Here is a 64,665-nt window from a genome sequence, read left to right on the forward strand (position 1 = left end):
GGGTTTGCCTTCATATTTGACCCAGAACAACTCAGTTCAGCATGGAAATATTATTGCAACAGCTTTTATTTATCCAGAAATCAACAGTGTAAGTTTTTATGCGCTTAAAAGCATTTTCAGGCCGAATGAGCAAATATGCTTGTTTCTGCCAATTGCTGAAAAATACTGAAAGGAAAGTGGGTTTGCCTTCATATTTGACCCAGAACAATTTAGTTCAGCATGGAAATATCATTGCAACAGCTTTTATTAACCACAGTTTATCAGTGTAATGTATTATGCGCTTAAAAGCCTTTTCAGACTGAAAGGAGCTCATTTCGAAGAAATGCTTTTTTCTGACAATTGCAGCAAAATACTAAAGGTAAAGTGTGTTTGCCTTCATATTTGACCCAGAGCAACTCAGTTCACCATGGAAATATTATTGCAACAGCTTTTATATAGCCACAGTTTATCAATGCATGTGCCATACAATCATATGCGCTTAATAGCAGTTTCAGGCCGAATGGAGCTGAGAAAACACACAGCGCTGTGGAAAGGATACAGGCCTTCACTGGAGTAAGGTTCTCCCAATTGAAACTGAGAAGCACGTGCTAATTTCAGTCCATTTAAATATTTAAAATATTTAAAAGACCTCCTTATTCAGGGGTAGGACCAGTTGATAAACTGCTTCCTGACACCCACTACTGTGAAAATTATATGTTACAGTATTGCCAGACATTTTCCTTTGTTCTGTCTCAAAAACAATCGCATGTAAAAGATGCTCTTCCTGTTCCTGGTGGAGAACTCTGGACAACTTTAAACCTGGAGACTACATCATTTTGAAAGATCTGCGAAGGAAGCATTGGAAACCAAGGAGGTGGAATGGCCCATTCCAGGTGCTCCTAACAACACACAACAGCGAAAGTTGTGGGGAGAGCCACCTGGATGTACTGAGGCCTGTTTGGCCTACATGGCACAATGTGCGTTCTTGTCCTGTTGGCAGTCATCTTTTTGGTTCCCACTTTTTGGCCTTTACGCCACCTGCTGGCCAACCTGGAAATCAGACCAAATTACCATCACATCTACTCCAACAACACAGATGGCAGGAGAGAGTTGCAAAACCCGAAGTTGTGGAACTTTCAGAAGATGATGGTAACCATGTCTGGGATGCATGTGTGGATGCAGTATATGACATATTCAGTTAAAACTATCTTAGATGACAACAATTGGGAATTTGGCCCATCCTATAAAATTTATCAACCCACATGACTGGTATGCAAATGACTAACAAGACTGGTATTGGTACACCTTTGAGTAATGTTTCCCAGCTGTGTCCCTTTTGATGCTTGAAACTGTCGACTTCTGATACAGAGCATAAGGGCCAGTCAATCAGGGAGGGTTTACCGGATTCATTTGGACCAAAAACCATCACTTTGGTTTTCTTTTCATTAAACTTTAAAAAGCTTAAGGCAATCCAGTTCTTAATGTCATCAAGGCATCACAGAAGTGATTTAACACCGAAAACAATTTTTCTTCAGCAGCATAAAGATCAGGCTGTTATCAGCATAGCAATAAAACTATAGTTTCTGATGATGAAACCCAAAAAGTGAGCCCTGGGAAATCCCATATAACAAAGGAGCAGAAGAAGATTCAGAACCAGCAAGGCTCACACACACGGTTTTGTCAGATAAATAGGACCTAAACCATTTTAGAGCAATACCACAGATGCCCACCAGGTATTGCACTCGAGTTATTAAAATATTGTGGTCTACTGCATTAAAAGCACTCACATCCAGCAGAACAAGAATCAGAAAATTACCAGCGTCAGTTGCCAAGAGGATGTCATTAGAGACCCTTAGTAGTGCTGCATTGTCCATAAAAGACTTTAATTGCACATAAACTACTTTCTCTAAGAGTTTTGAAATGAAGGGCAGCTTGGAGATGGGCCTGAAAGTATACAACACAGTGTGATTGTTGCCTGGTTTCTTAAGCAGGGGTTGTACTACTACATGTTAAATACTTACAGGGACAACACCAGAAGTCAGACTTGTGTTAATAATGGCCAAAACTAACTGCCCTATACTAGGGAAAACCACTTTAAGAAAAAGAGGAGGGATAGCATCTTGAGGGCAGCCAGATGGCTTAATCTGGCCAATCAATTCCTCTAACAGTGGTGAGTAGGTCACAAGCTAAAATTTAGCAAACATGGCCAGGCATGAGACACAGGCAGAGGAGTCACCCTTGTAGTAATAAACTTTGCACTGAAAAAGTGCAGGAAACTATTGCCCATATCAGCAGAGGCTTCCTAGCAAACAAACTGTGAAAGTCAAAGGCTGACGGCAAAGGCTGACGATAAATCATGTAGAATTAAGACTGACCTGTGGGTTTTGCAGCTCGAGGATATTCCACGACAGTCAGGAGTGCTGTTTCTGTGGAATGACCCCTCTTGAAGCCAGACTGGTTGACATCGAGAAAGTTTTTCTTGGGAAGGAAGTCTAAAAGTTGATTGAAGACTGCTCGTTCTATTGTCTTGTCCAGAAAAGTAAGGAAGGAGACAGGTCGGTAGTTCTCTACTATACAGAAGGATCAAGAGAAGTCTTCTTGAGCAGTGGGGTATTCTGGACCTGCTTGAAAGAGGTTGGAAAAGTCCCTGTTGTGAGAGATGTGTTGATAACTTGTGTAATAGCTGGCATTAGAGTGGGTGCAACTGCTTGAAGAAGAGTGGAAGGGATTGGAGCCAGAGAGCAGGTGGTCGGATGGTTAGAGAGGAGGAGGGTGGATGCGTCATCCTCAGTCAGAATTGCGAGCAATGCAGTGTTGAAAGAAATAAGACGGATGTCATCATCTGGAGGAGAGAACTGTGAGCTGATATCTGCCACCTTGTTGGTAAAGAAGTCGGCAAAGTCGTCAATAGTGAGAGAGGTAGATGGCGGAGGTGGAGGTTGGTAGATGTGTGATTTGAAAGTGTAGAACAGGTTTCTGGTGTCAGAGGTGTTGCTGAGCTTTTCCTGGTAGTAATGGATCTTTGCCCTGTTGACACTGTGAGAAAAAGATCAAGCAGATTTTGATACTCAGCAACGGCAGATGGAGTCTTGGATTTGTGCCACTTCCTCTCAGCACTCCTGAGCGTAGTGCGTTGCTCACGGATCCATTCAGTGAGCCACGGATTAGAAGCTGAAGGACGAGCAGGTCTCGAAGACATGGGGCGGAGACAATCCAGACACGATGAAAGTGTATTGCAGAGGCTGTCTGTGGCTGCATCTGCATTGAAGATGGAGAGGTCCTGTGTTGGGGGCAGAGTTGCGGAGACCAGCGAAGAGAATTGGTCCGGGTTGAGAGACCTGAGGTTACAATGGAATGTTATAAGTCTGGTGGGAGACTGCAAAGGTCTAGGGATAAAGACTGTGAGTTGAATGAAGAAATGATCCGATACATGCAGAGTTACATGTTCTCTGTGGTGCAGTTCCGGGCGAGGATGAGGTCAAGGTTTTTGCCAGCTTTGTGGGTCGGAGGTCTGGAGACCAGACTCTGGTCAAATGTGTTTAGAAGAGCAAACACGTCAGCCGCATGTGGTTTGTCCAGGTGGATGTTCAGGTCTCCCATGACGATGAGGAGTGCCATCTTCAGGGAAGCTGGACAGCAACATGTCCAGTTCATCGCAGAAGTTCCCCAGCTGGACCCGTGGTCGATATATCGCAATCACCTGGACTGCAATCGGTGCTGTGATCCCAACAGCATGATATTCCAGAGATGACAGGTTGCTGAGGGGTGTTGTCGGGGAAAACTTCCAGGTATCATTAATGAGAAGTCCAGTCCCACCCCATGACCTGATGAGTGAGGAGTGTGAGAGAATGAAAAATTGGCGGAGAGTGCAGCTGGGGTGGCTGTGTTCTGAGGCATGATCCAGGTTTCTGTAAGTATAAGCAGGTGAACAGCTGACTGTGTAGCAAAAGCTGGAATGAAGTCGCCCTTGTTCAGATCAGACTGGCAGTTCCACAGGGCAAGAGAAAAAGAGGCTGGTGACAAAGTGGTCTGGGTGAGAGTGCGCAGGTGAGAAATATGTCTTCTAGTAGTACGCCATGTCCTGCGTCTGCGGAGGAGAACAAGGAGACTGCTGAAAACAAATGGTATAACAAAGAAAAATGCTTTCCAGAGTAGAAAGGGTTAATATGAAGCAAAGTAGAGAAACAGAAGAAGTAAAAGAAGTTAGAAATAAACTAATGTCCTCGCGCAGCTAGACTCGCTCGTCTTTGCACAGTCAGTCTTCACACAAGGAGGGCTGACACTCCAGCCCAACGGATGCCTTATATATGGTCTTAATTGGCTACAGCGGAAACCGCCCCCTCGTTGAAACCAACCTAATTTATGTGCCTTTGTTAAGTCAAAGGTGTTAACGCTCAATGATTACTAAGCTGAAATTACCACCAATAGTAGACCAAATATCGACTTCACCAGAAGAGCAAAATTTCTACCTACCGTTCTTAACTCTATTAAAAACAGACTAAATCAGCAGACTCAAGAGAAATGACAAAAACTCTGAAACCAACTAAGACATTTCAAACAGTACTTACTTGTTGAGTATATCTCCTGTCCTAGTTTGGTGCTTGTCCCAGCTTACTGTACAAACCTAAGTTTTTACCACCAGATATTGTCATTTTTGCCATGACAGCAAGTCACACATCTGTATGTCTTTCTGTGACACTCTTTTAAACCTTTAGTTTCTTTTGTTGTCTTGACAATTTTCTTCTATTTTTTTCAACCTGATTTTTACTTAAAGGAACCACCTCGAGGAAAGCCAAAATCAGACTCAGTCCACATTTTCAGACATCTAAGACTTATGTCACCATACTTTTCATAATGTCAACATTTGGAGTAATTAACTATTTTCTCTGCTGTCTGTTTGCCCTCCTTTCCTCCATTCTCTCATTGTCACTCAGTTCTTGGGGCCTAGTCCAAGTGTGTGCCTTTCTTGCCACACTTTCAGTAAGGCAATGCCAAAACTCTTAATCATACTTTTGGACCTGTCCTGTTGAAACGAACAGCGACTCTCCCCATGAACTGCTGGTTCTGTTGGTTCTGTTGGTTCGCTCTTTTTCTAGCTAGTTGTGTGAACGCAATGCCAGATTTGGAATGTATGGAAGAGCTTAATACTACAAGCAACATGCGGGTGATTGTTTCCAAGCTTCTATATAAGTTGAGAGAGAAGTGGAGGTATGTGGCCTATGATGTAAGTTTATAGATGTAGTTGAATTTGTAAATGTCGAATCCCAGATCTCACTGCACCCTTACTATGGGGACATAGTAGACAAACATAAAGAACACCTAAAGAGTCCTTCAGGTACCAAGTTGGTATTAAAAAGAGCTTTACCATTTTACCACTAGCAAAGCAAGTGACTACTTAGACAGGCCCTTCCAGTACCATCAAAGCCTCACCTGAGTCTTGTCTTTTTTTTTTGCCATGAGGGCCATACTTTTGAGCACCGTAAAAAACTACAGAATTCTTTTTACAACCATGGGGAAAAACTGGGGAAATAGAGTAAATTTAGTCATATGGTTACATAATTGCCAAATAGGATGAGCTTACTGAAGAGGTCACAAAGAAGACAAGAAGTCACAGGTTGGGTCGTGTTTAGAGTAAATAGTCACTTATAGTGCTTTTATCTAATTTCCAATGATTCCCATTCACACACCGATGGCGGAGGTTGCCACGCAAGGTGCTCACCTGACCCACCGGGTCAACTTGGGGTTCAGTGTCTTGGTTCAGTGATCGAACCACTGACCCTGTTGTCCATGGTTGACTGCCTTACCAACTGAGCTACAGCCTACCCGTGGAGGAATTCCATTAGAGGAATGCTTAAGATCACAGGAGGCACTTTGTTGTTACAAGGCCGAAAGCAATGTAGTAGATAGTGAGTCCTGGGGTCACAAGATCTAAAAGAGAGGTAATAAAAGGGTTTTATTGCTTCACAACTGACATCTTCAGATAATCTAGAAAGGGACAAGAGTGATGACTGTCAACTGCGTGCACATGGTTTTGTCATTCATGTTTTGTGAGGGTGGTTCCTTTCTTGGGTTTGAGTATAAATAGAAGGGGTTTGAGAGATACAAGTCAGAAAAAACACCCAACATCCATGTGTTCTTCTCCATGCCGGCATGTATTAAACTGAGATGGTCACACTGAGTTCTGTCTACAATTCTTCCAAGAGGGAAAATTTCTATCACAAAACAGCAGACCTCAACAGTTTCACAGTGGCACTACATAAACTCTGAGCTTAATCTGGCAGATGGTGCATCAAGGGGACAGAACGTGAAAGCCTTTCTGTGAAATAAGCTGTGGGTATCTGGACCTGACTTCCTTACACAGGCAGTGGAGAAGTGGCTAAGGAATCCAGACTTGCAGGAGGTTGATGTAGCCAATCCTGAGGTGAAAAGAAATTTCACAGTGAATGTTCTCGTAGTTGAAGAAAGCACTGATATAATGCAAAGGTTGATAGAGTACTACTCATCACGGACAAGCATAAAGCGGGCCATAGCATGGCTCCTGAGATTGAAAAATATGCTTCTAACATCGTCCAGAAGGAAAAGGAAGCTGTTAAGAAATATTGTCTAAGATATTCAGCTTCAAGGAAAAATGCTGAACTACAAAACAAGAAACAAGAACCTAACTGTGGACGAGCTCCAGGAAGCAGAGGTTGTAATAATTCGGCACTGCCACCACAAGGGATTTCTGGATGAAATTTCAGCTCTGCTAAAAAGGGAACCAGCTACATAGACCAGCAACATACATAGGCTTAATCCAATACTTCAAGATGGAATTTTTCACGTAGGCAGACGGCTCACCCGAGCTGCCATGCCTGAGGAATCCAAGCACCCTGCTATTCTGAGTAAAGATTATTGAAGTCTAGTCCATGAGGTTCTTATCAAAACGAGGACCCACGAGTTTGATGGACCCATAACCAAGGTCTGTTTCCAGGAATCAGAGTGAGACAGTGGTAAAGACTAATCTCCTACGGTGTGTTAAGTGCTGGTAACCTCTGGCACCAGAAGAAAGAACACCATAGTACAAAAGTCATGATGTTTGTAGGTTATTGCATGATGTGTTTTTGTGTTTTGTGCATAAGTAATTTAGTAATTGTTTCCAAGATTAAGTTTGTGAATGTTTATAATATTGGAGCACAATTAGGGCCCGATTATGTATGAGCTTTAAATTGAATGAATTTAACCAAGAATCTGAGCTCAATAGAAATAATTTAGAACCTTTTTTACAACTCACCTGGTATCCGTCTGGACCAATTTTAATTTTGAGTTTTTGAATCTGTCAACGGCTACCAGAGGAAGTATGTGATTCACCAACAGAGTCTCAAGCCTCCATCCAGTGCAGTTCTAAAGTGTTAACATGTCAAACATGAATTTATATCCTCCTGTTGGTGGGCAAACTACTCTTTAGGTGGAACCATATTTTCAGAAAGTTTATTCTGAAAACCCCGCTTAAATATCGTCCACCTCGATGAAGTTTATCTAAGTTACTACATAGCCTGTGTGTTTATATAACACGAATGGGTTGGGTTGCTAGGCTTGTGCTAACAGTTCTGTTTAAACCCACATTTGATTTAGAGATGATTGTGGGTATGGTGTCAGTTCCCGTACCATCTGTGAGGTAGTTACAGGTTACTGCCTATTGCTTTACTTGCCATCATTGCTTTTCCCTTTTTTTTCCATGATGCCCCCTTTCATTATTTTCTTTTTGGTTACCTATTATAAATCCCTGACAAAGGCTGGGGGGGAAAGTTTTCTGTCCACCAGGATAAAGCATACATATAGATCCCTGACATTTTGTCGGAGATCCAAGAGAAAGTGGTGGTCATATACAAGTAGAGACTCAGTCTGTAGAGTGCCAAAAGCCAGGAAAAACACAAATACCAAGCAAAGTAAGAGCAGGAAACGAGCAGCCAAACACACCGGCGCCATCTTTCTACAAGGTTAGAATGGCCTATGTACTCATGTAATGTTGATTCAATTCAATTCAACTTTATTTATATATATTCACAACAAAGTCATCTCAAGGGACTTTACAGAATAAAGTCAAGACTATTAAGATTTAACAAGCCCTAGGCAACAGTGGAGAGGAAAAACTCCCTTTAACGGAATAAACCTCCAGCAAAACTAGGCTCAGAGTGGGCAGTCATCTGCCTTGATCAGTTGGGATAAGTGGAAAGTAAAGAGAGAGAAGAAAAAGAGCAACAAAACCAACAACAAAACATCGGGCAGGTTTGTAGGACCAGTAGCTGTGCACTGGAAACTCATAGCTTCAAAGCTTGGGGACACCTGCAGAAAGGGAGAGGGAGACAGAGAAGGACAAAGACAATAACGGGAGAAAACACACAGTTAATTTCATACAGTGGTGACAATTGTAGGGTGAGAAGAGAGGAGAGAGGGACAAGAGGGGGAAAGGAGGTCATTGTAGTGGGGGGTGGTCCCCTAGCAGTCGAAGTCTATAGCAGCATAACCATAACTAAGTATAAGCTTTGTCAAAGAGGAAGGTTTTAAGCCTAGACTTAAAAGTAGAGAGGGTGTCTGTTTCCCGAATCAGAACTGTGAGTTGATTCCACAGGAGAGGAGCTTGATAGCTAAAGGCTCTGCCGCCCATTCTACCTCTGGAAATTCTGGGAACCACAAGTAGGCCTGCATTCTGAGATCGAAGTGATCTACTGGGATGATATGGTGCTATGAGGTCTTCTGTATATGATGGAGCCTGACCATTCAGAGCTTTATATGTAAGAAGCAGGGTTTAAAGGGTTTAGATTTAAAGCTAGTGAAGGTGAAATATGATCTCACTTGCTTCCAGTCAGCACTCTCATTTTGGATTAATTGCAGGTTCTTTAGGGAGTTACCAGGGCATCCTGAAAGTAGGGAATTTGAGTAGTTGACATTGACTAGTTTTTCGGCATCACTTTGAGACAGGATGTTCCTAATTTTGGCAATGTTCCATAGGTGGAAGGCTGTTCTAGTGATTTGTTTTGTGTGTGAGGTAAAGGACAAATCTAGGCCAAAAATAACTCCAAGGTTCCTTGCAGTAGTACTGGAGGCCAGACTTATGCCATCTAAAGTAACGATATCGTTGGACATCATATTTCTCACATATTTTTTATACATATTTTTCAAAGTACTATGACTTTTGTCTTGTCAGAGTTTAGAAGTAAAAAATTATGGAACATCCAGGCCTTTATGTCTTGTAGACATGCTTGACGCTTGATTAACTGATTTTTTTTTTCATCTGGTTCCATAGATAAATATAGCTGGATGTCGTGTAATAGAAATTTTCCCTCTTGGAAGAATTGTAGACAGAACTCAGCGCGATGAACCATCTCAGTTTAATACACGGAGAAGAACACATGGATGTTGGTGTCTTCTTCTGACTTGTGTCTCTCAAACCCCTTCTATTTACACTCAAACCCAAGAAAGGAACCACCCTCACAAAACATGAATGAAGAAACCAGGTGCACAAAGTTGACAATCATCACTCTTGTCCCTTTCTAGGTTATCTGAAGATGTCAGTTGAGAAGCAATAAAACCCTTTTATTGCACCTTCTTGTAGATTTTGTGACCCCAGGACTCACTATCTACTACATTGCTTTGGGCCTTGTAACAACAAAGTGCCTACTGTGATCTTAAGCAGTCCTCTAAACACGACACACCCTGTGACTTCTTGTCCTCTTTGTGACCTCTTCAATAAGCCCATCTTGGTTGACTATTTGCCAATTATCTAACCATATGAATAAATTTACTTTATTTCCCCACAGTCGTCAGCATAGCAATGGAAATTTGTGTTTTCTAATAATGTTGCCCAAAGGAGACAAAGTAAAAAGTATCGGTCTTAATACAGCACCTTGTGGAACTCTATAGCTAACCTTGAGCATATGATTGACTACTGGAAATTTGGATTGTACAGCATGACAAATAAGTTTTTAAAACTTTTAAATCCAGTAAATATCTAAAGTTGGGATCTTAGAATAAAGAGCCTTGGAGTAAATGGTAAATGATCTGCATTACATTATATTTTCCATATCTTAAGCATAGTTTTTTTATGATGCTTATACTTTATTTTTGCGCAGGGGACCAGCAGATAACCAATGGGGGAGCTTCTATACTGGCAAACATTCACTGGGAGCAATCTGGGCCTTATTATCTGCCTGGAAGTTTCTTTCAACACAAATATACAAAACATATAATTAATGATTATCTAACAATTTTTTATTGTGCATTACCAACCCGGCTATAAATCTCTATAGTAAAAACAAATCTTTTTTATAATTTTTTATTATTACTAGAAATGTTATTTGTCATAATATTCATCTCTGAAAGTTTCTGGAAATTTAGCCATACGTTTATTCCTAAATTTAAACTTTAAATGTTTAAACTAAAGCATCTATAATACAGTCTCAATTTTTGATAAAGATAAGCAAGCTGGAAGTTTGAATGTAGCAGTAATCGATGTTGATGCAAGTGAGAAATCAAGCAAGTTACAACATTTGCAGTCAGTGTTACAGGAAGAGAGAAAAAGCTACTGTCTCCTCATCTGAGGGGCAAGGGACACCCACAATTGCTGGCTGATGTAATTGGCATTGGGTTAATGTGACACAAGCTATCAAAAACAGTGCATCCTAGGGCTTTCACTTATTTCCCTTAATATCCTTCAGCTTTATGCACATTTAAAAAAAAAATTTGTTGCAAAGCTCAGTGTTGGGATCCTTTAGAGTGAAATGCAGCCACACCTACATTATAACGTAGCTGCAGTTGTTGGTCTACACAGGATAAAAATATACTAGTAAAGATACTACTATGTTTTATACTAACGGAGTTTACCACAGAGACATGTCCTGATGCTACACGTAGAAAAGACTGTTATAGAAAAGGTGGTAAACAGTCAATAATTTTAGCAGTATTTGTAACTGTAACTAAACATGTTGGAGTAAACGATACCTCTTCTCAGGGGTGTCAAACTCAAATTCACAGTGGGCCAAAATATAAAACTGAGATGAAGTCACGGGCCAACCTGAATATTTATTGAAAAATTAACTGCAACTGATATGTATGGAAACAAACTTTAGTTTTGCTTGAACACAGGATTTGGAACAACCAGTGCTTGATATTACAAACACATAAGAAATTAAATTTGAAATAAAAGACACATCAGTGGTGTTCATTTCTTATTTAAATAAATAAAATAAATTATCATTATCAAATTATCATTATCAAATCATTTTAAGTTCCTTTTTGAAGTGGATCTTTTTCAAAACCAACAACAAAACAACCAAAAATAATAATTTCATTCAATGAAAATCCAACTTTTCGACTATTAACAGTTCCTTGGAGTAGAAAAAGTGCATAAAGAAATCATATATTCAAACTCAACTTGCTACACTTGATTTACTGTGCAAATTGATTTAAGCCAGATACCTGGCTGGACCCAATAAGGCACTAGACACAACAACTCGCTTAAATCCGTTTATGATAAAAGAAAAAAGTTGGCAAAGCAGAATGGAGATGTAGTAAGCCCTCCAACTCACTAAGTAGTGCAGAACTCCAGTCTAAGAGAGAAAACACTCAAATGAGTAACTTAGCAATGACTTGTGGGACCTAAACATGAAACAAAACTTACTAAAGTGAGTGGGGAGACAAGCAGAGTCTGGAAGAGACGCAGGGGAATTATGGGGTATAGTGGAGTATGGTCCTGGCAGTGTAAATGGATTCTTAGATGCAGCAAGGATGATTAACCTCATCCTTGGAGGAGTGTCTACTGGGGAAGGGATGGGATGTAGTGGTCTGAATCATTAACACAGAGGCAGGCCTGGTAGTGAGTGTGTGGAACATAGCCGTGGTGAATCTCTAATCACTGAAAAGAACTCCAAATTCCTCTTAGTGACAAAATATCAAAAAACTCCAAACGACACAAGGTTAACTAGGCAGAAATAGTCCCTTAGTTCTGGGCTCCATTATTCCTTTCATGACATTAACCTGCTTCACAACATTGGCAGACACGAGAATCATTTCAATGAATATTTACTTGGTACTACTGAAGTCCTTAACACTTGATTCAGGTAATCATAGGATATTTAAACACGTGATGGTGGCTGTAGTTCAGCTGGTAAGGCAGTCGTCCACAGACCACAGGGGTTCAATCCCCGGTCCCAGCTATATGTCGAAGTTCCTCTGGGCAAGACACTGAACCCTCAACAGCCCTTTCCCATCCCCAGCTGTGCAGTGTCGGTCGAAACCCGGTAGAAATTGGGGAGGGTTGCGTCAGGAAGGGCGTGTTAAAACTTTGTCAAATCACTATGCGGACAATGATCTGCTGTGGGACAATCCGAAAGGACAAAAAAAATAAAAATAAAAAATATATAGATGGACACTCGTCTGAACTCTATATATAGTAGTGGGCAGATAATCACATGGCTAGTTAAAATGTGTGCATTGCATGATCAAAGCATAGATATGGTGTTGTAAATCTTTCAGTGATGTGGATTGTGATTATATTGATTCTTCATGGGCACGGCTCCGCACCATGGAAAACAACTCCGCTAGTCAGGCCCCGGTAGCTGGTGCGGGCCGACCTAGCGTAGCCCCTGCTAGCTGTCCCCCGGCAGTTCCCGAGCAGCCGGGAAGCCAGTCCGGCTGGGTGACGGTTCGTAAGAGATCTAATGCTAAACAGACGCCCGAGGTTCACCACCAGTCGGTTCATGTTTCTAATCGATTTTCCCCACTCAGCGACACACCCGCTGAGAAACCAACTCTGGTAATTGGCAGCTCCATAGTCAGAAACGTGAAGTTAGAGACTCCAGCGGCCGTAGTCAAATGTCTTCCTGGGGCCAGAGCGGGCGACGTTGAATCATATTTGAAACTCCTGGCTAAGGATAAACGTAAATACAGTAATATTATTATTCACGTGGGAGTTAATGACGCCCGATTACGTAAATCGGAGGTCACTAAAATGAATGTTGAATCGGTGTGTAACTTTGCAAAAACAATGTCGGACTCCGTAATTTTCTCTGGTCCCCTGCCAAATCTGACCAGTGACGACATGTACACCCGCATGTCGTCATTCAACCGCTGGCTGTCTAGGTGGTGTCCAGCAAACAATGTGGGCTACATAGACAATTGGAAACGTTTTTGGGGAAAACCTAGGCTGATTAGGAGAGATGGCATCCATCCTACTTTAGATGGTGCAGCTTTCTTATCCAGAAATATGGCTGGTTTTATTAAACAACCAAAAGTATGACAGTCCAGAGTTGAGCCTAGGATGCAGAGATCCAGATCCAGTCCTACACGCCTCTCTGCAGTGTCCTTACAACCGTCACCTCCCCACAACTCCCACATACCTATAGAGACTGTGTCTGTTCCCCGACCTAAATTACTTAAAGTAAATATGACAACAAGAGGAGTTAATCATAATAACCTAATAAAAGTTAAGACTACTCCTCTTACAGAACAAAACCCCAAAACTATTAAATGTGGATTATTAAATATCAGATCTCTCTCTTCTAAATCTCTGTTAGTAAATGACTTAATAAGCGATCATCAATTCGATTTATTTTGTCTCACTGAAACTTGGTTGCAGCAGGAAGAATATGTCGGTCTAAATGAGTCAACCCCCCCAAGTCATATTAATTATCATGTTCCTAGAAGCACAGGCCGAGGTGGAGGAGTTGCAGCAATCTTCCATTGTAGCTTATCAATAAACCCTAGACCTAAACATAGTTATAACTCATTTGAGAGCCTTACTCTTAGCCTTTCACACCCAAACTGGAAAACTCAAAAACCACTATTATTTGTTATCATGTACCGTCCTCCAGTCCCTTATTCAGAGGTTTGATTGAATTTTCTGATTTTCTAGCTGATTTAGTGCTTAGTACAGATAAAGTCATTATAGTGGGTGACTTTAACATTCATGTAGATGCTGACAGTAACTGCCTGAGCACTGCGTTTAATTCATTATTAGATTCAATTGGTTTTTCCCAAAATGTAAATAAACCCACTCACTGTTTTAGTCACACGTTAGACCTTGTCCTTACGTATGGAATTGAAACGGATAATTTAACAATATGTCCTCACAACTCTCTTCTGTCTGACCATTTTTTAATAACATTTGAATTTACAATAACGGACTATATAGCAGTTAGGGAAAAATTCCACTATAGCAGATGCTTAAGTGAAAAAGCTGTCAACAAATTTAAAGAAATTATTTCTTCATCATTTGCTTCACCATATGTTAATACAATGGGAAGTAGTCTCCTTAATGTTACTCCTGCACAAGTAGATTATCTTGTTGACAATTCTGCAGCCTCACTACGTACAATACTCGATAGTGTTGCCCCTCTAAAAAAGAAGGCAGTAAATCAGCAGAGGCGATCTCCATGGTATAGTTCACAAACACGCAACTTAAAACAGGAAACACGAAAGTTAGAAAGGAAGTGGCGTTCCAGAAAGTTAGAAGAATCTCATTTAGCCTGGAAAAATAGTTTAAAAACGTACAAAAAAGCTCTCAGTGATGCCAGAACAGCATATTATTCATCATTAATAGAAGAAAACAAGAACAACCCCCGGTTTCTGTTCAGCACTGTAGCCAGGCTGACTAAGAGCCATAGTTCTGTTGAGCCTACTATTCCCTTAACTTTGAGCAGCAATGACTTCATGACCTTCTTTATGAATAAAATTGTAGCTATTAGAGAAAGTATTCACCAGATCCTCCCCCCAAAAATTACAGATAGATCTTCATGTACAGCAGTGCTAGAATCATGGATAAGGCCCCACTCCCTGTTAGACTGCTTTTTACCCATAGATCTCTCTGAGCTAACTTCAATTATTACCTCATCTAAACCAACAACCTGTCTGCTAGACCCTATTCCAACTAAGCTGCTCAAGGAAGCTTTACCCTTAATAGATACGTTCATATTAGATATCATTAATCTATCTTTAGAAACAGGCTATGTACCACAGGCCTATAAGGTAGCTGTAATTAAACCATTACTTAAAAAAACCCTGTCTTGACCCAGGTGTTTTAGCCAATTACAGACCAATATCTAATCTCCCCTTAATTCTAAAATAATTGAAAAAGTAGTTTCAAAACAATTATGTGATCACCTTCATAGGAATAATTTGTATGAAGACTTTCAGTCAGGATTTAGAGTTCATCATAGTACAGAAACAGCACTGGTAAAAGTCACCAACGATCTTCTGATGGCCTCAGATAATGGACTCATCTCTATACTTGTTCTGTTAGATCTTAGTGCTGCATTTGATACCATTGATCATAACATTTTATTACAGAGACTGGAACATGAAATTGGAATTACAGGAACTGCACTAGGTTGGTTTAAATCCTATCTGTCTGATAGATTTCAATTTGTTCATGTTAATGATGAATCCTCCATGCACACAAAGGTTAGCTATGGAGTTCCACAAGGCTCTGTGTTAGGACCAATACTTTTTACTTTATATATGTCTCCTTTAGGCAACATTATTAGAAAACACTCCATAAATTTCCACTGTTATGCTGATGATACCCAGCTATATTTATCTATGGAACCAGATGAAAATAATCAGTTAATAAAGCTTCAAGCATGCCTACAAGACATCAAGGCCTGGATGTCCCACAATTTTTTACTTTTAAACTCAGACAAAACTGAAGTCATAGTATTTGGGCCCAAAAATATCAGAGATATGATGTCCAACCATATTGTTACTCTAGATGGCATAAGTCTGGCCTCCAGTACTATTGCAAGGAACCTTGGAGTTATTTTTGATCAGGATCTGTCCTTTAAGTCACATATAAAACAAATCTCTAGAACAGCCTTCTTCCACCTACGGAAAATTGCCAAAATTAGGAGCATACTGTCTCAAAGTGATGCCGAAAAACTGGTCCATGCATTTGTTACTTCTAGGTTGGACTACTGTAATTCCCTACTTTCAGGATGCCCCAGTAACTCCCTAAAGAGCCTGCAATTAAACCAAAATGCTGCAGCAAGAGTGCTGACTGGAACTAGCAAGAGAGATCATATTTCACCTTCACTAGCTTCTCTCCATTGGCTTCCCATTAAATTTAGAATAGAATTTAAAACCCTGCTTCTTACATATAAAGCTCTGAATGGTCAGGCTCCATCATATATAGAAGACCTCATAGCACCATATCATCCCAGTAGACCACTTCGCTCTCAGAATGCAGGCCTACTTGTGGTTCCCAGAATTTCCAAAAGTAGAATGGGAGGTAGAGCCTTTAGCTATCAAGCTCCTCTCTTGTGGAACCAGCTCCCAGTTCAGATTCGGGAAGCAGACACCCTCTCTACTTTTAAGTCTAAGCTTAAAACCTTCCTCTTTAATAAAGCATATAGTTAGTTATAGTTATGCTGCCATAGGCTTAGACTGCTGGGGGACCCACCCCCCAATGCACTGAGCTCCTTTCCTCCTCTTGACCATCTCTCCTCTCCTCTCACCCCGCAATTCTCACCACTGTATGTCATTAACTCTGTGTGTTCTCTCCCGTAGTTGTCTTTGTCCTCCTCTGTCCCCCTCTCTCTGTCCCTTTCTGCAGGTGTCCCCCGGCTTTGAAGCTGTGTGTCTTCCAGCGTGCAGCTACTGGTCCTACCAATCTGCCCGATGTTTTGTTGTTGCTTTTTGTTGCTCTGTTCTTTTCTCTCTCCCCTTTCCACTCACCCCAACCGGTCGAGGCAGATGGCCGTCCACCCTGAGCCTGGTTCTGCTGGAGGTTTCTTCCGTTAAAGGGAGTTTTTCCTCTCCACTGTTGCCTATGGCTTGCTCCAGGGGGAATTGTTTGGTTCTCTTTATATATCTTTATAATCTTGACTTTATTCTGTAAAGTGCCCTGAGATGACTTTGTTGTGAATTGGCGCTATATAAATAAAGTTGAATTGAATTGAATTGAATTGAATTAGATAGCAGTACTCATAATCCTTAGCGTCATTCATGTGTCGGCAACAGAGACTCTTGTAGGAGGAAGGGGATTTAGCGTTTCTGACAGGCAGTGTACCTTTATAGTACATTTTCCAATATCTTATTCCCTTATAAAACATGATTTTCTGTTACAGCTCTACGGGTAGCTGTGTCTTATGTTATGAACACCTACCAGAGACCTCACATGCACCTCCAGGAGAATGCTTTAGACTTCACAGCTTTAAAGAAGTGAATCGATTTTGTGATTTACTCAACTGTTCCCCCACTTCATTAGCTTAAAGAATGCACTCTACAATAATCTTACAATATATCATTTCTTTATTAGTGTTCTGTTGTATTGCATCATTCAAATTTGATCTACTCACTTTTTTATCATTAAGACCAAGTTGAACAGAAACAGTTCTTTGTATAAAGGAGTTCAGTACAGCCATACTATGTGCGGATCACTCCAGGCCACCAAAAATTGCAGTCCTGCTTGTTTTCCAATTATCCTTGCATTACCCACAGCTGATTACTTGAATCAGGAGTGTTCAGTAAATCAGAAGCTAGAAGACACCATCTAAGATAAGAGTGGAGGGTGACTTCTGTCATTCTGTAAGTGTTACATTCCATTGTTTTTTGGAATCTAGAACACCTTTGTAATGTACACCTGGTATTGCTATCTTTTTGCATGTTCTAAAATAAAAAATAAATACTTTTTGAAATTGTATAGATTCAATAATCAAAATTTAAACATGGCACAATTAATACATGATGAAATCTTAGCTTAGTGAAGCACAGAAGAAAAATCTAAAATACAGACCAGTTATGTGTGTCTGTGTCACTTATTTCACAGACTATGTGGATAGTGAACCCATCTTAGAGGAGGTCTTTGTGGACGTGACACCAGAGGACCCATGCATAAGCAGCCAGACAAGCAGGAGATCATCGCCAGCAAGGTGTTGTGGTTAAGCCACGGGGCGGTCAAACTGTACTGCTGCCATTTGTAATCAGCAAACTTGCTGTAAATTTTAAAAACCACACAAGTTGTAGTAACAGGTTGCATCCACCCAAGGAAGCTGGAGTGCCATCTCAAAAGACTCTGAAACCTGAATTATATTTGCCCTATTATTAAAATAAAAAATATTTAATTTCATTAAAATTATTGTGATATAATGTCAATCTTAAATGTCTCCTGTCACACTACCTGAGTGTATTTAATTTTATAATCAGGACCCAAAAGAGGAAATAACGAAGGGGGTTTTGAAGGTGAAACGATGGGTTTATTAACAAAAAAGGCAACTGCAAAGGACTCCATGAGGAGGGCAGGGAAAACACACGTGGTAATAACTAAACAATGTAAAACAGAACATGAACTTAAACACACTCGGAAGGGAGGATTAACTAAATTATAACTGTGCTGGGCAAGCAAGGGAACTAACTAAGTAACTAAGGGGGAGCAAGCAGGGAAAAACGAGCAAACTAAACATAAAACGCAGACGGACAGAAAGGGACGAATAAGTACCCAAACATAAAGCCAGGGCCAAACAAGCAGGGATAACAAAATACAAAACCAAAAAACAGAATTAAACAAACAGGAAACCAAAGCGTAAGGAGAAATAGTCCAAACTTGGGGATCAGGCTGAACACTGCGGGAGAACACACAACGGGGAGAAAGTATTTACCGTCCATAGAAGGGTTCAGGGATGAGGAAAGGAGAGACGATCTGGCAGGGAACAGCGGGGAGAGGTGGGTATAAATGCACGGGGGCAGAGGTGAAAGAAATCAGGGTTAACAAGGAGAAAGCTAAGAAACTAACTAGGAAATTATTCTGAGGGACTACAAAATAAAAGCCAGGGGCAGGAAGTTAAACTAAAGAAAAACTGAAGTCCAAGAACTGGGACCAACTACTGGTACAAAACAGTACAAAACAGTGCAATTATGGGTGACTGTAATGACAATAAATGCATTAGGTGTGCATGTGTAAAACCTCCTCTGAATAAATATTTATTATGCTCAGTATCTGCTGGTGAACGGTAATGAAATTCAAAAACCTATAACCTAGATTTTGAGGCCTAGTGTGGATTTGATAAAGTGTCATGGTGTGTGGAAATTTTAACTTGGGAAACCTGTGTAAAGGGGGTGAGCAGTAAGCTGTCAAATTTCAAACAAACACTGTAGCAGTATATATATGTTATATAAAATTAGTATGTTGCACAGAGAAAGCTGATATATATAAATATGTTCCCAACTAAGTACATGTAAATCCAGGGAGACACTGACTTCACTCGCACTACACATTTTATTGAGACAAAATCTCCAACCTTAGTGCTCATACTGTAGGTGTCAGTCAATGAGTTGTGATGAGGAGCTCATACTGAAGATTGGCACTGAGTCTTCAGTTGGTTTGTGCAGCGGCAATTTCTATGAAGTTAATTATTTGGAGAGCATGCATGATTTGTGTTGAAAAAAGGAAAGAAATGTAGTTTTGTTTTTCTTTCAGATTCTACAATGCCATGTGAACAAAAAGGAAAACTAAATACAACAGAGCCACAGGTGTCTGGAAGATGCAGACACAACTGGGCCTGTTCTCCAGCAAAATTGTGCAATGTAATGTTATCACAACATTTCGTCCGACTGTCAGCTACAACATTTACCACCTTTTGTGTTAAGTACAACATGTAAAATACCATAACAACAACATTAAAACGAGCTTGCATTAGCTCTCTAACAGAATTAGCCACATGCGACATCGCACCACAATCTGAAAAAACAAAGTTAAACTAAATAGTTTGCTTTCCATTCAGAAAAGTCATTTTGCTTATGTTGTGACAAAATTTGTAAGGCAAGTTTAGGAGGAAATAGGCAGCTCAGTCTTGGTTATGGTGAGTTTAATCAGCAAGACAGAGAAACATACAGACCAGAACAGATCTACTCACTGACATTAAAAAATAAATCAGTCAATCAGATTTACAAGGTTTGCAGGTTATGGTTGTCTTTTAACCACTAAGGTCACCAGCTGAACAAAAAGGACAAAGGAATGAGTCAATGCAAATCAACCTTACAGACATACAGGTGAATACACAGTGGTCAGGAATCTCATTGGCAAGTCTCTGAGACAACTCAACTCCTATGCGTTCCCTGCTGGGATAGCTTCCTGTGAACTAAAGACACTGCAGGTAGAAGATCTGCCGAGGTGCAAAAGCAGAATTTGCAAAATCACCATAAACAGGCATTTTGCATTTGTAGGAAAATTTCTCCCAGAGCTTACAACCATTGACTAACATTCTGCAGGGGTCTCTGCTGTCTTTTGAAACAATTGATGTTAAAATTGTATCCATAAATTGAATGCACATGCTCATGCCTTTTTGCTGCTACTGACCCATGTTTTTGGTGTTCTTGTGAGAGTTATCTGTAACCGTGGTAATAACATGTAAGCTATTGTAGGCCATATTATCGGTGGTTCCTGTGTCATGGTTCAGACTTCAGAGGATACAACAAGGGGTGTGGTGGCAGTAGCTCGCAGCTACATGCCCACCGAAAACTGAGTGTCTATCAGCTTCCTGAAAAGCAGAGATTTTCAGACCTGCCAGAAAACATGATCTAATTGGCATTTTGGCTGGAAAATTAAAACATACATTCAGGAGACCTCCAAGATATAGGAACACTAATAGGTGTATAATATGTTAATGCCCACTCATATAGCACTTTTATCATGGTCCTGTGGCTACTGACTGTGTAGTCACCGGTGCCATGCACTTAGTTTCTGTACCACTTGTGTCTGACTGTCTTTTGCTCAGGTGACCTCAGGTATTATCATTTTTATTTAGACTAATATTAACTCCTGCTTAATATTCCAACATTATTTAAAAAGATCATTTTAACTAGGGTTAGTAAAAAAACTTTCGTTTACTTGTGTTCTAACCATGCATCACCTCGCCTAATCTCTTGTCAGTGTCTTGCTCAAGGACGCTGGAGGAGTTGGGAATCGAAACAACAACCCTGGATTGTTGTTCAGCCACAACCTTCAAGTAGGATTGTTAAAACTTGGGAAACATCTAGGTTAAGCTTGTACTGTATGTCCCCTTCATTTTAATATTTCATTGATCAATCAGTTACTTTTTCTGCTTGTAAAAGTTTACATTGGATAAGAAACCATGAGATGATGAGCACCCAACATATCACCTACTCTAAACATTGTAGTACAGTATATGTTGTATTTTATGCCGTGTTTCATACAAAGGGAAAGTTTGAATCCGTACAATCAAAGTCAAAATTATAATGCTATTTAGAGCTGTTCACTGTGGGGAAACTTGGGGAAAGGAATCGGAATAATGTGTGTATTAATCCTAATATTTACAGTTATTTTGATGTTATGTCAGTATTTCTTATCCTCAATTGTGAAAGTTAAAAGAATATCCGAGTTCACACAAGGTAGGAAGTCATGTACACCTAAAAGTCTATCACAGAGCTGATATATATTCCATTCCATACAGACAGCAGTACCATTTATGTGCAGAACATAGATTTTAGGTAAAAAACATTCCAATGACCGAAGAAACAACAATTTACTGGTTATTGGGGGTGATGTATTGGGACCAGCATATACCTGGTCCCAGTAATTTGTTTTTTTTGTTGTTGTTGTTTTTTATTTTTTAGGCATATATACCTTTTTTTTTAATTGATGTCCAGACAGTTTTATTTTTATTGTGAGCCTTTTTCCCAATCAATGGTTGTATTTATATTTAACAAATAAAATTTCAGCCTTGTATCTACAGGCTACGGGACTTTTTTAATGTGCTTTTGGTAGTGAAGTTTTAATAACTGAAGTTGTTTTGTAGACAGCATCAGTGCGGACTCTGTGACAACTTCTACCGTTAACTTCCTTCCATTTGTGTGCAGATATACAGGTTCAGCAGACGACGCAACCCTACGGCTTCTTAAGTTAAATGCAGCTCCGCAACCGCCCAGGCTTTAGGACACTGCGGTTCATCACGTCAGAGCAACATTGGCTGGAGTCAGAGCAAAGTACACACAGGAAGCTGCATAGGCACAACTGTCTCTTACATGAATTTCGACGCACATCAAAATGCTACGGTGGTATGGCGAAATCATGGCCCTGCCGTGGCTGTCGCCAATTGGTGTTTGCTATATTTTGATATTCTGGAGCGCACCTGTAATGTTACATCCCCAGTGTTTAGATTTTAAGCCGCCCTTTCGACCGCTGCAAGTGCTGGAGTTTTGTGTAATGTACAAGGAGTTTGGCTGCTGTGATTTACAGAAAGACCAAGAGCTGATGACTAAATACTATCAGATTGTGGATCAGTTTGATTATCAGGGATTTGCCAGCTGTGCGGGATTTGTCCAGGAGCTGCTCTGCCAGGTAGGCATGTGCGGACAAAGGTCGCTTATTTAGTCCAACGTGTGGCTATTATCTGAGTGATCTTACTATTGACACCCAGAGTCCTTCATCACCTAACTAACTAAAATTAACCATGTTCATCTTCATCCTCACCTCTATCAGTGGTGGGAGCGGGGTGGGAGCATTTAGACAACAAATACAAGTGATTGTGTAACATTCACTAGTCATTTATGCCAACCCGTTCTCCCTTCGGCGGCGTCAAAGTGCTCCACTTAATCACGCCCTTTGTCTGGTTTGTCATACCGAAAATATGTTTCCGACTGTAAAATTTCCATTCAGGTTTCTCCTTTCACTAATATTTACACGCAAAGAGAGACAGAGAGATTGGCCTCTTTAATAATTTAACTCCACAGTGGATTTTTGTAATAACCATCAGCCATCAACCATTACTCATTTCAACTTTGTTTCTGAGAAACTGTCCATCGGTTTTGTGAAGTTTCTGGCGATACTATGGTAACGACCGTGTTTTCACATTTACAGTAAATATTCAACGCGTCTTTATCTTTAATATGCTATTTAAGTATCACTGCGACCTTCACAATATAGCGGTTCAGATAATGGGTGGATGGATTAAAATGTAGACACATGTGACTTATAACTTTTACTTTATTAACCTGCAGTAGGGGTAGAACCTCTTTCTTTAGTATTCTTCCACATAATTTTCTTACATAATAATAATAATAATGATGAATCTGCAAGTGAAATATTGAAAGAATGTATAAATTCATCTTCTATATGACCATCATATATTGAACGTAACATTTCCAGTTCTTTGTATGCAAAAATTAGTCCACTGCATTTATGCAATTCAACTTTATTTCAATTCAACTTTATTTATATAGCGCCAATTCACAACAAAGTCATCTCAGGGCACTTTACAGTATAAAGTCAAGATTATAAAGATATATAAAGAGAACCCAACAATTCCCCCTGGAGCAAGCCATAGGCAACAGTGGAGAGGAAAAACTCCCTTTAACGGAAGAAACCTCCAGCAGAACCAGGCTCAGGGTGGACGGCCATCTGCCTCGACCGGTTGGGGTGAGTGGAAAGGGGAGAGAGAAAAGAACAGAGCAACAAAAGCAACAACAAAACATCGGGCAGATTGGTAGGATCAGTAGCTTCACGCTGGAAGACACACAGCTTCAAAGCCGGGGGACACCTGCAGAAAGGGACAGAGAGAGGGGGACAGAGGAGGACAAAGACAACTACGGGAGAGAACACACAGAGTTAATGACATACAGTGGTGACAATTGCTGGATGAGAGGAGAGGAGAGATGGTCAAGAGGAGGAAAGGAGCTCAGTGCATTGGGGGGTGGGTCCCCCAGCAGTCTAAGCCTATGGCAGCATAACTATAACTAAATATATGCTTTATTAAAAAGGAAGGTTTTAAGCTTAGACTTAAAAGTAGAGAGGGTGTCTGCTTCCCGAATCTGAACTGGGAGTTGGTTCCACAAGAGAGGAGCTTGATAGCTAAAGGCTCTACCTCCCATTCTACTTTTGGAAATTCTGGGAACCACAAGTAGGCCTGCATTCTGAGAGCGAAGTGGTCTACTGGGATGATATGGTGCTATGAGGTCTTCTATATATGATGGAGCCTGACCATTCAGAGCTTTATATGTAAGAAGCAGGGTTTTAAATTCTATTCTACATTTGGAAGCCAATGGAGAGAAGCTAGTGAAGGTGAAATATGATCTCTCTTGCTAGTTCCAGTCAGCACTCTTGCTGCAGCATTTTGGATTAATTGCAGGCTCTTTAGGGAGTTACTGGGGCATCCTGAAAGTAGGGAATTACAGTAGTCCTGCAACCTAGAGGTAACAAATGCATGGACCAGTTTTTCGGCATCACTTTGAGACAGGATGCTCCTAATTTTGGCAATGTTCCGTAGGTGGAAGAAGGCTGTTCTAGAGATTTGTTTTATATGTGAGTTAAAGGATAGATCCTGATCAAAAATAACTCCAAGGTTCCTTGCAGTAGTACTGGAGGCCAGACTTATGCCATCTAGTGTAACAATATGGTTGGACACCATATCTCTGAGATTTTTGGGCCCAAATACTATGACTTCAGTTTTGTCTGAGTTTAAAAGTAAAAAATTGTGGGACATCCAGGCCTTTATGTCTTGTAGGCATGCTTGAAGCTTTATTAACTGATTATTTTCATCTGGTTCCATAGATAAATATAGCTGGGTATCATCAGCATAACAGTGGAAATTGATGGAGTGTTTTCTAATAATGTTGCCTAAAGGAGACATATATAAAGTAAAAAGTATTGGTCCTAACACAGAGCCTTGTGGAACTCCATAGCTAACTTTTGTGTGCATGGAGGATTCATCATTAACATGAACAAATTGAAATCTATCAGATAGATAAGATTTAAACCAACCTAGTGCAGTTCCTGTAATTCCAATTTCATGTTCCAGTCTCTGTAATAAAATGTTATGATCAATGTTATCAAATGCAGCACTAAGATCTAACAGAACAAGTATAGAGATGAGTCCATTATCTGAGGCCATGAGAAGATCGTTGGTGACTTTTACCAGTGCTGTTTCTGTACTATGATGAACTCTAAATCCTGACTGAAAGTCTTCATACAAATTATTCCTATGAAGGTGATCACATAATTGTTTTGCGACTACTTTTTCAATTATTTTAGAAATAAAGGGGAGATTAGATATTGGTCTGTAATTGGCTAAAACACCTGGGTCAAGACAGGGTTTTTTAAGTAATGGTTTAATTACAGCTACCTTATAGGCCTGTGGTACATAGCCTGTTTCTAAAGATAGATTTATGATATCTAATATGAATGTATCTATTAAGGGTAAAGCTTCCCTGAGCAGCTTAGTGGGAATAGGGTCTAGCAGACAGGTTGTTGGTTTAGATGAGGTAATAATTGAAGTTAGCTCAGAGAGATCTATGGGAAAAAGCAGTCTAACAGGGATTGGGGCCTTATCGATGACTCTAGCACTGTTGAACATGAAGATCTATCTGTAATTTGGTGAATTCGTTCTGTAATAGCTACAATTTTATTCATAAAGAAGCTCATGAAGTCATTGCTGCTCAAAGTTAAGGGAATAGTAGGCTCAACAGAACTATGGCTCTTAGTCAGCCTGGCTACAGTGCTGAACAGAAACCGGGGGTTGTTCTTGTTTTCTTCTATTAATGATGAATAATATGCTGTTCTGGCATCACTGAGAGCTTTTTTGTACATTTTTAAAATATTTTTTCATGCTAAATGAGATTCTTCTAACTTTCTGGAACGCCACTTCCTTTCTAACTTTCATGTTTCCTGTTTTAAGTTGCGTGTTTGTGAACTATACCATTTATCTATGGGTAATTATGTAAGTCTGGATGGTCTGTCTCTGCATGTTTTTCTATGTCTCTCTTTGTCAGCCCTGAGAGAGAATAGATCGATTGATAGATAGATGGGATGAATAAAGTATCTATCTAAGGGCAAATTCAATGGCAACCTATTCAGCCTACCTAGCCCCTTGCCCAATGAGAGCTCCATAAGAGCTGGAGAGCTTCTTGTAAATATTTGAAAATAATTTGAATATGAATATGACAGGAAAAATTAGCAAAAACAAATATCACTGAGCTGTCCATATTGTTGTCATGACTGACATGATAAGTAGACCAATTAATAAAGCTGTGTAAATTGTGAAATTAGAGATGGATAGAGTAATCAGTGATTTAAGGTACAAACAAACAAAAACACACAAAAAATGTAATGGCTTTTTAGCATTTTAAATGGATGCTCATCAGCCAAGGAAATGCAGCCCTCAATGTGCAACTATGAAATACAGTTGTTAGAGTTATAATTTGGTTAGAATTTAAACCATTGGAATAGTAATAACTGATTTAATTGAAGCTTTATATATTGCTTTTCTATGTAGCTTATATGTATGATTTGTCCAGTGACTGATATATGAGCTTTTAGATTTCGAGGTTAGAAGAAGTATTTTCTTGGTGATAGTTAGAGACATGAGTACGGGGTTTCTGTATTTAACTTGAAGATGATCAACTTCTAAAATGTTTCAAAATATAGTTGAGATGTGGGGTTTTCCTCTGTCACCCCTACCGAAAAGAAGTTTACCTTGTTTCAGGCTCAAGTGGTGTGGAAGTTGTCATTTGTGCTACCCAAGGTGCATTGTGAGCAGGTTGGTTAATCCCATTTTTAATATTGTGCTTTGAGTGATCTGGATTCTGTGAATGGTCCTGTTTTGTATAAATTGTAAATTTCTGTTGCCAGTCATAGAAAGTGTGTTATTACAGATTTTTATCCAAAAGTCTGAGTTGGTGAAGAAAGTAAGATATTTTTCATTTTTCTGTTGGGACTGTATAGTCTTTGTTTGATATAATATCCAAGAGTTTAGATAACAGTTTCTTTGACCTTGTGATTTTTAAGAAGAAGAAGGGATTTGATCCTCCAAGTTCTGCATCTCTCTGCTTACCCATTGAGCTACCAGGCCACCTAATTTTATCAGTTAGTGTAGGAGGCTGTAGTGGGTTGTTAGTTAATATTTATTATTATTAGATTTAATTATGGAATTTAATTTCTGGTATTGGAGGAACGGTTCTCCCCCAACTCCATAATTTTCCATTAATGTCTTAAATAGATATTGACTATTCTCAAATAGGTGGTGAGGTGAGTGATTCCTTTGTGTTGCCATGTTAAAAAGTGAAGAGGTGTATTGTGTCATTAAAATTCTGGGTTGTGCCAGATTGGGGTACATCTACAAGGTGCTAGTGTTGATTTGGTGAGTTTTTGAGCTTTCCACCAGGATGTCAGAGTCAAAGATAATTATTGTTCGTTCTAGGTTTTTCCATGAGTTGTTGTAATTATTCTTTTACTAAGTATTGCAGTTGTGTTGCTAGGAAGTAGTGTTGGAAATTGGGTGTCTTGAAGCCCCCATTTGATTTCTTTCTTTTGTAATGTTGACAGGGAAATTCTAGGTTCTAGGAGAGGAGCTTGATAGCTAAAGGCTCTGCCTCCCATTCTACCTTACTGGGATTTCTGGGAACCACAAGTAGGCCTGAATTCTTAGACGTGGTCTACTGGGATGATGTGGAACTATGAGGTCTTTTATATATGATGGAGCTTAACCGTTTAGAGCAGGGGTGTCAAACTCAAATGTACAGTGGGCCAAAATATAAGACTGAGATAAAGTCACGGGGCAAACTGATTATTTATGGAAAAATTAACTGCAACTGATATTTAATGTTCAACCTTTTTCATATGGAATCAAACTTAAGTTTTGCTTGAACACAGGATTTGGAACAACCAGAGCTTGATAATACAAACAAATAAGAAATTAAATTTGAAATAAAAGACAGATCAGTGGTGTTCATTTCTTATTTAAATAAATAAAATAAATTATGCCTCTCACTGTATCATTTTAAGTTCCTTTTTGAAGTGGATCTTTTTTAAAACCAACAACAAAACAACCAAAAATAATAATTTCATTCAATGAAAATCCAACTTTTTATTATTAACAGTTCATGCCTTGGAGTAGCAAAAGTGCATAAAGAAAACATATATTCATTTACATTTACATTTAGTCATTTAGCAGACGCTTTTGTCCAAAGCCACTTACAAGTGAGGTACAAGGCAGCAAAAATCTAAGTCAATATCAAGTCAGTTTGCTACACTCTGATTTACTCTGCACATTGATCTAAGCCAGATACCTGACATATTTTCTTAGATGCAAGTTCATCAATACCTGGTGTCAGGCTCTGAGCTGAGGAAATTCTCAGGATGGATTAAAGGTGTTCATCACTGAGTCGACTCCTGTGAGGTGTTTTGTTTCAACTTTATAATAGAGAACAGTTGCTCACATAGATATGTGCTGCAGAACATAGAGAGCATTTGAGCAGCTTGGGTACGTAATTGGGGCATTGTGTCGGGGAGGAAACATGGAAACTGTGCAGCACCAACAGAGTCATACTGTACTGAAAGCTGCAGGTTAAGCACATCAAGATGGCTTACGATGTCACACAGAAATGCCAGCTCACACAGAAACTTTTCCTTAGGTGGAAGAAGGCTGTTCTAGAGATTTGTTTTATATGTGAGGCAAAGGACAAATCCTGGTCAAAAACAACTCCAAGGTTCCCTGTAGTAGTACTGGAGGTCAGAGGTATGTAATCTAGAGCAGGGGTGCCCATACATTTTTGGCTTGTGAGCTTCGTACAATACTCGATAGTGTTGCCCAATAGTGTTGCCCCTCTGAAAAAGAAGGCAGTAAACCAGGAGAGGCGATCTCCATGGTATAGCTCACAAACACGCAACTTAAAACAGGCAACACAAAAGTTGGAAAGGAAGTGGCGTTCCAGAAATTTAGAAGAATCTCATTTAGCCTGGAAATATAGTTTAAAAATCTACAAAAAAAGCTCTCCGTGATGCCAGAACAGCATATTATTCATCATTAATAGAAAAAAACAAGAACAACCCCCGGTTTCTGTTCAGCACTGTAGCCAGGCTGACTAAGAGCCATAGTTCTGTTGAGCCTACTATTCCCTTAACTTTGAGCAGCAATGACTTCATGAGCTTCTTTATGAATAAAATTGTAGCTATTACAGAACGAATTCACCAAATTACAGATAGATCTTAATGTTCAACAGTGCTAGAGTCATCGATAAGGCCCCAATCCCTGTTAGACTGCTTTTTACCCATAGATCTCTCTGAGCTAACTTTAATTATTACCTCATCTAAACTAACAACCTTGTCTGCTAGACCCTATTCCAACTAAGCTGCTCAGGGAAGCTTTACCCTTAATAGATACATTCATATTAGATATCATCAATCTATCTTTAGAAACAGGCTATGTACCACAGGCCTATAAGGTAGCTGCAATTAAACCCAGGTGTTTTAGCCAATTACAGACCAATATCTAATCTCCCCTTTATTTCTAAAATAATTGAAAAAGTAGTTGCAAAACAATTATGTGATCACCTTCATAGGAATAATTTGTATGAAGACTTTCAGTCAGGATTTAGAGTTCATCATAGTACAGAAACAGCACTGGTAAAAGTCACAAACGATCTTCTCATGGCCTCAGATACTGGACTCATCTCTATACTTGTTCTGTTAGATCTTAGTGCTGCATTTGATACCATTGATCATAACATTTTATTACAAAGACTGGAACATGAAATTGGAATTACAGGAACTGCACCAGGTTGGTTTAAATCTTATCTGTCTGATAGATTTCAATTTGTTCATGTTAATGATGAATCCTCCATGCACACAAAGGTTAGCTATGGAGTTCCACAAGGCTCTGTGTTAGGACCAATACTTTTTACTTTATATATGTCTCCTTTAGGCAACATAATTAGAAAACACTCCATAAATTTCCACTGTTATGCTGATGATACCCAGCTATATTTATCGATGGAACCAGATGAAAATAATCAGTAAATAAAGCTTTCAAGCCTACAAAACATAAAGGCCTGGATGTCCCACAATTTTTTACTTCTAAACTCAGACAAAACTGAAGTCATAGTATTTGGGCCCAAAAATCTCAGATGTCCAACCATATCGTTACTCTAGATGGCATAAGTCTGGCCTCCAGTACTACTGCAAGGAACCTTGGAGTTATTTTTGATCAGGGTCTGTCCTTTAACTCACATATAAAACAAATCTCTAGAACAGCCTTCTTCCACCTACGCAACATTGCAAAAATTAGGAGCATCCTGTCTCAAAGTGATGCTGAAAAACTGGTCCATGTATTTGTTACCTCTAGGTTGGACTACTGTTATTCCCTACTTTCAGGATGCCCCAGTAACTCCCTAAAGAGCCTGCAATTAATCCAAAATGCTGCAGCAAGAGTGCTGACTGGAACTAGCAAAAGAGATCAAATTTCACCTTCACTAGCTTCTCTCCATTGGCTTCCCATAAAACTAGAATACAATTTAAAACCCTGCTTCTTACATATAAAGCTCTGAATGGTCATTCTCCATCATATATAGAAGATATCATAGCACCATATTATCCCAGTAGACCCCTTCGATCTCAGAATGCAGGCCTACTTGTGGTTCCCAGAATTTCCAAAGGTAGAATGGGAGGTAGAGCCTTTAGCTATCAAGCTCCTCTCCTGTGGAACCAGCTCCCAGTTCAGATTCGGGAAGCAGACACCCTCTCTACTTTTAAATCTAGGCTTAAAACCTTCCTCTTTAATAAAGCTTATAGTTAGTTATAGTTGTGCTGCTATAGGCTTAGACTGCTGGGGGACCCACCCCCCGAAGGACTGAGCTCTTTTCCTCCTCTTGACCCTCTCTCCTCTCCTCTCACAATTGTCACCACTGTATGTCATTAACTCTGTGTGTTCTCTCCCGTAGTTGTCTTTGTCCTTCTCTGTCCCCCTCTCTCTGTCCCTTTTTGCAGGTGTCCCTGGCTTTGAAGCTGTGTGTCTTCCAGCATGCAGCTACTGCTCCTACCAACCTGCCCGATCTTTTGTTGTTGCTTTTTGTTGCTCTGTTCTTTTCTCTCTTCACTTTCCACTCACCCCAACCAGTGAAGGCAGATGGCCGTCCACCTTGAGCCTGGTTCTGCTGGAGGTTTCTTCCGTTAAAGGGAGTTTTTCCTCTCCACTTTTGCCTATGGCTTGCTACAGGGGGAATTGTTGGGTTCTCTCTATACATCTTTATAATCTTGACTTTATTCTGTAAAGTGCCCTGAGATAACTTTGTTGTGAATTGGCGCTATATAAATAAAGTTGAATTGAAATACTTCTCAAGGCATTGTATGTAATCCATTACTAACCACTTCACCACTTTAACCATTGAAGGAGGCACCGGTTCACAAACTGCATAGATGACAAGACTGTATAGATGTGTCCCTCAGCTGTTAACACGAGTGAGATCACTTCACAGTGGTAACAACTACATCATGCAAAATTATCAATCCCAAACTATTCAACTCAACAGTCTGCTTGTACAGCTTTCTACAAGTTTACCGAATAAAGGTAACTGGATAAGTCACCACTGTGTTCACAGCTTCTCTATACTGCACTCAGTAGGCTCTCCAAAACACTAATGTAGATTTAACTACCTTAGTACTGCAGATTGTCCTTAGTATTACTATCTCTCTTCTCCATTTGTTTAGGAATGTTCTCCTTATGCAGCTCATCTTTTTGATGCTGAAGACCTGAGCACTCCAGTCCGGAGCATCCCTGGTCTCTGTCCACACTACTGCTCCCAATTTTGGACAAAATGCAGCTCCATCATGTCTTTTTTGTCAGATGATCCACACATACACCAAATCAAAGAAGACCAGACTCGTCTGTGCCAGTACCTGGAGCTAGCTGATACGGACTACTGCTACCCACACCTCCTAAGTAGCCAAAAGCTCACCCAGAACTTGGGCCAGGTTCAGTCAGATTCTGATGGTTGTATTCAGCTATGTCTAGAAGAAGTGGCCAACGGTCTAAAAAACCCACTAGCCATGGTCCATGCAAATGATGGCACACATCGGTTCTTTGTGGCAGAACAGGTGGGCTTGGTGTGGACATACCTTTCTGACCGGTCTAAACTAGAGAGACCATTTTTGAATATTACCAAGACTGTGTTAACATCATCATGGGAGGGTGACGAGAGAGGTTTTCTGGGACTCACCTTCCATCCCAAGTACAAGTACAATGGGAAGCTGTATGTGTATTACTCAGTGGAGGTGGGTTTTGATGAAAGGATCCGAATAAGTGAGTTCCGTGTGTCAGCCAACAACATGAATGTGGTGGATCATGCCTCTGAGCGGTAGGTTAGGTTAGCTATCAGTATTAGTAATGTGAAACATTTAAAACACTGCATGCAGCCTACAAATAATTATTTCATAAATAACGTGCAATAACGCATTCAAGTATTTGTCATGTCCACTGTCCTTCCAGTATTATTCTGGAGATTGATGAGCCTGCATCGAACCACAATGGAGGGCAACTGCTATTTGCAGATGATGGCTACTTGTACATTTTTACAGGTGACGGTGGAATGGCAGGAGATCCATTCGGAAAATATGGGAATGCCCAGAACAAGTAAGAAGATCCCAAAATTATTCAAGAATAATTTAAAGTAAGAAAGTAATTAAAATTAAAATGTAATTAATTTAATCTGTTATAAAAAATATTGCAAATAGATTAGAGTCAACATTTCCATGCTAATTGCACTGATCAAAAGGGAGTAACAGAAATCCCTATGGATTACTGACTCTGAAGTGGCAGAACAGCAGAAAAATATTTATACACAAGGACACAAACAATCCATGCCCTTGTACACAAGTAAATCATTGATTGGGGTGTGTTCTGTTTCCATAGCACACTATTCATATGTTTGCAGGCTTGGTTCTTCTTCTTTTGATTCAGTTCAGTTAAAATTTATTTACATAGTGCCAATATACAACAAAGTCAACAAAGTCATCTCAAGTCTATAAAAGTCCAACAAGCCCTTCTTGAGCAAGACAACAGTGGAGAGGAAAAACTCTCTTTAATGGAAGAAACCTTCAACAATACCAGGCTCAGGGGGGGCAGGCATCTGCCTTGACCTGTTGGGGTGAGTGGATAGTGGAGAGAATAAAAAGCAGCAACACATTGGTTGGTAGGACCAGGAGCTGCGCACTGGAAAATGCACAGCTTCAAAGCCGGGGACAGCTGTAGAAAGAGGGAGAGAGAGGGAGACAGAGAACTACAGGAGAAAAAAGAGTTCAGTAAAAACATAGTTACCTCAGTGCATCAGGGGGTGGGTCCCCAAGCAGTCTAAGCTGATAGCAGCATGACTGTAACTAACTATAAGCTTTATCAAAGAGAGAGGTTTTAAGCCCTAGACCTAAAAGTAGAGAGGGTGTCTGCTTTCCGAATCAAACTGGGAGCTGGTTCCACAGGAAAGGAGCTTAATAGCTAAAGGGTCTGCCTCCCATTCTAACTTTGGAAATTCTGGGAACTACCAGTAGGCCTGCCTTCTGAGATCGAAGTTACTTATTGGGATGATATGGTACTATGAGGTCTTTTAGATATGATGGAGCTTGACCGTTTAGAGCACAGGTCACTAACAGGGGGACCAGGGTCTGGGTCCGGACCCAGAAGCCATCCCATACGGACCCGGACCTACAGCCTAAACAGTTTTGATTTAAAACCTGACGGGTCACTTCTATTTTCACTGGTGCAGCTTATGCAGTCTTTACGGTAGTGATTTAGTGGATGAGGAAATGCCCAGACCAATTGCATGCACTTAAGCCATCCCACATGATACCACTCAGCCAATCAAGTATGTGCATTCTAAGCGGTAAACACTGCGACTCTACAGTCCAGACAGATAAGAGTTAGAGGCAGGTTAGACATGAAAAGATGGTATAAAGAAAAAGAAAGATAGCGATACATGTAGAAAACAAAGGCAGAGAAACAGACGTGTGAGATGGAGAAACAGGCGAGTGAGACCTGGAAAGTGAGAGATAAACCTCCACATGTGTTTGAGAATGGCCCTGACTCCATTCAAGCCCAGGTTTAAAATCGTGGCAGGACAATCTAGAGCTCAATTCTCTCACTGAGCAAAAAGTGGGTGAGTGGGATATAAGAGAAGAAGAAAGTGATACTCTAAAACTGTTCAATTGTTAAGATGTGTTGAGATTTATCATCTGTAACATTAGTTGAGACTGTTGAGTCAAGATGTAAAATACAGAAAAGGGGAAATTCAAGCTTTTCCTCCCTTTATTTTATTTTTTTGAAGTTAAGCACTCTATTTGAACGTGCACAGTTTTCCAATTTTATTTATTTTCTCTTATTTTGATATGCAGCCCTATTTTTATTTAGTTAATAAGAGAACATTATCATGTTCAAGTGTCTGCAATAAAATTGTGTGATCAATGGTGTCAAAGGCAGCACTATTCAATTCAACTTTATTTATATGGCGCCAATTCACAACAAAGTCATCTCAGGGCACTTTACAGAATAAAGTAAAGATTATAAAGATATGTAAAGAGAGAACCCAACAATTCCACCTGGAGGAAGCCATAGGCAACAGTGGAGAGGAAAAACTCCCTTTAACGGAAGAAACCTCCAGCAGAACCAGGCTCAGGGTGGACGGCCATCTGCCTTCACTGGTTGGGGTGAGTGGAAAGTGAAGACAGAAAAGAGAAGAGTAACAAAAAGCAACAAAAAAACATTGGGCAGGTTGATAGGACCAGTAGCTGCATGCTGGAAGACACACAGCTTCAAAGCTGGGGACACCTGCAGAAAGGGACAGAGAGAGGGGGACAGAGAAGGACAAAGACAACTATGGGAGAAAACACACAGAGTTAATGACATACAGTGGTGAGAATTGCGGGGTGAGAGGAGAGGAGAGATGGTCAAGAGGAGGAAAGGAGCTCAGTGCATCGGGGGGTGGGTCCCCCAGCAGTCTAAGCCTATAGCTGCATAACTATAACTAACTATATGCTTTATTAAAGAGGAAGGTTTTAAGCCTAGACTTAAACGTAGAGAGGGTGTCTGCTTCCCGAATCTGAACTGGGAGCTAGTTCCACAGGAACTATGAGGCCTTCTATATATGATGGAGCCTGACAGAGCTTTATATGTAAGAAGCAGGGTTTTAAATTCTATTCTAGATTTAATGGGAAGCCAATGGAGAGAAGATAGTGAAGGTGAAATATGATCTCTATTGCTAGTTCCAGTCAGCACTCTTGCTACAGCATTTTGGATTAATTGCAGGCTTCTAAATTAGTGGAATGCCCCTTCCTCTCTAACTTTCGTGTTGCCTGCTTCAAGTTGCGAGTTTGTTAACTATACCATGGAGGTCGCCTCTTCTGCTTTATTACCGTCTTTTTTCGGAGGGGCATTAGTATTGTGTATTGTACGTAGTGAGGCTGCTGAATTATTAACAAGATAATTAACAACAGGAGTAAAGTTAAGGTGGCTACTCTTCATTGTATAATAACCCTTTATTTAAAGCTCTGTTCTTTTCTTCCACTCAGGTTGGACACGCTGTTTGTCCTCTTTTTGAATAAACAGGATTATTGACAAAGTACGGGCATTCACATCCCTTAAAATGATTTACTTCACAAACACAAACATTTTAGGCACTTAGATAAGTGTTTCTGTTATAATGAAGCAATTTAGTTTTTCTTAATTATTTTTTATTGTTCATGTAAAAGAATGGCCAGATATTACAGCCGTTCCCTATTGCTATTTTCTGTTTTAGGTCAGCTCTCTTAGGTAAAGTTCTTCGTATTGATGTGAATGACAATGAAAGAGGCCCGTTGTACAGAATCCCTCCAGATAACCCCTTCATACATGAGAAAGGAGCCCGGCCTGAGATTTATGCTTATGGTGTTCGCAACATGTGGAGGTGCTCAGTGGACCGGGGTGACCCTCAGACCAAAGAAGGAAAAGGTCGCATCTTCTGCGGGGATGTAGGCCAGAACAAATTTGAAGAGATCGACATCATTGAGAAAGGTCGGAACTATGGCTGGAGGGCTAAAGAGGGGTTCTCTTGCTACGATAAAAAGCTGTGTGCCAACAGTTCACTAGGTAGGGATGCTGTGTGTATTATAGAAAGAAGCCTTGGAAATCCAAGGCAATGTTATGCTAGCTTTGTGTGCACACTAATACTTTTCCCTGACTTGATGATTTAAATTGAAAGCTGTAGGCACTGGAACATGGGCAGGGTCACGAGTCTACAGCTAGACCCAAACGCTGACCTATTTTACATTCGACTTTTTCTTTTTATACAGATGATGTCTTGCCTATTTATGCATACCACCACAAAATGGGCAAGTCAGTAACTGGTGGCTACGTGTATCGAGGCTGTGAATACCCCAACCTGAATGGCATGTACATTTTTGGAGACTTCATGAGTGGGTAAGATTTTATCTAATAAAAGGCATATTTTTTTTAAGAACACTATTTGAATGATTGTTTAATAGAGACAATGTGGTATTAAGCAGGGGAAGTTCTATAGGAGTTCTATAAACCTATGTTCAAAGGAGTCAAAGACTGTTTAATATAGGAACTCTGAACAATGTCAGGAGACCTCAAACTTGGACATTTTCCTGGAATTGTGTTTTTTACATGTAACTCAAAACGGCCTGAGTGAGAAGCATCCTCATGGGAGTTGAGTTTGAGAAACATCATCAACATGTCCATAAGTGAAAGGCGATAAAGTCATCACATGACAAGCAGCTATGTGGAAATGAGAAATAAGTCTAGTAACAAAACCACCTAGAATAAAATAGATAACGCTGGGACAGGCTTACTCTGAGAGATCGGACACACTCGTGCTATTGTCCATGGATAAAACAAAAAGAATGACATTTTAAATGTCATGCTTTCTTTTTCAAAACAAATTGTTTGAGCCCTTTAAATGACAGTATCATAGACTATTGGTTTAAATTAAAGGTTCTTCTTTTCCTTTTCACTGTTCCCTTTTAGGGGTCGCCACAGTGAATCATCTACCTCTATCTAACCCTCTCTTCTGTATCCTCTTCTCTCACACCAACTAACTTCATGTTCTGTCTCACTACACCCATACATCTCCTCTTTGGTCTTCCTCTAGACCTCCTGCCTGGCAGCTGCAACCTAAGCATCCTTCTACCGATATATTTACCATCTCAAAATGTCCGAACCACCTCAATCTGGCCTCTCTGACGTTATCTCCAAAACATCTAACATGAGCTGTCCCTCTGATGTCCTCATTCCTTATCCTAGATCCTCATCACTCCCAAAGACAACCTCAACATCTTAAGCTCTGCTACCTCCAGCTCTGCCTCCTGTCTTTTCTTCAGTGCCACTGTCTCTAAGCCGAACAACATCTCTGGTCTCACCACCGTCTTGAACACCTTTCCTTTCATTCTTGCTGATACTCTTTTGTCACACAACACACCTGACCCTTTTTCCACCCTTCCAACCTGCCTGCACTCATCTCTTCACCTCTTTTCCACACTCTTCATTGCTCTGAACTGTTGACCCTAAGTACTTAAAGTCCTGCACCTTCTTGACCTCTGCTCCCTGTAACCTCACCGTTCCACTTGCGTCCCTCTCATTCACACACATGTATTGTGTCCTACTGAGGCTAACCTTCATTCCTTTCCATAGCCAGAGCAAACAAAAAGGGGTCAGAGCTGTTCCTTGATGTAGAGCCACCTCCTCCACCTTGAACTCCTCTGTCACACCTACAGCACCTCACCACGGTCTTCCAGCTCTCATACATGTCCTGCACCACTCTAACATACTTCTCTGCCGCTCCAGACTTCCTCATACAATACCACAGCTCCTCTCTCGGCAGTCTGTCATGCGCTTTCTCTAAATCTACGAAGACACGATGCAACTCCCTATGACCTTCTCAGCATCCTCAAAGCAAATACTACATCTGTTGTACTCTTTCTGGGCATGAAACCAGATTGCTGCTCACAAATGCTCACCTTAGCCTAGCTTCCTCTACTCTTTCCCACAACTTCATTATGTGGCTCATTGGTTAAAATTAAAGGTTAAAGGTTTAAATTTTCATATAAACATTACTAAAGGAAAATATAGCAAAATAGTGTAAACAATATTTAGATATTTTTATAAATGACTTAACTTTAAATGGATTTGTGTGAAAGATTTTCTGTCTGTGTCTCGATGTATTGGCCCCGAGATAGACTGGCGACATGTCCAGGGTGTACCTCGCAGGTTACAGGCCCTATACCTAATTTTAAATATATTGGGTCATACACCACAACACAAAACATGAACTAATTGTTCTGTTAAGAAATAATTAGTTTGCTTGGATGATTTTCATCCTGTTCTGTCACTTGCAGATTACCTTGAAGCAAGACTTAGGTAACATTTAGATGTACAAACAACTAAAAGGAGAGTTTGAGAACAGACTTGAGGCATCTAACAGCCATTACAATCAAAACAAAACAAGCGACAAATCTATATAAAAGAAAAACACTATGACAAAACAAAATGGAGTATAACAATGCTTTCTACACAAAAAGAAAACTAAACACATATGCAAAGCAAATCCAAAGTTAGAGATAAAACCAACACCAGGTAGGTAATCCAGCAGAACTGTAGAAAAAAGATTGAATTGTGTCAATTAGACTTTTGTTTAGAAACATTTCACTACTCATCCAAGCAGCTTCTTCAGTCTGAATAAAGTGGCTAGGGAACTTAGTTATATCCTCCAGAATAGGCTTTTGTTACACCCTGGCCTGAATGGCTCATTAAGGGAGGTGGCCTTCCCCTTTGTTGAGAGGATTTTCCATGTGAACATAAATGTTTTCATGTAGTCCTCGCTCATCCTATCTGTTTTCTCTGTCCAAAATGTGTACGCTGTCATCCTCAAATAAGTGTCACTTGTCCTTCAGGTGTAGGTACACATCTGGTCCAGAGGTGTTGCTTCTCCTGTGCTGGGTCATCCTCTTGTGTAGAGGCTGTTTTGTCTATACCAATGTACTGTAGAGCTCTGAACTGTTCAGAAGTCTTTGAGTGCACTAGACTACATACACTACATTGCTCTTTTTGTGTTTAGGTGTTTGGTCTTTCGGGTGGAAGAGGCCTTGTCTCAGTGTTTTGGTGGATTTGAAGTAGTCATGGATAAACTCGTAAATAAAATTATATTTATTGTACAATGGCACAGAGAGGTTCCAATTTCTATCAGACAGGATGTAAAACTCACTCAACCAAAAGAAGCCTCAGTCAGGAAGAGAAAAGAGCAAAGAAGAGCAAGTAGAGAGAGCCAGCGCCCCTTCCAACACTAACCAAGACTCTTCTTCGGTCCTTCCAAATTCTACTACTCCATATTATTACTAACTCTTTTCTAACTTTCTTGTCATGATCCGACACTCCTGTTTCACTTCCTCCCTTTGGACTTTTATTTTGTAGCCCCTTTTTGCCCACTTCCTAAATCTAGTACTGTTCTGTTAGCTTTACCGTTCATTATGCCTCATTGTTTGCAACTGTTCCACTCACTATTTAAGTCCAGCCTTTCCCACAATTCCCTACTAGATCGTCATCATCTCACTCCTAGCCAACACTCTGAACTCTTGGTTTACCTGCTCGTAGAAATCCTGACTCCTGTATATTGGATTCTGCTTTCCTGCAACTGAGGTTTGGTGTGCTTCTGTTGATTAGTTTCTTTACATTTTCCTGTTTGTTCATTTTTGTTTAGTAGTTTATGTTTTTACCTGTGTTCTATTTTGTTTGGTGTGTTCCTGTTTGTTAGTTTCCTTAGTCTTTTAGTCTTTTCCCGTGTGTTCTTTTAAGTTTATGTTTCACATCCTGGTCTTATTTCATTCCTGAGTCTTTGTAGTGTTTATTTTGGTTATTTATATGTATCGCTCCCGTTGTCGACATTAGTTCTGTTTTGACGTCTTGTTTTCTTAAGTTAACCTCCCTAGTGTTCTGACAAGTGGATAGTTCAGTGACCTGCCATGAGCCTGTTTTCTTTGTACCCTCCTGCTCGGAGTGATTTCTGTTTGTCATTAAGTTTTTCAATAAAAGCTTTTGTTAATTCAGTCCCTCTCACGGTCTTCTCACTTGGGTCCACCCTCACCCTAATTGTGATATTTCTCCTCTTTGGCAACAGTTTTCAGGGACGAACACCCTATCCTGTTTTCTATTACATGCCACAGATTATTTCACCCTTTGTTTTCCAGATCGTTGCTGGTAATTATTTAATCCTGGGACAAACGCCAGGTTGTCCTGACCATTATGTTATTACTAACTCACATACCTCTCTGATAAACAGCGATTAAATGTCCTTGATTAAACAACCTACAAGCATACAACTTACAAGTACTCTTACATCCCTACATGTAATACAAACTATATATTATTAAATATAATTTGTATATTATATTACCATTAATTTACATTAACATGTCATCTGTACACTACAAACTGAAAAGGTATTTGGTGTTGTCTGAAGTTTTTTTTTATTTTTTTTTTTTTTAGACACTCCAGCCATGTAAGGAATCATCAAGCTTATCCTTTGACTCTGCGTCTCTGTTCTGTCAGACGTCCTTCTGTTGAATCTGGACGCCATTTTGTTTAAGGACCAATCAGATTAACCACAGGCCTTGAGAGCTGTCCTCAGATGTTTATTCTCCTTCTTTTTGCCTTCAGAGGAGGTGGGGACATTTTCTGCCCTGTGTTTCAGGGTCCTGATGACTCCTAGTTTGTGTTGCAGTTGGTGGTGGGAGTCAAACCGTTGGTACTGGTTAGATAGTGGGACATCTAAAGTAAGTTGTCAGTGTTGGGGAAACTGAGTGTGTGTGTGTGTGTGTGTGTGTGAGAAAATAAATCGCATGGAGTCCAGAAGTGCAGGGACATGGGACACTATGGGAGTAGAATAGTAGCTAAATTATTATGTTTAAAGGGATTAATGTGTACATACTTAGACGTGTGTCTGTGCTGGCATTTGTGTGTGTATACTCACTCCCAAAACTGAGAAAGCGTCACAATTGTCTTTTTATGGGTGGATTTTTGCTACTGTTCTGCCGTCTACAAGATTTGTGTGTATAGGAGGGTTTTTCTTGCCATCGGCTTGGGCTCCCAGGCTCACCCTTACAGTACAGTTCAGCTCACAGTATGCTCTACCAGAGATGGTTCAACAATAAATATGACTATATAAAAGGTTAGCAAACATTCTTTATAACATTCCTACCTCAGTGTATACATGACTCTCCCATTACTCCACAGCCTGAGGAGGCGGTTGGGGGTAGTTATCCAGTGTGCATCAGATTTGCAGGAATTTCTGAAGAATATACCAGGAATCCATATTTTGCCTACCATATTACTGTTGAGAACTTTCTGCAGAGCATCTACCACCGCAGAGTCCACAGGAGAGCTGCTTCCATCCTCAAAGACCCCTCCCACCCCCAGCACGGACTGTTAACACTTCTACCCTCAGGACGGAGGTACAGAAGTGTGAAATGCAGGACCTCACGACTGAAGAACTCTTTCTTCCCTTCTGCCAGCAGACTCCTAAAAAGCTGACAGGAGTTTGCAACCATGGACATAACTGCGTAACAGTTTACATGGACATAACTGTTTACACTGAATTTTTGCTTTGCACATTCATTTTTTCAGAACTGCACTACCTCCCCTTTATTGCCTTTACTGCTCTTATTTTTTTGCTCTTAATTTTTATTTTATTTTATTTCTATTATACTCCCTCTCTGCACCTGAACAGGAGGCGATGGAGAAGTACATCTCAGAGTCCCTGGCTACTGGCCTTATCAGACTATAGAGATTTGAACCATCAAGAACCATTTGCCTCTACCGCTAATCTCTTCAGCTTTTGAGTTGCTACACTGTGCCTCCATCTTTTCTAAGTTGGATCTTTGAAATGTCTACCACCTTATTCGGATCCAGGATGGTGATTAATGGAAGACGGCCTTCAATACACCCATTGGCCATTACAAGTACCTGATTATGCCTTTCTGACTAACCAATGCCCCCGCAGTATTTCAAAACCTGGCCAGTGATGTTTTGGGAGACATGTTAAACAACTTTGTTTTTGTCTAGCTTGACAATATCCTGATCTTCTCCCACTCTGAGACCAAGCATGTAAGCCATGTCTGCTTACATTGTACTCCAGTGTCTCCTACGAAATTACCTGTTCGTCAAGGCAGAGAAGTGCCCATTTCACACCACCACGGTCTCCTTCCTAGGATTTATTATCTCCGCAGGCAGCATGGAAATGGATCCAGTCAAAGTGGAGGCAGTCCAGAAATGGCAGATTCCTGAAAATCGTAACCAGTTACAACACTTCCTTGGTTTTGCAAATTTCTACAGAGGTTTCATTCAAGGCTACAGCGCTATTGCTGCTCCTCTACATTTACTCACCTCTACCAAGAAAACGTTCACATGGACTGGTGAGGTTTTCAGTCTCTTAAAGACCTATTCTGGTTCTGCCTTCATCCTAACCACTGGTTGGAGGGGGCTGAAATCCCCTTCATCGTTCTCACTGACCACAAGAACCTAGAATATTTGAAGACCGCCAAGAGACTTAATTCTCGTCAGGCCCGTTGGGCATTCTTTTTTTAGTAGTTTCAACTTCATACTCACCTACTGTCCTGGTACCAAGAATACGTAACAAGGCAGATGCCCTCTCCCATCAGTTTGAATCTTTAAGCAACCCTGAGATACCGGACTTTATTCTTCCTCCACCTGTATGTCTTGGTATCATTCAGTTAGACATTGAGAGGGAGATCATCCAGGCTCAACAGCACCAACCCGGTCCATTCTCCTGTCCCTCCATTCGTCTTTTGTTCCAGATTCCCAGTTCTACTGTCTTGCCGTGGTGTCACCCTGGACTAACTTGCACCAGGTTTGTGGTTCAACAGAGGTTCTGGTGGCCATCTCAACCAAGATGTTAAGGAGTTTGTTTCTGCTTGCCCTACATGCACCCAGGCCAAGTGCAGCAACAAACCCCTCATTCCCCTTCCTGGGTTACCCACTGCCAAAGAAACAGCCCAGCTTCTCCTATAGCACGTTTTCAGAATTCATGGCCTCTCCCTTGATATCGTGCATGACAGTGGTCCTAAATTTACGGCCAGATTCTGGAGAGAAGTTCTGCATTTTGCTCGGGATCACAGTCAGCCTGTCCCCTGGATTTCATTCCCAGTCTAATGGTCAGTCTGAGGGATTGAATCAGGACCTGCAGACTGGCATTTGTCTCCTCTGTTCTCAGGATCCCTCCTCTATGTCCAAGAATTTAGTCAGGGTTGACTATGCGCACAACTCTCTACCATCATCCACTACAGGGCTAACACCATTTCAGACAGTGTATCGCTACCAACCACCTCTATTTAAAAGCCTAGAGAGGGAGTCTTTGGTCCCATCTGACCACCGATGTCATCTTGCCTGGAGACAAGCTCTTCAAGTTCTCTTACAGCCTTTCCAGTGATACGAGCTTGCAGCTAACAAACACCACTCACATGCACCCAGGTATCTGAAAGGGGGAGTAAGTCTGGCTCTCTTCTGTTGATCTTCCACTTCAACTGGAGAGCAAGAAACTGGCCCCCCATTTCATTGGTCCATTTGCCATTTCTAAAGTCATCAACCTTGTACCAGTCAAGTTGTGTCTTCCCGAGCTACTTGGAGCACACCCGACCTTCCATGTCTCTTGTATTAAGCCTGTCGTCCACAGTGACCTTGAATTCTTCTGCTGAACCAGGCTGCCTATTACCTGTCAGCTAATATTACCTGCCTGCTAAGCTCCTACCCTGCCAGCCTGCTAACCTGCCTGCTGCTGGTCTGATCAGTTTGCCTGCTGATTCTTCACTTTACTTGCCTGTCCATAACCCATCCCTCCAGACTCCACCCGGATTCCTTCCCTATGTACTCTGTATCGTACGTTCCCTAGTATTTACTAACTCTGGATTGTTTGGAATATTTGACTATTGCATATTGGATTTTGTGAGCATTTGGGTCTTGGAATAGGATAGCTTGGGATTCTGTGTGGGAACCTGGACTGTGGATTTACTTTGGCAGTGTGATCAACTGTATATTTACTGCTTGTTACTTAGCTGCTCTCCTGCAACATATGAAACGAAACTATTTAAAAAAAACAAAAAAAAAACTCCTTTCTCGTATCTCATGAAATGTATAACACTTTTTCTGATAGGACTTTGCTTTGATGTTTTTTCTCCTTGACTTAGATTTTTGCTTGCTTTGTGCCTCAAGTGTAACTCGCGTTGGCTAAATGTAAATGTGCTAAATCTTGATAGATTGTTAATTTATTTTCTGCTTTAGTCACTTAGTTGCCTCCTTAGTTTTGTTTTTCTGGGATGTTTCTGTTTATTACAAATATACATTTATTGCTGTTCTCATGCCTCTTAAATATTATGCTGTATACACTGCATCCGGAAAGTATTCCCAAAGCTTAACTTTCTCCGCATTTTGTTATGTCTCAGCCTTAATATATACAACACATTTAAAATGAAAGAGCTACCCAAAAATGCATTAGTTAGTTTTAGTCGTTTCTAATTAATATTTAAATTCAATTAATATTGAATTTAAACTCTCAGAGAAATCACAGACTGTCCAGTGAAGTTGAGTGGAGCACTTGGATTGCACTTTTATTTGGTCATTTAAGCTTCAATGAAGTATTAAATTAAGTAGGTTCACTTTCATATGTACACTAGGTTTTAGAGCATGTCATCTATTTGTGCCTGCCAGTCCAACTCATTTGACCTGTACTGATACCCATAGACATTTCATTTGTGTAGGGAATTGGGATTGCAGCAACTAGCAGCCTCTTACATCACTTATTCTAATGCATTTAAAGGTGATTGAGTCATATTGATTATTATGCATGATACAAAGATTTTCACTCTGACAAAGAGACAACTTATTTTAAAAGTGTTTTTATGTATTTTTGGCAATAGACAGAGTATAGAGAGACAGGAAACAAAGGCGAAGAGAGAGGTATGATATGAAACTATGGTCAACTCACCAGGTTTCTATCCAGGCACATTGCATTTATATGGTACGTGCTTTTAACCACGTTTCTTTTACAATATTAACAATTAATTATGAGATTTGCTTTGAAACACAAAGGCAACATTCCCTGAAGAACTCCAACATCATCTGCTCTAGTTGTCGCATTTTAATGAAGGCTCTGCTAAATAAACAGCTTTTCTTGAGTATAACTTTAAGGCCAGACTAATGGGTAAAAGTGGTGCACACCCAAAGCTCTGAGGTTTACCTATTTAGATTGAAGGTTTGGATTCCCAAATGAACCGTGGACTGTAGCAATAGATTTTACTTGTGATGATACTTCTAGCTTTAGTAGAGCAAAGATAATTCAGCAGTTATGATCAGTATGATACAATTTAGCCTTGATATTTGAACTTGGGGCCAAAGCCCTTCCTTCATAGACTATAGCTGACTATAGCTCAGAAGGTACTTGGTAACTTTAGATATTGGCCTGCATAAAACTTTACAGCTGGACTGAGGTCAGGTGACCCTGGAAGTGAAGGGTCATCGCACTGGGGAGGCATAACAAACTCCCTGGCAGCATTAGCTGTGTGTTTGAACCATAGTGGATGTGAATTCAATAAAGCCTAAAGCCAGTGCTTTAATATCCTTTTATGTTAAATAAGATAAACCACAGAGGCAAAACAATTAAAATGTGTGACTGGACAAGTTATAGGCTGTACTGTATGGTCTATCTTCTAACCTGTTGTCAATTTTGTCCTGGTTGGTTATCACCAGTTTTTAAGGTGCAGTTGTGTGCAGCCTCAGTAAGAAGTTGTCCATAATGACTCTCAGGGTGAGCAAGTTTCTGCATCATCTTTCCAATGAAGGAACTGCCTACAAAACAGGAAACAAATGACTTAGAGTAAATGAACTTTTGTTTTGGCCTAAAATCTGCATCCACAAGCACAATGTTGCTAGTGTACACATTTGTGAACCCAAAGCTTATTAAATATATATATATATATAATATATTATGTGTGTGTGTGTGTGTGTATAGTTACATGTTAATATTTTTCAGTCGGCAAGTGACAATTTGCTTGGAAGACAAATGTCCGTGTTGTAAACAACTTGATGTTGAAATGTGATGGTTTTTGATTACAGCATTTTGGATGTAAGGTTGATTGTGCTGAGCCAGATGTTCAGCATCTGCAGCCACTTCAGCATCCAGACTCTTCTCCTGCGAAGCCATGCTGTTGTGATGGATGCAATGGATGTAGTTAAGCACTGTCTTGCTGAAATATGCAAGGACTTCTCTAAAAGAGACACTGTCTGGATAGGAACATATGTTGCATGATACAGCTTTAACTTTTATTTGTGGATTGCATGGTGAACTGTGTTCCCAGACAGTGATTTCTGGAAGTGTTGCTGGGAAATTGTAGATATTCTTTTGGCAACTCTTATTTATTGTATTTACTTTATTTTATTTTATTTTTTACCTTATTTTCTTTTTCATGTGAGATTTGTTAGGTCATATAGGTTTAAATAGATTCAACATGTTTTTAATTGAACATCAAAATAAAATTTAAAAAATTACAAAGAATAATCACATTTTCACTCCATACCCACTTAACTGTGGTGTTTTGTAAATTTTTGGGCTTTGCACTTTATGGACACCGTACGTGGACTCTATTTATTGCAATCTAAAAAGACATTATACAACCATAATATAAGGAGCGTCACCTTGATCTTTTAACATTAACATACTGCACTGCGAAAGTTTCAAAGTGATGTTACATATTAAAACATTATAAAAGGGCCTTTCCTGTTGGAATACTTATAATGCTTAATAGCACAGTGGTGGAGTTGTTAACACATTTAGAAGGTCCCTAGTTAGATTTCACTTGTCTGCAGCCTTTCTGTATGGAGTTTGCATCTTCTTTATGTGCTTGCAGGGATTCTTTCTGGTTACAGTGGTTTCCCCCACAATCAAAAACCACTAATGTTAGGTTTTAGAATCACCAATTACCAATTTTACACATGTATCTTTTGATCGTCAAGGCATCTTTCTATTATTTAAGGTACAGCTCTAATGTGCCAACAATACACTGTTTCCAACAGCATATGTTTTCCATTATGTTGTGCTTGCTGTATGAACTGACCTCTGGACAATGTCCATAGCTGATTTCTCCAGCAATTATCTGAAGGTCATATGTGAAAGAGGCTTTATCATAACATTAAAGTATTGTAAAACATGGACCATGCTAGAGATTTCAATTTTATTTCTGTTACAGGCGTTTGATGAGTCTGCAAGAGGACAAAAATACAGGTCAATGGAAATACAGTGACATTTGCATGGGAATGGGGATCACTTGCGCATTCCCTGGACTTATCAACAACTACCACCAGTACATCATCTCCTTTGCTGAAGATGAAGCAGGTAATGCATAAACTTCATGTCACAAACATTAAACCAAACATTACAGTATAAAACTGGTCATTAAGACTTTTCCATATGTTTTCTTGTGTAAAAACTTGTAATGTACATATTTTTTTTTTTTTTTTTATTTATTTATTTTTCCATCAGGAGAGTTGTACTTCATGTCTACTGGAATACCAAGTGCAGTGTCACCTTCAGGTGTTGTTTATAAAGTAGTGGATCCTTCAAGGTGAATAATATAATCACTCCTTTGCTTTTTTTAAATGTTATCATCATTACACAAAGAAAACTTGTGAAACTGTAACTAATCACTTGCTTAGATGTGGAACGACATACATCTGTAACTCCAGAAGGTTTTTACATAGGCATTTCATTCTTTTCAGCAAACCTAAAGAATGTTGAGATAGCTCTTATGTTTAGTTATATTTTTTTCTCAGAGCTGCAGGGTAATATTCCTTGACTTTTTCCTAAATATAGAGGCCATAATGCCCATTTCTCTTTGAATAAAGAAGAAAAATTAGACCATGGTAGCAGTAGTGTAAAACTTTTGCCCTCCTAATTCTTAACTCTTTGAAACAATTTTAAACAACTCTTGGCTCTTTTTGCAAGTATCTCAGGAGTGACACTAACTTACAAGATGTAATCATTAAAAGGGTCTATGCCACATGAATTCTTCTCTCTTAAGGCAGATGCTCATGTGTTCACAGTATATGCTTTGTAGGTGGTGCCCAGCTTACACTCATAGTTACAGCACCTCATGTATCTGTATATCATAATCACTACTAATATATTGTATCAGTAGTACTGTATTTGTACACAAAAAGGGTCCTGGAGTAGACAATACAGTGCATCCGGTTCTTCCTGTGCTTAACTTTTCCACATTTTGTTACATTACAACCTTATTCAAAAATTGATCAATTCATTATTTTCTTCAAAAACCTACAAACAATACCGCATAATGACAATGTAAAAGTGGTTTGTTTGAAATCTTTGCAAATGTATTAAAAATAAAAATACATACCTTTGCCATGACACTCATATTTGAGCTCTGGTGCATCCTGTTTCCACTGATCATCCTTGAGACATTTCTATAACCTAATTGGAGACCACCTGTGGGAAATTCAGTTGATTGGACAAAATTTGGAATGGAATATCCCTGTCTATATAGGTTCCAACAGTTAACAGTGTAATTGTAAGGAATTATCTGTTTGTATCGAGGCACAGATCTGGGAAAGGGTACAGAAAAATGTCTGCAGCATTGAAGCTCCCAATAAACAGATTGACCCACATAATCCATAAATGAAAGAACTTTGAAACCACCGGGATGCTTGCTAGAGCAGGTGGGCCAGCCAAACTGAGCGATCGAGAGAGAAGGGCCTTAGTCAAGGAGAGCACTATGAGCTCCAGTGTTTCTCTGTGGAAATAGAAGTATCTTCTAGAAAAATAACCATATCTGCAGCACTCCACCACTCAGGCCTGTATGGTAAAGTGGCCAGATGGAAACCACTCCTCAGTAAAAGGCACATGACTGGAGAACTGGAGAAACTGCAAAAGAACAAAAATAGGTGTGCAAAGCTTGTAGCATCATACTCAAAAAGACTTGAGGCTGTAAATGGTGCTGATGGTGCTTTAACAAAGTATTAAGCCAAGGCAGTGAATATTTCTGTACGTGTGATTTCTTTCATTTTTTATTTTTAATAAATTTGCAAACATTGCAAACAAATGTCTTTCACAATCCATTTTAAAATAAGGCTGAGACATAACAAAATGCGGAGAAAGTTGAGCTTTGGGAATACTTTCCGGATGCGCTGTGTATACAGCATAATATTTAAGAGGCATGAGAACAGCAATCTTTTTCCAAAAATAGTTTTAAGACAACTAAATATGTTATTGTTAAACTGACTTTATCAAGCAATCCAACAGATTACTATTTAGACATGGTGACTGGCTTGTGTGAAGCCCTTTTATCGACTCCAGCCTGAAGCTACCTCTAACCTATGGCACAGCATGGTTTCTGCTCTCATTAATCAAGAATTCTGTATTTGCTTCTCAACTTAGTCCATAATTGTACATACAAGTTTACGAAAAGTAATCTCGCAAACATGTTGATAAACAGTTTCATCAAACAAGTTTCTCAAAGTATGTACTATTTTTGGGGTTCAGTGTTTTGCTCAAAGACAATTCAACATGTAACCGGAGGAGCCAGGAATCAAACAGACCACCATGGGATTATTGGACGACTTCTCTACCACCTGAGCCACAGTTGCCCCAATTGTAGGGCGTATCGGGGATGGACTGGAAGGGGAATACAAGAGCCTGATGGAAGACTTCATGGCCTGGTGCAGGTCTAACCATCTGCAGCTGAACATCTCCAAGACCAATGAGATGCTGGTGGACCTTTGGAGGCCCAGGCTCCCCTGCAACTGAACCCCTTTGAGTATGTCATTGTGGAGTTGGTCAGGACCTTCAAGTACCAGACTGCAGTTAGATGACAGACTGGACTGGACAGCAAACCCTGACGCCCTCTACAGGAAAGGATGGATTAGGCTCTATTTCCTGAGGATACTGGGGTCCTTCGAGATCTGCCACAAACTTCTGATGTTCTACCAGTCTGTGGTAGCCAGCGTTCTCTTCTATGCTATGTGTACAGGATGCAGCATTAAGAAGAGGGCTGGTCAGGCTGGTGAGGAAACCTGGCTCTGTGCTGGGAACAGAATTAGAGCCTCTCACATTAGTAAATGAGAGAAGGACCGTCAATAAATTCCTGTCCGTGTCCTGTCATGGAAAACACTGTCCACCCTTCAAACAGCAACATCACTATAATTCCATGGATAGACTGATTAGGATTTTTCCCCCAGGCCATAAGAATGATTAACTCCTTTCAGTACCACAAGGCTGGCTGTTTTCTTGCACCTTGGACCGTGGTACTGTGTTTCATTGGCTATGTTAGCTTTCTTGCACAACCCTGACCTTTATCACTATTATAATCAGACACTTTTATACTAAGCATACTTACAGTTTATTTGCTTAGCATAGGCTTGAACTGCTTCTATTCATTATTATTCATTTATTTATATTTCATTTTGTCTTATTCATATTTTTGTTTGTTCCATTCATTCTTTATTTTGTTTTTATACATATTTTGTTTTGTCTATTTGAGCATTTTATGCTGGGTAAGCTAAGGATGCCTTATGTTTCCCTCGAGATCTATTAGTATCTATTATGAGATCTATTAGTATCTATTATGAGATCTATTAGTATCTAGTATCTTTCTATCTGTTTATTTATCTAAATCCACCTCGAGCAAGGAGTAGGAGGCAGTAGAGGGAAAATTTGGGGGTGAGGTTTTGGAGAGGCCAAAGCAAACCACATGATATCACATGATATCACATGATATCTATAGTTGCGGCCTGCACGTAGCCTCCATGTAATGTACATGAATTCATTTTAGATCTTGGGCAGCTGTTCTATTTAAATTAATTGTCAAATATTCAAGAAATGCTCATACTGTATGCTGTTCCTCCACTGAGGCTGTGAGGGAACTGGGATGTTTTTAGTTCTGCCCCTAACAGTACACACAGCGATGTCCTACATTAACTTCTGTGAGGACAGCATCATTCCATCACTCACCAGGGTAGTTGAGTAACAATGACAAACCCTGGTTCACAGCTAATCTCAGATGGCTAACGTCAAAGAAAGAGGCTGCGCTCAGAAGTGGAGACAAATACAGAGACGGATACAGGTACAGGTTTAGCAATGAAGGGAGCAGAGCTAAATCAGTGCATATGGAGAGAATGGAACAGCACTTCTCAGCCAACGACTCTGTCCTCTATCTGTAAAGGGCTGAAGGCAATCACCAACTACAAGCCTAGAGCCTCCAATCTGTGAACAACTCCTGGTCAACAGACACTTTGAAAGACATACACCCCACCAACCACTGATCAGCAGACATTTTTAACAGCTCACTGGGGACCTGCCTTGAGAACTTGAGTAAGGATGGAAAAAAGTCATAAATCTAGCTTTAGGGAAAAAGCCACTGGAAGTTAAAAACGATAAAAGTACTTAAAGTGTATTTGTCTTTCTGGTTCTATTGTGCCTTATTATGTAATATTTCATTCTGTTTACGTTGTAATGTATTGTTTTTCAGACGCGCTCCACCAAGACAATGCCACTATGACCCTCTTCCTGTCAGAGTAAAAAGCAATCTCATCAAATTTGTTCCACAAGAAAGTGAGTCAACTTACAAAATACCTAGCAATTAACAAAAACAAACTTGTTTGTTTTTACTCTTATTGTGTCTTTGCATCCTTCTATCAGCACTAATTGGCTTTGAGCCACCAAGCATAAACAAGCCTGAGCCACAACCCACAGAATCATATAACTGGCTTCAAACATTTATTGACCAGCTGGGTGTGCAAGGACCAGACCCCACTACTCCTTTACCAATTACGACTACATCCAAACCATCAAGACATTCTAGAGGGAAAGGACGTCGCAGGAAGGGCAAATCCAGAACAGAAACTGCACCTGAATTCCAGAGTGGAGCAGTGAGGCTAGCTGGAGACAAACAGGGCCGCAGTGATCGTGGACGTGTTGAGCTCTATCTTAATGGGGAGTGGGGTACTGTGTGTGATGACCTATGGAACATCAAGAATGCAGCAGTGGTTTGCCAGCAGCTAGGCTTCCGGTATGCTCTAAAGGCAGTCAAGAATGCAGAGTATGGTGAAGGGAAGGATCTGCAGATTCTTCTTGATGATGTTCAGTGTGAAGGGACCGAGTCCAGCCTGTTGCACTGCAAACACAGTGGTTTGGGTACACACAACTGTGCCCACTATGAAGATGCTGGGGTGGTGTGTGGCAACTCAGAAGAAGTTGTGGAAGTCTGATCATGTAAAGTTTACTTTCATTACAAATTTTTCTAATTCCCATTAACGAGCAGATGAAAAAATGTTGTGCACCAGCTAAATATAATACATTTAATCTAAACTAACTACAGTGAGCACAATTTAAAAAAAATGGAAAATCTTGTAGTATGCTGCTTAAGCACAATACAGTATAATTTAAACAATTTATTGTAAAGTTGGAAAAAATGTAAGTTGAAGGTTCTTTCATAAAAAATTCCAGAGGTCATTTAAGGATACTGCTAAAATTCATTTTGATATGTAAGAGTAATCGAGTAATTTTTTTTTTGTCAGTATTGTCTTATACTCTTAAGGAGTGCTGCTTTACTAATTAAGGCTAAATGTTTAAATATAGAATAATTTAGATTTTTCATTACTTTACTTGAGTATTTCGTTTAGTATGTATAACAAACACATGCTTTGCTGTTCAGCATTTTGTTATAGAAGCTAACAAATCCTAGATGTTTATCTTCCATTGTTGTATTGTGACATAGCAATCTTGAGGGTGGTTCCTGCTTGTTTATCAACAATGACATGTAATCTCATGTTGTTGTCATGTTTTAGTAATGTTAAGCTGGTGCCACACACTCACCTGCTGTAAAGTGCTGTTTGAGTTCCCCAATAAAAATTTGGATTGTTCACCACATTGAATGGCCTATTTTCATCAATATCTTAAGTTAGAGTGTTAGAAAGGTTAGAAATATTGGACCCCTCCCCATTTTGGACTGGAAGGGAAGCGTATTGCGTCACTTCCTGTTTCTGCACACTCTTGGGTTTCTACCGAGGGACTGTTTACTGATTAATTGTAGCTCTTATTTTTACTTAAATAAGTGATTTCTTCACACAAGAATTAATACTTAGTCGTAACATACGCTTGTATTGCACAAGCACCTGCTTTTGCAAAACATAACCAGCTAAAGTTTACAAATTCCAGATTTCACCTATATTAGTTTCGTTAGCTTTGCAGTTATCCGTTGGCTTCTCTGTCTCCCTCTATTTCTACTTCTCTCACTTGCTCGGTGTGTCTCATGTTCAGTTTTTCCTCTGCCTCCTTTAGTGATAATGGTTTATGTAATAAGTGTAAGGTTTTTGCAGCTTTGGAGGCGAGGCTCACGGAATTGGAAGCACGGCTCCGCACCATGGAAAACAACTCAGCTAGTCAGGCCCCGGTAGCTGGTGCGGGCCGACCTAGCGTAGCCCCTGCTAGCTGTCCCCCGGCAGTTCCCGAGCAGCCGGGAAGCCAGTCCGGCTGGGTGACGGTTCGTAAGAGATCTAATGCTAAACAGACGCCCGAGGTTCACCACCAGTCGGTTCACGTTTCTAACCGATTTTCCCCACTCAGCGACACACCCGCTGAGAAACCAACTCTGGTAATTGGCAGCTCCATAGTCAGAAACGTGAAGTTAGAGACTCCAGCGGCCGTAGTCAAATGTCTTCCTGGGGCCAGAGCGGGCGACGTTGAATCATATTTGAAACTCCTGGCTAAGGATAAACGTAAATACAGTTTTATTATTATTCACGTGGGAGTTAATGACGCCCGATTACGCAAATCGGAGGTCACTAAAATGAACGTTGAATCGGTGTGTAACTTTGCCAAAACAATGTCGGACTCTGTAATTTTCTCTGGCCCCCTGCCAAATCTGACCAGTGACGACATGTACACCCGCATGTCGTCATTCAACCGCTGGCTGTCTAGGTGGTGTCCAGCAAACAATGTGGGCTACATAGACAATTGGAAACGTTTTGGGGGAAAACCTAGGCTGATTAGGAGAGATGGCATCCATCTTACTTTAGATGGTGCAGCTTTCTTATCCAGAAATATGGCTGGTTTTATTAAACAACCAAAAGTATGACAATCCAGAGTTGAGCCTAGGATGCAGAGATCCAGTCCTACACGCCTCTCTGCAGTGTCCTTACAACCGTCACCCCCCCACAACTCCCACATACCTATAGAGACTGTGTCTGTTCCCCGACCTAAATTACATAAAGTAAATATGACAAGAGGAGTTAATCATAATAACCTAATAAAAGTTAAGACTACTCCTCTTACAGAACAAAACCCCAAAACTATTAAATGTGGATTATTAAATATCAGATCTCTCTCTTCTAAATCTCTGTTTGTAAATGACTTAATAAGTGATCATCAATTCGATTTATTCTGTCTCACTGAAACTTGGTTGCATCAGGAAGAATATGTCAGTTTAAATGAGTCAACCCCCCCAAGTCATATTAATTATCATGTTCCTAGAAGCACAGGCCGAGGTGGAGGAGTTGCAGCAATCTTCCATTGTAGCTTATCAATAAACCCTAGACCTAAACATAGCTATAACTCATTTGAGAGCCTTACTCTTAGCCTTTCACACCCAAACTGGAAAACTCAAAAACCACTATTATTTGTTATCGTGTATCGTCCTCCAGTCCCTTACTCAGAGTTTTTGATTGAATTTTCTGATTTTCTATCTGATTGAGTGCTTAGTACAGATAAAGTCATTATAGTGAGTGACTTTAACATTCATGTAGATGCTGACAGTAACTGCCTGAGCACTGCGTTTAATTCATTATTAGATTCAATTGGTTTTTCCCAAAATGTAAATAAACCCACTCACTGTCTTAGTCACACGTTAGACTTTGTCCTTACGTATGGAATTGAAGCGAATAATTTAACAATATTCCCTCACAACTCTCTTCTGTCTGACCATTTTTTAATAACATTTGAATTTACAATAACGGAATATATAGCAGTTAGGGTAAAATTCCACTATAGCAGATGCTTAAGTGAAAAAGCTGTCAACAAATTTAAAGAAATTATTCTTTCATCATTTGCTTCACCATATGTTAATACAATGGAAAGTAGTCTCCTTAATGTTACTCCTGCACAAGTAGATTATCTTGTTGATAATTCTGCAGCCTCACTACGTACAATACTCGATAGTGTTGCCCCTCTGAAAAATAAGGCAGTAAACCAGAAGAGGTGATCTCCATGGTATAGTTCACAAACACGCAACTTAAAACAAGCAACACGAAAGTTAGAAATGAATTGGCGTTCCACAAATTTAGAAGAATCTCATTTAGCCTCAAAAAATAGTTTAAAAATTTACAAAAAAGCTCTCTGTGATGCTAGAACAGCAAATTGTTCATCATTAATAGAAGAAAACAAGAACAACCCCCCAGTTTCTGTTCAGCACTGTAGCCAGGCTGACTAAGAGCCATAGTTCTGTTGAGCCTACTATTCCCTTAACTCTGAGCAGCAATGACTTCATGACTTTCTTTATGAATAAAATTGTAGCTATTAGAGAAAGAATTCACCAGATCCTCCCCCCAAATATTACAGATAGATCTTCATGTACAGCAGTGCTAGAGTCATCGATAAGGCCCCAATCCCTGTTAGACTGCTTTTTACCCATAGATCTCTCTGAGCTAACTTCAATTATTACCTCATCAAAACTAACAACCTGTCTGCTAGACCTTATTCCAACTAAGCTGCTCAAGGAAGCTTTACCCTTAATAGATACGTTCATATTACATATCATCAATCTATCTTTAGAAACAGGTTATGTACCACAGGCCTATAAGGTAGCTGTAATTAAACCACTACTTAAAAAAACCTGTCTTGACCCAGGTGTTTTAGCCAATTACAGACCAATATCTAATCGCCCCTTTATTTCTAAAATAATTGAAAAAGTAGTTGCAATTATGTGACCAATGCAACCGCAAGGGGGCACAAGCCAGTGTCTTCTTGTGCCAGTCCCAAGTCTGGATAAATGCAGAGGGTTGTGGCAGGAAGGGCATCCGACGTAAAACACATGCCAAATCAAACATGCGAATCGTGACAAAGGCTTCCATACCGGATCGGTCGGGGCCCGGGTTAACAACGACCGCCACCGGTGCTGTTGACCTACAGGGTACCGGTGGAAATTGGACTACTGTTGGTCGAAGACGAAGAAGAAGAGGAGGAAGGTGTGTTCGTAGGCAGAGAGAGAAGAGGAAAGCTAAGAATGTAGGACTGACAGTAGGGACTTTGAATGTTGGTACTATGACAGGGAAGGCTAGGGAGTTGATCGACATGATGCAGAGAAGGAAGGTGGACATACTGTGTGTCCAGGAGACCAGGTGGAAAGGCAGCAAGGCTAGAAGCTTAGGAGCAGGGTTCAAGTTGTTTTACCATGGGTCAGATAGGAAGAGAAATGGAGTAGGAGTTATATTGAAAGAAGATTTTGTGAGGAATGTTCTAGAGGTGAAAAGAGTATCAGACAGGTTGATGAGCCTGAAGCTGGAAGTTGAAGGGGTGATGTTCAATGTTGTGAGTGGTTATGCCCCACAGGTAGGATGTGAGTTAGAAGAGAAGGAGAAATTCTGGAGTGAGTTAGATGAAGTGATGCAGAGCATCCCCAGAGGTGAGAGAGTTGTCATTGGTGCAGATTTCAATGGGCATGTAGGTGAAGGGAACAGAGGTGATGAGACTGTTATGGGCAGGTTTGGTGTTCAGGACAGGAATGCAGAAGGACAGATGGTGGATGACTTTGCAAAGAGGATGGAAATGGCTGTAGTAAACACTTTCTTTCAGAAGAGGCAGGAACATAGGGTGAAGTACAAGAACGGAGGGAGAAGCACTCAGGTAGACTACATCATATGTAGACGTTGTAATCTGAAAGAGATCAGTGACTGTAAAGCATTGGTAGGGGAGAGTGTAGCCAGACAACACAGGATGGTGGTGTGTAAAATGATGCTGGTGGTGAGGAAGATAAGGAGGACTAAGGCAGAGCAAAGGACGAAGTGGTGGAAGTTGAAAAAGGAAGAATGTCGTTTAGTTTTCAGGGAGGAGCTGAGACAGACTCTGGGTGGTTTGGAGGTGCTTCCAGATGACTGGACTACTACAGCTAATTTGATCAGGGAGACAGGTAGGAGGGTACTCGGTGTGTCATCTGGAAAGAGGAAAGCGGACAAGGAGACTTGGTGGTGGAACGAGGCAGTTCAGGAGTGTATACAGAGAAAGAGGTTAGCTAAGAAGAAGTGGGACACTGAGAGGACTGAAGAGAGTAGACAGGAGTACAGGGAGATACAGCGTAAGGTGAAGATAGAGGTGGCAAAGGCCAAACAAAGAGCATATGAGGACTTGTATGCTAGGTTGGAGACTAAAGAGGGAGAGGTGGATTTGTACAGGTTGGCCAGACAAAGAGATAGAGATGGAAAGGATGTGCAGCAGGTTAGGGTGATTGATGAACGAGGAAAATGAAAGGGAACGAAGAGTAGAAGAGGTGACTGTTGTGAAGCAGGAAGTAGCAAAGATTAGTAAGAGTGAAGTGAGGAGGACATTGAAGAGGATGAAGAGTGGAAAGGCAGTTGGTCCTGATGACATACCTGTGGAGGTATGGAAGTGTCTAGGAGAGGTGGCAGTAGAGTTTTTGACTAGTTTGTTTAACAAGATCTTGGAGAGTGAGAGGATGCCAGAGGACTGGAGGAAAAGTGTACTGGTACCAATTTTTAAGAACAAGGGAGATGCGCAGAGCTGTGGCAACTACAGAGGAATAAAGCTGATGAGTCACACAATGAAGTTGTGGGAAAGAGTAGTGGAAGCTCGGCTAAGGGCAGAGGTGAACATTTGTGAGCAGCAATATGGTTTCATGCCTAGAAAGAGTACAACAGATGCAGTATTTGCTTTGAGGACGCTGATGGAGAAGTACAGAGAGGGTCATAGGGAGTTGCATTGTGTCTTCGTAGATTTAGAAAAAGCGTATGACAGGGTGCCGAGAGAGGAGCTGTGGTATTGTATGAGGACGTCTGGAGTGGCAGAGAAGTATGTTAGAGAGGTGCAGGACATGTATGAGAGCTGTAAGACAGTGGTGAGGTGTGCTGTAGGTGTGACAGAGGAGTTCAAGGTGGAGGTGGGTCTGCATCAAGGATCGGCTTTGAGCCCCTTCTTGTTTGCTCTGGTGATGGACAGATTGACAGATGAGGTTAGACAAGAATCTCCCTGGACTATGATGTTTGTAGATGACATTGTTATTTGTAGTGAGAGCAGGGAGCAGGTGGAGGAAAATCTAGAGAAGTGGAGGTCTGCTCTGGAAAACAGAGGAATGAAGCTTAGCCGCAGCAAGACAGAATACATGTGTGTGAATGAGAGGGACCCAGGTGGAACGGTGAGGTTACAGGGAGCAGAGGTGAAGAAGGTGCAGGACTTTAAGTATTTAGGGTCAACGGTTCAGAGCAACGGTGAGTGTGGAAAAGAGGTGAAGAGGCGAGTGCAGGCAGGTTGGAACGGGTGGAGAAAAGTGTCAGGTGTGTTGTGTGATAAAAGAGTATCAGCGAGAATGAAAGGAAAGGTGTTCAAGACGGTGGTGAGACCAGCAATGTTGTTCGGCTTAGAGACTGTTGCACTGAAGAAAAGACAGGAGGCAGAGCTGGAGGTTGCAGAGCTTAAGATGTTGAGGTTCTCTTTGGGAGTGACGAGGATGGACAGGATCAGGAATGAGTACATCAGAGGGACAGCTCATGTTAGATGTTTTGGAGATAAAGTCAGAGAGGCCAGATTGAGGTGGTTTGGACATGTTCAGAGGAGAAACTGTGAATATATCGGTAGAAGGATGCTGAGGTTGGAGCTGCCAGGCAGGAGGTCTAGAGGAAGACCAAAGAGGAGATTTATGGATGTAGTGAGGGAGGACATGAAGTTAGTTGGTGTGAGAGAAGAGGATGCAGAGGACAGAGTTAGATGGAGGCACATGATTCGCTGTGGCGACCCCTGAAAGGGAGCAGCCGAAAGGAAAAGAAGAAGAAGTTGCAATTATGTGACCACCTTCACAGGAATAATTTGTATGAAGACTTTCAGTCAGGATTAACCTCTTAAGACCCAAGCTCTAATTTGATATGCCTTTTTTTATTTCTCTTTGCTATTTGGGCTTATTGGAACTTCATAAGTATAAAAACTAAGCATCACCTTTTGAAATTATATAGTTTTGGAGAAAAATGATGTGCTGCGTTCTTCAGGCTGATCATCTCTGGGAGATGTGCATTTGCCCTACTGCGGACTGAGACATGGGGCACTGGTGCCACAGGACGGTTTTTCACTTGTTTTGAATTGTCTTCTTCCTCTGACAGCTCTGAAAGGTCTCCATCGTCTTCTTGACTGTGATGTTGAGCCAACAGGGTCCTAGCCACTTCCATAAGGAACTCAAGGAACTGCATGATGCTGTTCTTTGGTGTACCACATATTGTAAGGTCTTTGCAGTAGAGTAGCCAGCTGTTGGCTAAAACCAGATCAGTGAAGTGCATCAGCATGCACATTGTCCATTTCTTAGTACGGGCGCTCATGCGATAGTAACTAATCATTCTATCAGCCAAGTCAACTCCACCCATCTTGAGGTTGTACTCATGGACTATGCTTGGTCGTGAGACAGCCACATATTGATTCAATTTCTTGTCCCAGCGCTGGCAGGTGTCTTCAGGCTGTGTACAATGAACAACAGACATCATTAGTACAGGTTTGTTGTCGTACCACAACGCACAATTTTCCATCTTCAGTGGAAAATGGGTTCCTCATCACCACTACTCTCATTGTCACTGCTGCTTTGCTTTCGTGGTGGGGGTTGGCATTGTCATTGTCAGACAAATCTTCCAAATCTGACTTGTCTCCATCAATTAGATCGAGAAACTCCAGTACTTTTTGCAAAGAATAACACTCTGAAAATAAAATCATGAAAAAAATATATTAAAAAATATATAAAATTATTTATTTATGCATGTATGTTATATTTAACTGTTCATTTATTTCACTGGCACAATGTACAGCTTTAAAACCGCACAAGAACTAGCTATGAACTGATTTACATCTGCAGAGTTTTGCTAACATATTAACATTTTAACAATACTGAGTCCCTCTGTACACATACGTGTACACCATGTTTAGCAGCATATTCTATCATCACTTTTACTTATTTTCGCCAATTTTGCATGTCATAACAAAATTACAACCCTTTTATGCATATCTCAACAAAAATTAGCCATGAAATATGATTGGATTTCTTACCTTGTCGATGTTTGGGTCTGGAGTGCCCACTCGAACGTTCTCTTGTTCTCTCCGCCATTTTCAATTTTACCTGTAGAGTGTTGTATGCTGCTGACACCACTAGAGGGCAGTACAAATGTCCATGTACGTGGCCAAGAGGTCTCAGTTAAGTAGAATGAACTACTATAGAAATATAACCCAAAATGTGATGTACACTCATGTGGACGCTAGGTCCTAAGAGGTTTTAAGAGTTCATCATACAGAACATACATACATCGTACAGAAACAGCACTAGTAAAAGTCACCAACAATCTTTTTATGGCCTCAGATAATGGACTAGTCTCTATACTTGTTATGTTAGATCTTATTACTGCATTCGATACCATTGATCACAATATTTTATTACAGAGACTGGAACATAAAATTGGGAGTAAAGGAACTGCACTAGGTTGGTTTAAATCTTATCTATCTGATAGACTTCAAATTGTTCATGTTAATGATGAATCCTCCATGCACACAAAGGTTAGCTATGGAGTTCCACAAGGCTCTGTGTTAGGATCAATACTTTTTACTTTATATATGTCTTCTTTAGGCAACATTATTAGAAAACACTCAATACATTTCCATTGCTATGCTGATGATACCCAGCTATATGTATCTATGGAACCAGATGAAAATAATCAGTTAATTAAGTTCAAGCCTACAAGACATAAAGGCCTGGATGTCCCACAATTTTTACTTCTAAACTCAGAAAAAACTGAAGTCATAGCCCAAAAATCTCAGAGATATGATGTCCAGCCATATCGTTACTCTAGATGGCATAAGTCTGGCCTCCAGTACTAGTGCAAGGAACCTTGGAGTTATTTTGGACCAGGATTTGTCCTTTACCTCACATATAAAACAAATCTCTAGAACAGCCTTCTTCCACCTACGGAACATTGCCAGAATTAGGAGCATCCTGTCTCAAAGTGACGCCGAAAAACTGGTCCATGCATTTGTTACTTCTAGGTTGGACTACTGTAATTCCCTACTTTCAGGATGCCCCAGTAACTCCCTAAAGAGCCTGCAATTAATCCAATATGCTGCAGCAAGAGTGCTGACTGGAACTAGCAAGAGAGATCATATTTCACCTTCACTAGCTTCTCTCCATTGGCTTCCCATTAAATGTAGAATAGAATTTAAAACCCTGCTTCTTACATATAAAGCTCTGAATGGTCAGGCTCCATCATATATAGAAGATCTCATAGCACCATATCATCCCAGTAGACCATTTCGTTCTTAGAATGCAGGCCTACTTGTGGTTCCCAGGATTTTGAAAGGTAGAATGATTGGTAGAGCCTTTAGCTATCAAGCTCATCTCCTGTGGAACCAGCTACCAGTTCAGATTCGGTAAGCAGACACCCTCTCTACTTTTAAGTCTAGGCTTAAAACTTTCCTCTTTAATAAAGCATATAGTTAGTTATAGTTATGCTGCTATAGGCTTAGACTTCTGGGGGACCCACCCCCCGATGCACTGAGCTCCTTTCCTCCTCTTGACCATCTCTCCTCTCCTCTCACCCCGCAATTGTCACCACTGTATGTCATTAACTCTGTGTGTTCTTTCCCGTAGTTTTCTTTGTCCTCCTCTGTCCCCCTATCTCTGTCCCTTTCTGCAGGTGTCTCCGGCTTTGAAGCTGTGTCTTCCAGCGTGCAGCTACTGGTCCTACCAATCTGCCCGATGTTTTGTTGTTGCTTTTTGTTGCTCTGTTCTTTTCTCTCTTCACTTTCCACTCACCCCAACTGGTCAAGGCAGATGGCCGCCCACCCTGAGCCTGGTTCTGCTGGAGGTTTCTTCCGTTAAAGGGAGTTTTTCCTCTCCACTGTTGCCTATGGCTTGCTCCAGGGGGAATTGTTGGGGTCTCTCTATACATCTTTATAGTCTTGACTTTATTCTGTAAAGTGCCCTGAGATGACTTTGTTGTGAATTGGCGCTATATAAATAAAGTTGAATTGAATTGAATCTATCCCATAGGTACGCTGCCCTGCACACAATACAGAATTAGTATGTCCACTCTAGCAGGTTTAACTGATATACATGGTGGCATGACTGAGCGATAGAAAACTAATTCCACAGTCACTATTACGATATTTGTGGACATTGTACTGCCTCTTGTAAGATACTGCTGTCGCCCATATTTTCATCTTTGTTAATAAAGTAAAATTTAACTAGTCTTGACTAACAACTGAAAAATGCAGATGAAACATTTAGTTATAGTATGAAACATTTAGTTATAGTCCTTTGTGATTACCAATTCAACCCTCCAGACCAGCAGGAGTGAATCTACTTGGGACAAGTGGAGAAAATAATGCTTTTCCTCCCTCATCAGTGCTGCATCTGTTTATTGTCTAAAAGTGAATCACTGTATGAACGTGATTGAGGTGTTCCTGCAAAAGAGAACTTTATTTCAAAAGGTCAAGCGCAGACCATTTTGTTATATATTGTATGGTATAGGATAAGTGGGAAATATACCCTACCAAGGTATATGACAAGACACACACTGTGTATTCTGATGTTCCTAAAGGCATTTAATGACTGTATGGCCGATTATGAATCTGATATCGATGACTTATCTTATCTAGTTGGTCAATCAACAAAAAAGAAATCAATCATTGAGAATTGTACACTGTGTAAAGGTTTTAGTCTTTAGTTTTAAGACCCAGTCTTTGTGACCCAATATCTGGTCTTAGAAACTTCAAGTGTAATCAATAAAAAAGCTTCAACCTCCTGGATGTCTTTTAGGGTTTTATTATTTTGCAAGAGAGAAGTACATTGACAGTTTCAAGTCTCCATTCTATGCAGTTCTAACCTTCATACAGCACACCTTCTGTTGCTGAGCAGAACATTCTTCATGTATATGAGATGAAGTTTGAATAACATTGTAAACATCCTTCAAAAGTACACTGAGTACAAGTTACCATTACAACTATGTAAAACACTAAAGGTAAAATGCAATAATTTAGTAATACTTGATTTTCCATCACTTTTCTATCACATCATTTCCATTAATTATCTAAGATTTTTTAAAAACTTTTGAATGTTTAATGTTATAATAAATATAATAATAAATATAATAATAAATGCTTGATTGAACTACATTGATCTGTTCTTGTCCTTGCATTTGCCACTACAGAAATGGTAAATGGTAAATGGTCTGCACTTATATAGCGCTTTTCTACCTATTGGCACTCAAAGCGCTTTACACTGCTTTCTTATTTACCCATTCACACTCACAATCACACACACACTCATACACCGATGGGGGAGCTGCTATGCAGCTGGCCAACACTCACCGGGAGCAACTAAGTTGGGGTTCAGTGTCTTGCTCAAGGACACTTCGACATGTGACCGGAGGAGCCGGGGATTGAACCAACAACTGTGAGATTGGTAGACAACCGCTCTACCTTCCTGTGCCACAGTCGCCCGGTGTCACAAACCCTAGAAAAAAAGCCTATTTAGGCTAACTAACTAATGACACCCTGCAGCGGTCCCGACAGATGGAAACATTGGCCACTGAGGAAAAAAGAAAAACAAAAAGGGGGGGAAAGGTAGGAGTATTTGTGGTTTCTAATTAAAAAAGGTCTGTTCTGGGGGACATGCAGTATTCTGTCGGTAAGACCATTTGAACTATTTTGACTATTTGGCTATTATTTGACTGTCCTTAAAGAATTTAGGTGGGGGACACCAAGCTTGATTGTTATTGCTCTGAGATCAAGGCATGATATGGAGTGTGCTATATTTATTAACAATGCTGTAAATAACTAACTGCATTGGATTGTCTTGATTTTCATAACTGTATGTGGTGCAGAATTTTGGATTCTAGAGTTTAAAAACTGCAGATGAAGGGTTGAGCAGAGCTAAATTATGGGCTTTAAATAAGTCTGCATTGGATTGAATTTAGGAGGAAGTGGCAAGTGCAAAGGTCTGTACTGACGGAGTCTTACAGATTGGGATTAAAGGTCCTGACTAAACTCAACATAGGATTGAAAACTCCAAAATGTTTATGTAGGTTGAGAAAATAGAGAACATGTGTACTGTAGGCAGGCAGACAGAGTGTGACTGCAATTGGGGTTAGGCTCCAGAACTGATAGTACTCACATAATTGGAATCAAACAACTGACCTGTTGGATCTGAAATTTGTACAACTGTGGGAAATAATAGCATGAAACTTATAGGCGCAGAGATGGAAGTCTAATCAATTTCTTTTAAAGAGATGGATTCACACTGAAATCAATGGCCAGAAAAAAGGGAAAATCCCAGTAAAAGGCCCTTTGTGTATATGTACTGTACATAGAAGTCTGGACTAGATTGTGTGTTTAATGTGTGTTAAAAAGGTGGCATCTAAAGTGCTTTACACTGCTTCTTATTCACCCATTCTCACTCACAATCACACAGACACACACACACCAATGGGGGAGCTGCTAGGCAGCTAGCCAACACTCTACAGGAGCAACTAAGTTGTGGTTTAGTGTCTTGCTCAAGGACATTTCGACATGTGAGCGGAGGAGATGGGGATCTAACAACTGCAAGATTGGTGGACGACCACTTTACACTCCTGGGCTACA

The 64,665-nt window shown here is 40.4% G+C and overlaps 1 protein-coding gene and 1 pseudogene across 2 annotated transcripts; one reads left to right on the forward strand and one right to left on the reverse strand.

Annotated features, from left to right (window-relative positions):
• The first annotated feature begins 21,924 nt into the window (after nucleotides 1–21,924).
• On the forward strand, nucleotides 21,925–52,710 carry hhipl1 (HHIP-like 1). 2 transcript variants are annotated; one of them, XM_067495475.1, is made up of 9 exons: nucleotides 21,925–22,303; nucleotides 31,439–32,085; nucleotides 32,217–32,360; nucleotides 35,512–35,765; nucleotides 36,044–36,170; nucleotides 47,018–47,163; nucleotides 47,311–47,392; nucleotides 51,311–51,393; nucleotides 51,481–52,710. In XM_067495475.1, exons 1-9 carry the CDS (start codon nucleotides 22,010–22,012, stop codon nucleotides 52,047–52,049), a joined length of 2,346 nt encoding a protein of 781 aa, XP_067351576.1. In that variant the 5' UTR covers nucleotides 21,925–22,009; the 3' UTR covers nucleotides 52,050–52,710. The 2 variants fall into 2 exon arrangements, with proteins under 2 accessions (XP_067351576.1, XP_067351574.1); XM_067495473.1 differs by having other exon boundaries at nucleotides 21,926–22,303; nucleotides 35,512–35,840.
• Nucleotides 52,711–58,988: 6,278 nt separating this feature from the next.
• Nucleotides 58,989–60,134, reverse strand: LOC137115712 (piggyBac transposable element-derived protein 3-like; annotated as a pseudogene).
• Between the last annotated feature and the right edge of the window lie 4,531 nt (nucleotides 60,135–64,665).

Source organism: Channa argus, unplaced genomic scaffold, assembly GCF_033026475.1.
Source record: "Channa argus isolate prfri unplaced genomic scaffold, Channa argus male v1.0 Contig023, whole genome shotgun sequence".
NCBI lineage: Eukaryota > Metazoa > Chordata > Actinopteri > Anabantiformes > Channidae > Channa > Channa argus.

What these genes read in the sequence shown, in the direction of transcription:
- hhipl1 (XM_067495473.1), top strand. Translation starts at nt 22,010, where the DNA reads ATGCTACGGTGGTATGGCGAAATCATGGCCCTGCCGTGGCTGTCGCCA. An exon ending in TTTGGAGACTTCATGAGTGG is followed by an intron (nt 36,171 to 47,017) that starts GTAAGATTTTAT and finishes TTTCTGTTACAG; the next exon opens with GCGTTTGATGAGTCTGCAAG. An exon ending in CAAATTTGTTCCACAAGAAA is followed by an intron (nt 51,394 to 51,480) that starts GTGAGTCAACTT and finishes TCCTTCTATCAG; the next exon opens with CACTAATTGGCTTTGAGCCA.